The 72,089-nt window shown below is 38.7% G+C and overlaps 1 protein-coding gene across 1 annotated transcript; it reads right to left on the bottom strand.

Moving 5' to 3' along the window:
• Window positions 1-28,221: 28,221 nt before the first annotated feature.
• Window positions 28,222-55,804, bottom strand: LOC136205967 (protein ILITYHIA). Its single transcript, XM_065996844.1, has 60 exons — window positions 55,530-55,804; window positions 53,146-53,522; window positions 52,907-53,035; window positions 52,386-52,767; window positions 52,106-52,252; window positions 51,783-51,967; window positions 51,580-51,706; window positions 51,324-51,397; window positions 51,159-51,235; window positions 51,028-51,064; window positions 50,789-50,955; window positions 50,300-50,483; window positions 48,924-49,001; window positions 46,537-46,656; window positions 46,369-46,428; window positions 45,535-45,660; window positions 45,330-45,414; window positions 45,056-45,225; window positions 44,176-44,478; window positions 43,980-44,096; window positions 43,771-43,872; window positions 43,533-43,682; window positions 42,108-42,272; window positions 41,846-42,022; window positions 40,512-40,634; window positions 40,269-40,349; window positions 40,077-40,193; window positions 39,748-39,920; window positions 39,122-39,199; window positions 38,891-39,038; window positions 38,187-38,309; window positions 38,046-38,102; window positions 37,866-37,976; window positions 37,558-37,749; window positions 37,302-37,475; window positions 36,940-37,050; window positions 36,769-36,838; window positions 36,585-36,663; window positions 36,187-36,289; window positions 35,937-36,107; window positions 35,723-35,845; window positions 35,526-35,639; window positions 35,029-35,135; window positions 34,907-34,958; window positions 34,715-34,821; window positions 34,571-34,630; window positions 34,365-34,479; window positions 34,115-34,225; window positions 33,883-34,020; window positions 33,690-33,812; window positions 33,492-33,563; window positions 32,804-32,916; window positions 31,030-31,188; window positions 30,841-30,937; window positions 30,590-30,772; window positions 29,777-29,971; window positions 29,518-29,697; window positions 29,285-29,417; window positions 29,010-29,088; window positions 28,222-28,800 (listed from the first exon to the last, which is right to left on the bottom strand). Exons 1-60 carry the CDS (start codon window positions 55,633-55,635, stop codon window positions 28,758-28,760), a joined length of 7,860 nt encoding a protein of 2,619 aa, XP_065852916.1. The 5' UTR covers window positions 55,636-55,804; the 3' UTR covers window positions 28,222-28,757.
• Between the last annotated feature and the right edge of the window lie 16,285 nt (window positions 55,805-72,089).

The raw sequence follows: 72,089 nt of genomic DNA, 5'->3' as shown, positions 1-72,089 counted from the left end.
GAATTGGGTACCTAAAGATGAATGATTCAAAATAAAGGGGAGCCTAAGGTGCGTGGAGAAGTCAAAGCTTTGGTATATTGACAACGCATGCTCGAAGCACATGACTGGTGATGAAACTCAATTCATCACACTTGAGCGTAAACGAGGTGGAAGTGTAAGCTTCGGAGGCAATAAAAAGGGTAAGATATTCGGTTCAGGTACTATCGGAGGTAACCCTACTATTGAGTCAGTCTCCTTAGTCAGGGGTCTCAAATATAACCTATTGAGCGTAGCTCAGCTGTGTGATAGCGGTAGAATGGTTGTATTTGATGCCACTGAGTGTCATATACTCGAGGAAAAAAAATAATAATTTGATTTTAACTGCCCCTCGTGTTGACAATGTCTACATGTTGAGTTTAGAAAAGAATTTTTCAAAAAATATATGCTTAGTGTCAAAGGAGGACAACTCCTGGCTATGGCATAGGAGACTTGGTCATGTAAGCATGGACCTCCTTGCCAAACTAGCAAGAAAGCAATTAGTTGAGGGATTGCCCAAACTTAGATTTGAGAAAGATCAATTATGTAATGCTTGTCAGCAAGGTAAACAAACTAAAAAGTCTTTTCAAAATATTGTCTCAACCAAGCGCCCATTGGAATTACTACACTTGGACCTTTTCGGACCTGTCCAGCCACTCAGCTTGGGCGGTAAGAAATTTTCCTTAGTCATTGTAAACGATTTCTCTCAGTATACTTGGATCATCTTGCTGAGTAGCAAGGATGAAACATTTGAGATGTTTTCCACATTAGTCAAAAGGCTTGAAACTGACAAAGACCTAAAAGTAGCTCATATTAGAAGTGATAATGGCAGAGAATTCAATAGTTGAAATTGCTAGGACAATGCTGAGCGAAAATAGGCTTCCAAAGTATTTCTAGGGTGAAACTGTCCACACAGCATGCTATATACTAAATAGGGCTTTAGTTAGATCTATACTCAAGAAAACCCCTTATGAACTTTGGAAAGGACGAAAGCCCAACATTGGATACTTTCGTGCCTTTGGGTGTAAATGTTTTATACTCAACACAAAAGAAAACCTTGCTAAATTTGATGCTAAAGCTGACGAAGCGATCTTTCTAGGGTACTCAACTAACAGTAAAGCATATAGGGTGTATAATAAATGAACTCAGGTTGTAAAAGAGTCTGTACATGTTGAGTTCGACAAAACTGACCCTGCAGGAAAGACAACTCAGTCCGCCGAAGATGACCCTGGCTCAACTTCCGCTAACCAAAATAGAGATGCTGAGTCATCACCGCAAGAGCTGACCAAAGGTAAACACGAACCCAAAATTACCTTTGCTGACCAATCTACTCCTGCAGATATTGTAGAAACACCTACTCCTGACAACTCAACATTACCCAAAGAAATCAAGATTCCAAGAGGACATTCGGAGAAGTCCATTCTTGATGCTGCTGAGAACAACCTGATGACAAGAAATCAACTCAGGAGATATCTTAGCAATGTTGCGTTCGTCTCAGTACATGAGCCAAAGAATTTCACCGATGCTGAGCACAACGAATTCTAGATCAACGATATGCAAGAAGAGCTTGATCAATTCAAGAGAAATGAGGTATGGGATTTAGTACCAAAACCTAGGAATCAAAAGACCATAGGAACTAAGTGGGTCTTTAGAAACAAACTAGATGAGCAAGGCAATGTAGTCAGGAACAAAGCCCGACTTGTAGCCCAATGCTATAGTCAGCAAGAGGGCATTGACTATGGTGAGACCTTTGCTCCCGTTGCTAGGTTAGAGGCTATACGTATATTATGTGCATATGCTAGTTTCATGAACTTCAAACTATATCAAATGGATGTCAAAAGTGCTTTTCTTAATGGATTTATAAACGAAGAGGTATATGTTAGTCAGCCTCCAGGGTTTGAAGATCCAAAATTTCCAAACCACGTTTATAAACTCAAGAAGGCCTTGTACGGCCTGAAACAAGCACCACGTGCTTGGTATGAGAGGTTGACCAGTTTCTTGCTGACCAGGAACTATGTCAGAGGCAAAGCTGACACAACCTTATACATTAAGAAAAAGGGTAAAAATAACCTGCTAGCACAAATTTACGTAGATGATATAATCTTTGGTGCTACTGATGACTCTATGTGCAAAGAGTTTAGTAAACAGATGCAAACTGAGTTCGAGATGTCAATGATGGGGGAACTCAACTTCTTCCTTGGATTACAAATAAAGCAAGGGAAGAACGGCATCTTCATCAGTCAGTCTAAGTATGCCAAAGAAATGTTAAAGAAATTCGATATGGAAGAATGTAAGCCCATATCTACCCGAATGGGTACTGACAATGTCCTTACTGCTAGTAGACCTGACATTCAGTACTCAGTATGTTATTGCGCAAGATATCAAGCTGATCCCAGGGAATCTCACCTTATAGCTATAAAAAGAATTTTTAGATATTTGTAGAGCTCAGTTAATGCAGGTTTATGGTATCCAAATACAAATGACTTCACACTCATTGGATACACTGATGCTGACTATGGACGAGATAAGCTAGAGCGTAAGAGTACTTCAGGAGGGTGTCACTTCCTTGGAAGTTGTCTAGTATCTTGGTTCAGCAAGAAGCAATCATCAGTGGCCCTGTCAATAACTGAAGCTGAGTACATTACTGCTGGAAGCTGTGTGGCCCAGGTCCTATAGATTAAGCAACAGCTGGAGGATCATGGAGTACAAACTGACACAATTGAAGTCAAATGCGACAATAAGAGTGCTATTGACTTGTCCAAAAATCCAATCCAACACAGCAGGATGAAGCATGTCAGCATTCGACATCACTTCATTAGAGATCATATACTCAAAGGAGAGATAAATCTGACCTATGTACCAACAGATGAACAGCTTGTGGATATCTTTACGAAGCCTCTGGCTCGTGAGCAATTTAACATACTAAGGGAAACTATCGGTATGTCTAATCCTCTTCAATAAAATTCTATGTTTAAATTGAATGTTGAGTGATTACCATGCTGGGTGATTTGTGCTAAATTAGTAACTATTGCATGCTAAGCTAAATATGAATTATATCACCCTATGCTGAGTAGACACACATACTGAGTGATTATCTCAAGCTGAGTTACTAAACACGTGAATATTTCCTCTGCGTAAAATTGAGCACTCAGAAAGACAAAAACGCTTGGTATTCTAGATGCTGAGTAAAGCCAGTAAAACAATAAATGCTAGCACGCGCATTGAATAGCCACCTAGGATGACGTAAGCGCAATAATTAGAAAACACATGCGCCGATTGTGTCATAAATGCCAGAATAATTGTCGATTGATCATCTCGAGGTCAAACCGCCACTCCAACGTATCAGATCAACTCAGCATTTCTATAAATAGTGGATGAATTCCCACTTGTCTCTCTTTACACTTAAAATTTCTGGCATTCAATCTCTCTCTCTCTTTCTTAAATCCAAAATCCTCTCAAAGTCTCTCAAAAGAATCATGTCTGACGATTCACAAAATATCTCCGGTGCCGGTTACGATGACAACCACTCCGATGAAAATCCTCCTTCACCTGCTCAGAAGGACTACGACGAGACTTCTACCGAGTCTCATGGACATGGTCAGCATGACCAAACTAAGGGTTCAACTCCAAGCAAAAACCCCCAAGCTGACCAGGCCACTCCGTCGAAGAAACAACCTAAGGAGAACGTATTTCTTCAGGTTTACAACAGTGTACAGAATTGTGAGGTACTCCGGTGCCGTTGGTTCTCTAAGGGATTCGTAGAGGCTGAGCAACCCTTCTGTGAGTGGATCTCCAAAAATGGCTGGTCTGAATTCTTCTCTCTCCCCGGAAATACCTTCCCACAGTTAGTAAGGGAATTTTACACAAACCTCAGGGTTAACAAGGACAATGTTGACCATATGGTAACCAATGTCAAAGGCAAGAAAATAACGATTACTCCATCCTATATAGCAACTTTGCTAAAGCTGCCAGCCAAAGGTAAAGAATTCAGGACCACAAGCTCCAAACTTGACTACCCTATTGAGTTCTGTAAACCGAAGGACCACAAAGGAGAAATAGCCAGCACGTGTATGGGTCAGAATCAAAAAATGGCTCATTACATCCTGACCAACTTCATATTCCCTAAGATCAACTCCGCCTCATCAGCCTCCAATTTCGAGCAGTGCTTTATCTGGAACATGCTGACCTACAAACCACTCAATATGCCCATGTTTCTTATCGGAGCTTTCCAACGAAGTACTGGCAAACTCAGGATGGGCTCCCTCATCACGAAAATTCTCCAGGACCACCAATTGAGCACTGTCGGAGAAATGGAAATTTGGGATACAGAAATAACAGCGGCTCTGCTGTTTGGGTTAGCATATAACCAACCTCTCAAGTCTAAGAAAGGAAAGGGGGTTATTGAGGAAAATGAGGAAGAAGTTAATGCTGAGGAAGGAGCACAAACTATGCCGACCAAGAAAGGAAAGAAAGTGGTGGTTAACAAGGAACCTGCTGATCGCACTAGACAGGATAAGAAGAGAAAAGCTGCCCAAACCTCTCCCAAAGATATTAATTCAGCTCCAAAGAAGATTCGGTTTGTATCAAGTGCGAAGAAAGCTGATGCTGAGCAAGGTCAGGAGGAACCTAAGTCGGCAGAAAAATAGAAAAGGCCAGTTGAAGAAGAAAGTGAAGAAACCCCTGAACAACCTTTGAAAAGGAAGAAGAAGACTTATGGGTTAATGCCAATTGATGCACCTCCTCTTGACTTTTTAATCTTTGAAGACTCACACTTTATGAGAAGTCAAGAAATTGATCTTGAGAAAACTCCTACTGACCAGGAAGAAGAACTGGGTAATGTTGGCAGTCAGTTTCATGCTGATCAGACAGGATCTGCTGAGCGAAGTGAGACAATTGCTGCTAAGCAACAGAAAACAGTTGATGCTGAGCAGACTGAGAATCCAACTGAGCAAAGTAAGACAGTTGATGCTGAGTCCACAGCGAAAGACAAAGCTGTGAGAGATCTCAATGCTGACCTTGGGCTGAACTCCTCTTCTAAGTCCCTTGACTCCATTGCTGCTGATCCCTCTCCTCCAACCCATAAGACCAGCACAGGCAAACGACTCAAATGAAAGGCTCAAAAATCTCCAATCATTGATGTTGGTCCCTTGTAAGGTTGCAAGTATAGTTCCAAGGGGGGGTTAGGAACTATTTAAACTTTTTCGCAATTAGGGCAGACTTCTTTTTCTAAGGAAAAAGGTTTTGACAGCGGCGCTGAGTAAACAGCAAGACACTGGCTTAGTCAACTGGTGACTAAGTCAGTTTCTTAGCTTGAGTCAGGAGATAGCACTTAGAGTCTATTCCTGAGCTCAGATGTTCAGCGCGCATAACTCTACTTGACCTCTTTACTTGGTCAGTTTTTGGTTATTTTAAGCAAGCAATATATATAAGGAGTTAAAGGTAAGAAATACTTCACTCAGCAGATTTATCCAGGTTCGGCTTCTTCTAAGCCTACGTCCTGTCCCCGGAACACGTTCCGAGATTTCGAATCCTGTACTGAGCTCTTTAAAGGTAGAGCCTCAAACCTTTTACAATCTTAGCAACTGAGTATGACAAGAGTACCTTCCTCTATACCTCTACTCAATCCTAATCTCTCGCTGAGTACTAAAACCGAGTACTCAGCCTCTCCTTTCTATCTCTAGAAATGATAAGTGTTTTGTCCTATACAAAGATTTGCTAAGACACTTTAGACGATTGAAACAATCACTCTAGACTTTTACACAGATATGAGAATTGTAGTGTAAGATTTGCTTTGCTTCTTTGCTTGCAGAACTTGTATAGAAATTTGGTCAGCGTAATGGCTTGATCAAGTTCTGTAGAGAGTGAAGCTTCTGATGGCTTTATTTATAGAGACGTCTGGGCATCGGTCATTTCGAATTTCGAAATAACCATTGGAGGGAAACGGCTACCTGTCGTTGTCATCCTGACTTGCTTAGAGCTCTCGGCCAATCAGAATTGTGTATCTTCTGTCCTCGGTCAGCTCAGCAGACTGTCTCTCCTTTTATGGTAAAGTCAACTGGACAGCATACTGTGTCGTCTGAACTTTACCCAAAGTAGAAATACTTTGTCTGGAAGTTTTCATTTGCCAGCTGCTGTCTTGTACACTTTGTCGAGACTACTCAACAGCTTCATCTTGAAGTTGTTCCCGAAGGTCTTCTGGATCCTTCTTTTGCTGAGTTGCGTTTTGTTCAAAATGGCAACGTCTTGACAAACGCGGGCCGAGTTGTACTGAGTTGTTTGACTTGGGCCTTGACTTCCGTATTGGGCTTGGGCCTTCTAATTCTTATGTCTTACAAACAATTTAACTCAACATTGAACAAACACATTAGTAGAATAAATCAAAGCATTTAAACTTAGTGTGTTTAGAATGTGTATTTTAATTATACTTAAACAATTTTGTCAAATCAAAATTTATGTGGAAAGGTGTTTCAACAAACCCCCCCCATTTTGATGTTGGCAAAACTATTCAGCGAGGAACTCAGTATGAGCTCCCCCATGATAGTTGACCTTTTATAACTTGGCAAACTCCCCCGTAAGGGTTGAGCTACTGACTTAGTTTTACTCTAAACATTTAAGGTTTAATCGAGTAAGTCTAAGGTCAGTTTTCAGATAGGTCAGCTAATTCAACATATTCTATTTACTCAGTATTAAGCGGAAGGTTTGATCATATAGAGTGCGCTGAGTAATTTGTTGTTCAATGGATTCTTAATAGACAATGTTTTATAAGCACATAGGACAATGTCAAACATGTTATCAGCATTTGATTTAGTCAATAAAATTTATAAGTATAAAAGCTGATTTAATTGAAGATACGTAATGACTCAGTACACAGTAACATGTATTAACATATATCATAGCTCAAGAATAAGAATAAAAAATGCAGATATGATATATTGATGGAAGTCGGTGTTTACACAGCAAAATTCATAGATAAGGGATAAAGATTACATCTAACTTAGTCTATACTGAGCTAGCCTATCTATTTCTTTTTCTTGTGTTGAGACTGACTTCGCTCATGCTGAGCTCTAGCTGTTTTATCTTTCTCCCCCGTTTTGTCAGCATCAGGAGGAGGAATTTTGAAAGCATCAGTTAAGACAGCTCGAGTCAGTTCTTTAGACAGCTCCTTAAGTTTGTCAGCGCTTTCATTGACGCCGTCAAAGATGGCAACTCCATCAGTTGATACCTCTGCGGGTATGTTGAGGTCAGCTGCACTGAGCATATTGACGCTAAACGCTTGAGCTTTGCCTTGCCAGATGAGAGCTTCAGTAAGACCAGCAAAGATTTGGTGAAAGGTCTTCAAAAGAGCTGTGTCGTAATACTGACGTTGAATGTTGTTATGACGAATGTGGTTGAAAGTTTGTTGGATGATCGTCTGCATCTCATGCTGTTTTAGCACGTCAGTATCCATCTCTTGCTTATTCAAATTAAGCAAGCGAATAGCCTCACCTATTTGCTCGATTGAGCACTGATTGTAAGAGACCATTTGCTCATTTGTCTTAAGTTGCTCGGTGTGAAGCTGAGCAAAAAGCATCTTTACTTCAGATGAGGTGGCATAGTCGGTGTTTACAGCTGACAATTTCTGAACTTGTTCTTATAAAGAGTTCAAGTGTTGCACGGTTGTCAGCTGAATCTCAGCCAGCTTGGCTATTGAATCCTGCTTAGCTTGCTGTGCTTGAAAAGATATGATGACGTTCAGCAAGTCCTTGAGTCCCTTAACTTCGTTGAGAAGCTGAGTGACCTGGGAGAGCTGAGTAGTCTCAATAGATGAAGACCCAGCAGTAGGAGGAGTAGATTGTTAAAGGTCTCGGATTAATGCTTGCACTGAGTCAATGATCTTTTTGCCGGACTCAGTGGCATTCAGATAGCTTTGTGAGCCTTCAGGGACATCAGTGTGATCGGAAGGAAAAGGAGTGAAAGGAGTGACCTGGTCAGTGACTGGAATAGCATTCTCAATCTGCACTTGAGTTTTAGGTATAGTTGATTGATCGGCAGAGAGTTGAGTTGGAGAAGTGGTAATCCGAATACTGTCTGTGCTGACGGTAGAAGTGTGTGGAGTCAGCACCATGCTTGAAGAAGTAGCATTCACAGTAATCGGTGGTTGAAGTGGCGGAAGCATTTTGGTCGGCATGTTCCTATTGAGAAGAAACAGAGGCTTGCTTTTCTAATGGCGCCGATACAGTAGGGGAAGTTGATGGACGTTTGAAAAACTTGAGTTTGACGGTAGAAGGGTCCTTAGTTGTCTTTGAGAGGACAAAGTCAGGAAGGGTTGGTGGTTGCATAGGAGGTTCACTGACTAGCTTCTCACTGGCCTTGACCAACTTTCGCCTTCTACGAGGTGGAGTGACAGTATGATCAGGTTCTCCTGAATGAGAAGGGGAAGATTCTTGTTGCTCAGTATGAGGCTGGTCAGCTTGCTCTTCAGCTGGATCAACAGTGTGTTGGTCGAGTACTTGCTCAACTCCAGCAGCCAACTCAGTATCGGCATGCTCAACCTCATTCTCACTGGCTGTTTCCTCAGAGTCCTCAGCGTCATCCTGACCGCTGGCTTCTTCTTCTTCTTCCTCTGAGCTATCACCATCAAGTTCTTCTTCAACTTGGGAGATAAAATGATCATCCAGTTGTACATCGTGCTCATCATGCTCAGCTACAGTACCTTGACACTGGGTGAAGTGAGAGTCACCCGGTACAACGAAATCAGTTGGTATAGCATTGAGGGGAGTCGGTGTAGAAGGTTTCTGCTTCTTCTGAGGTTGCTCAGCAGCTTCCTCGGTTCCAGGCTCACCTTGCCTGCTTCGTTTCTCAGCTGACTTTCCAGCTGACTTCTGCCTTTTTGCTGGAGACTCAACGTTTTTGGAAGGAGTCTCAGCAGTTTTCCTTTTATGGGAAGCTGGGGCCTTAGTCCTTCGCCCTTTCTTTGGCTCAGCAGTTCCCTCAGCTTGGCCAGCAGCAACAGCAGCAGCTTTACCTTTCTTCAAAGGCTGTCCAAACTTTAATGCTTTCAGCGAGGAAGCTGTGATCTCAGTTCCTCGAGTCATCTCCTCACCTTCGAGGTCAATTTTATGGTCGATGAGGATTCTGGTGATGAGTGATCCAAGCCGCATCATGCCAGTGCTTCGAAGGAAACCAGCAACGAGAAAGACCGACATGTTGATGGGAGTATACGTCAGCATATGCCATATAAAGCACTGCTCGAAATTTGTTGCTGATGTGGTGCAGTTGATCTTTGGGTAGATGAAGTAGGTCAGCAGGTAATGAGCCATTTTCTGGTGCTGACCCATAGAGGAAGCTGAGACTTCTCCTGAGTGACCCTCAGGTTTGCAAAAGTTGTGTTCATACCCAGTGCCATCCTGATCTCCCGATCTTCTCAGCCTTGATCCCTCAGTTTTTAGCTTTAGAAGATTTCCTATGTAGAGAGGGTTGATGAAGATGGTTTTCTCTTTCACCACAGTGCACCGGTAGTCAGTGTTGTCATTTGCAACTTTGAGGTTGTGGTAGAATTCCCTCACAAGGTCAGGGTAAGTATAATCCCTAACTGAAAATAGTCCAGTCCATCCATTCTGTGAAATCCACTCGCAGAACGGTTGTTCATTTTGCACGAAGTTTTCAGAGACCTATCTTGAGGGCTCAACTTTCCATTCGCGGACATTCTCAAAGACCTTGGAGTAGGTCCTGACCTTTACGGGTTTTCCCTGACCAGAGGTTTGGCCAGCTTATCCTTTGCTGGGTGTTGGAGGATTCCTTGTAGGTTCATCGGAGCTGGACTTTTGGTGGCTGGCACCGGAGGTATTGTAGGAAACCTTAGTCATGGTTTTAGGATGGGAAAGCTTAGATGGATTTTTAGAGAGAGATAAATTCTTTGCTTGAGAATTCGATAAGCGTAAAGAATAAAAATGGGGAATTTCCCATTATTTATAGAGGTAATGTGTGGTGTGGATTTAATCGAATCCATGTGTCAGTTTTGCCTCGGGATTTTGAACCGACAAAGATCCTGGCATTTATGACACATACGGCGTATACGTCATCCTAGGGCTATACGCGTGCTATTGCATTTATTCTAACGGATCTAACACTCAGCGTTTAGAATACTAATCGTTTGATATTCTGAGTGGTCAGTATTGCATAAAGAGATGATTTTTTAAGTTTAAGTTTACACTAATTTACTCAGTGTGCAAGTTTACTCAGTATTGGATTGTTCAGTCAGTTTCGATGAGTTAATTAGCAAACAATCAATCATTCAGCATAGTAATTCACTCAGCATGCATATTCATTTAGTTCAGGAATTTACTTAAGAGGATTAAACATACCAATAGCTTCTCTCAGTATGCTGAACTGCTCACGGGCCAGTGGCTTCGTGAAGATATCCGCAAGCTGGTCGTCCGTTGGGACAAAGGTCAGCTTGATCTCACCCTTGAGTACATGGTCTCTAATGAAGTGATGTCTGATGCTGACATGCTTCATTCTGCTGTGTTGAATTGGGTTCTTTGAAAGATCAATTGCACTTTTGTTGTCACATTTGACTTCAATTGTCTTCGTTTGAACACCATAGTCTTCAAGCTGTTGCTTAATCCATAGGACTTGAGCAACACAATGACCAGCAGCAATGTACTCAGCTTCAGTGGTAGACAAGGCTACTGACGCCTGCTTTTTGCTGAACCAGGATACAAGACAGCTTCCTAAGAAGTGACATCCTCTAGAGGTGCTTTTACGTTCTAGCTTATCCCGTCCATAGTCAGCGTCAGTGTATCCGATGAGTGTAAAATCATGAGTATTTGGATACCATAAACCTGCGTTCACTGAGCTTTGCAAATATCTAAGGATTCTTTTTACAGCAATGTAATGAGATTCCTTAGGGTTAGATTGATATCTAGCACAATAGCATACTGAAAACTGAATGTCCGGTCTACTGGCTGTTAAGTAAAGTAGAGAGCCTATCATACCTCGATATAATTTGTTGTCTACTGACTTACCATTCTCGTCAGCGCAGAGGACAGTGTCAGTGCCCATAGGAGTGGATATTGGCTTGCAATTTTCCAAATCATATTTCTTTAATATCTCCTTGGCATACTTTGCTTGACTGAAGAAGATGCCATTCTTTCCTTGTTTAATTTGAAGACCGAGGAAGAAGTTGAGTTCTCCCATCATGGACATTTCAAACTCAGTCTGCATTTGTTTGCTAAACTCCTTGCACATTGATTCGTTAGTTGCACCAAATATTATATCATCAACATAAATTTGGGCCAGCAGGGTATCTTTACCCTTTTTCTTAATGAATAAGGTTGTATCAGCTTTGCCCCTGACGTAATTTCTAGTCAGCAGGAAACTGGTCAGCCTCTCATACCAAGCACGTGGTGCTTGCTTGAGGCCGTATAGAGCCTTTTTGAGTTTATAAACGTGGTTAGGGAATTTATGGTCCTCAAAACCTGGAGGTTGATTAACATAAACCTCCTCGTTTATAACTCCATTAAGAAATGCACTTTTGACATCCATTTGGAATAATTTAAAGTTCATGTAAGATGCATATGCACATAGAATTCTAATTGCCTCTAGCCTTGCCACTGGGGAAAAGGTCTCACCGTAGTCAATACCTTCTTGCTGACTGTAGCCCTGAGCTACAAGCCTTGCTTTGTTCCTGACTACATTTCCTTGTTCATCCATCTTGTTTCTGAAGACCCATCTTGTTCCGATGGTCTTTTGACTCTTTGGATGAGGCACTAGCTCCCATACATCGTTTCTTCTAAATTGATCGAGCTCCTCTTGCATTGCGTTCATCCAGAATTCATCGTACTTAGCTTCAGCGAAATTCTTCGGTTCTTGAACTAAGACGAAAGCAACATTGCTGAGGTACTTCCTAAGTTGATTCCTCGTCATCAGGGTATTCACAGCAGAATCAAGGATTGCACTTTCTGAGTGCCCTCTTGGAATCCTTATCTCTTTAGGTAGACTTATGTCTTGTGTTGTTTCTGTTTTAACAATCTCTGCAGAAGTAGATGGGTCAGCAAAATTAATCTTAGGTTCACTCTTACTCTTGGTCAGCCTTTTCGTGAATGACTCAGTAGCTGGTTCTTGGTCAGCGGTGATTACTGAGTGTGGATCATCTTCGGTCAGCGGCTAGTATCTACCTGCAGGGTCAGTTTCATCGAACTCTACATGTACTGACTCTTCTAAAACTTGAGTTCGTTTATTAAAAACTTTGTATGCTTTGTTGTTTGTTGAGTAGCCCAAAAGGATAGCCTCATCAGCTTTTGAATCAAACTTTGCTAAGCTATCTTTGGTATTCAAAATAAAACATCTACAGCCAAAGGCACGAAAGTATCCAATATTGGGCTTTCTTCCTTTCCAAAGTTCATAGGGGGTTTTCTTTAATATAGGTCTAACTAGAGCCCTATTAAGAATATAGCATGCTGTGTTAACAGCCTCTCCCCAAAAGTACTTTGGAAGCCTATGCTCATCCAGCATTGTCCTGGCTATTTTAACCAGAGTTCTGTTCTTCCTTTCTACAACCCCATTTTGCTGAGGTGTTCTAGGAGCAGAAAAATTGTGGTCAATGCCGCTGGCTTCACAGAATTCAACAAACTTTTGGTTTTTGAATTCTCCACCGTTATCACTACGGATGTGAGCTAATTTTAGGTCTTTTTCATTTTCAATTTTTCTAACCAAATTTGAAAATGTCTCAAAGGTCTCATCCTTGCTGGTCAGCAAGATAACCCACGTATACCGAGAGAAGTCATCTATAATGACCAAGGAAAATCTTCTTCCACCCAGACTCAGCGGCTGGACTGGACCAAAGAGATCCAAGTGTAGCAACTCTAACGGACGTTTAGTTGAGACAATATTTTTGCTGTGAAAAGATTGTTTGGTTTGTTTTCCAGCTTGGCAAGCGTGGCATAATTTATCTTTTTCAAATTTAAGTTCAGGCAGTCCCTCAACCAATTGCTTTCTTGCTAGTTTGGCCAGGAGGTCCATGCTTACATGACCAAGTCTCCTGTGCCATAGCCAGGAATTTTCTTCCTTTGATACTAAGCACACAGTTTTTGAAAACTTTTTCTCTAAGTCTAGCATAAAGACATTATCTATTCGAGGGGCAGTTAATATTAACTCATTTGTTTTACCCTCGTATATTTTACATCCAGTAGCATCAAATATAACTTTTCTCCCATTGTCACATAGCTGAGCTACGCTGAGTAAGTTATATTTGAGTCCGCTGACTAGGGAGACAGATTCAATAGTAGGATTACCTCCGATGGTTCCTGACCCTACTATCTTACCCTTCTTGTTGTCCCCAAAACTTACACTTCCTCCTCGTTTACGCTCAAACGTGATGAACTGAGTTTCATCACCCGTCATATGCCTTGAGCATGCGCTGTCAATATACCACATCTTTGACTTCTCGGCACATCTCAGGCTTACCTGCATTGTAACTAGTTACTTTTAGGTACCCAATTCTTTTTGGGTCCTTGCTTGTTAGGTGCAACAGGTAAAGTATCATATTTTATTTTATGGCGACATACATGGACAGTATGGCCATTCTTTCCACAGAAGTCACAACTGACCTTCTGTTTAAGATGTTTCACTAACTTGTCAGCACCCCAGTGCTGAGCGTGCCAGCACACCTTAGTGGTGTGTCCTAACTTCCCACAAAAGTCACACTGGACTTTTCGCTGGGGATTCCATCTCTGCTGAGTACCTTGGTACTGAGTTCTCAGAGGACTGTTTCTTTTATTTGGAACCTTTAGTTGGTTCTGGATAGTTGTGACGTCCTTAGTCAGTTTCTTTGAAACTGACTGGACTTCAGAGACAGACTCATGTATGATCTTCATGTTATCATGCAGAGTTGTATTGTCCTAAAGAAGGAATCTGAGGTCACTCAGTTTGACCTCTTCCACTTCGTCACAGCGCCTGCTGAGTGCTCTAACTTTCTTATTACACTTCTTGACAAGTGTATAGAGATCACTCAGGGCATTAACCATATCGTTTCTGAGCTGGGGAAGAGAAATTACCTCATTTGATTGCTCCTCGTCATCTGATAGGTCAGCATGCTCAGAGACGCATGGCTCAGCAAGTTCGTCAGCCATGAAGCATATCTTCGCTGACTCGGTGGCCTCAATTTCTATAGATGAAGACTCATCACTGTCACTCCAAGTAGCCACCATTGCCTTCTTCCCACTCTTCTTGTCTTTCCTCAGTGTGGGGCAGTTTGACTTAATATGGCCAGTTTGATGGCACTCAAAGCATGTAATGGGCTTTGAGCTGTCCTTTTTGTATTTGCTGTCACTTGAGTCAGCTTTATACTTATCAAACTTTCTGTAAGGCTTCTTAGAGTATTTGTCATTTTTCCTGAATAGCCTTTTCATCTTCCTTGTGAACATAGCCATCTCCTCATCATCAGTTGAGCTCCCGTCAGTGGAGTCAGCTTTCATGACAAGGGATTTCTGCTTCTTGTCTTCAGATTTTTCCTTCACCTCGAAGTTCTTCATGGATATCTCATGGGTCAGCAATGAACCGATGAGTTCGTCATATTTATAGGTGGTTAAATCCTGAGCTTCTTCAACTGCTGCCTTCTTTGCTTGCCAATCTTTAGGAAGACTCCTGAGTATCTTTTTGACTTGTTCTTCCTCAGTGAAGATTTTTCCAAGTCTTTTGAGCTCATTAATGATGTTGGTGAACCTTGCATTCATGTCTGAAATGCCCTCATCATTGTTCATCTCGAACAGCTCGTACAGTCTCATCTGCTGATTCACCTTGGACTCCTTTACTTTATTTGTTCCCTCGTAGGTGACTTCCAGCTTTCTCCAGATCTCTTGTGCCGACTCACAACCTGAGATTTTATTATATTCTGCAGCATCGAGCGCACAGTGAAGCATATTGATAGCCGAAGCATGGTTTTGGAGCTTCTTAAGATCATCCTCTGTCCATTTGGCCTCAGCTTTTACAACTGTTTGGCCAGCCACAACCTCGACAGGTACAAATGGGCCTTGGACTATAGATAGCCAGGCACTCATGTTTGTAGCCTGAATGAAGTTTTTCATCCTATTCTTTCAGAAGGTATAGTTTGACCCGAAGAATAGGGGAGGCCTAGTAATGGACAGCCCCTCAGGGAGTATTTGAGTTGTTTGGTTTCCAGGGAGAAACCGAGTGTTGTTTTTGCCCATGGTAGGGATCAGCTCAAGGTTGTTAGACCTTTTAAAGTGAGCTTTTAAGCTCTGATACCACTTGTTGGTCCCTTGTAAGGTTGCAAGTATAGTTCCAAGGGGGGGGGTTAGGAACTATTTAAACTTTTTCGCAATTAGGGCAGACTTCTTTTTCTAAGGAAAAAGGTTTTGACAGCGGCGCTGAGTAAACAGCAAGACATTGGCTTAGTCAACTGGTGACTAGGTCAGTTTCTTAGCTTGAGTCAGGAGATAGCACTTAGAGTCTATTCCTGAGCTCAGATGTTCAGCGCGCACAACTCTACTTGACCTCTTTACTTGGTCAATTTTTGGTTATTTTAAGCAAGCAATATATATAAGGAGTTAAAGGTAAGAAATACTTCACTCAGCAGATTTATCCAGGTTCGGCTTCTTCTAAGCCTACGTCCTGTCCCCGGAACACGTTCCGAGATTTCGAATCCTCTATTGAGCTCTTTAAAGGTAGAGCCTCAAACCTTTTACAATCTTAGCAACTGAGTATGACAAGAGTACCTTCCTCTATACCTCTACTCAATCCTAATCTCTCGCTGAGTACAAAAACCGAGTACTCATCCTCTCCTTTCTATCTCTAGAAATGATAAGTGTTTTGTCCTATACAAAGATTTGCTAAGACACTTTAGACGATTGAAACAATCACTCTAGACTTTTACACAGATATGAGAATTATAGTGTAAGATTTGCTTTGCTTCTTTGCTTACAGAACTTGTGTAGAAATTTGGTCAGCGTAATGGCTTGATCAAGTTCTGTAGAGAGTGAAGCTTCCGATGGCTTTATTTATAGAGACGTCTGGGCATCGGTCATTTCGAATTTCGAAATAACCGTTGGAGGGAAACGGCTACCTGTCGTTGTCATCCTGACTTGCTTAGAGCTCTCGGCCAATCAGAATTGTGTATCTTCTGTCCTCGATCAGCTCAGCAGACTGTCTCTCCTTTTATGGTAAAGTCAACTGGACAGCATACTGTGTCGTCTGAACTTTACCCAAAGTAGAAATACTTTGTCTGGAAGTTTTCATTTGCCAGCTGCTGTCTTGTACACTTTGTCGAGACTACTCAACAGCTTCATCTTGAAGTTGTTCCCGAAGGTCTTCTAGATCCTTCTTTTGTTGAGTTGCGTTTTGTTCAAAACGGCAACGTCTTGACAAACGCGGGCCGAGTTGTACTGAGTTGTTTGACTTGGGCCTTGACTTCCGTATTGGGCTTGGGCCTTCTAATTCTTGTGTCTTATAAACAATTTAACTCAACATTGAACAAACACATTAGTAGAATAAATCAAAGCATTTAAACTTAGTGTGTTTAGAATGTGTATTTTAATTATACTTAAACAATTTTGTCAAATCAAAATTTATGTGGAAAGGTGTTTCAACAATTGACCTTCTGGATGATTCTCCACTAAGAGATCTGATTACTGCCCTCACAAAACTCCAGTTTCAATTCTTTACTGAACCAACTCCATATCAACCTAAGGAAAAGCAAGCCTCTGTTTCTCAAGCTGAGGAACAAGCCGACCGCAAAGCTCCTCAAGGTCCTGTTTCTGTCGAGCAAGTGCTCGAAGTCCCTGCTACTCAAGACAAAGAGTTAGCAAAGGAAAATCCTGCACAGGTCAGCAGTGAACTACCTCAACCTTCTGAAACCAATCAGCTTCAGACTGACTCCGAGCAGGTCAATATCTCTACCGATCCACCTCTTCCTACTCCTTTATCGCAGAATGATAACCAGTCAGTTCCATCTGGTAATCTGAATAAAAGCCCAGCTACTGACCAAGCTGGCACATCTAAGTCTGGACAGCACCAAACACCTCCTCCATCTTGTGATATTCCAATTCCGGCCTTTGAACCACAAACTGATGAATCCTATGCTTTCTTGCATGCCACTGAGTCTGGATGCAGAATCATCGACTCAGCTCAAGCCCTACTTCAGGATATTCATCAGCCTCATGCCGATGCTGCTGGGTCTACTAATGTTGATCCAACACAACTTTCCTCTGTCACTCAACTTTTAACTGAAATCAAGGGTCTCGAGGACTTTATGAGTGTCATGACATCCTTCGCATCTCAACAACCCAAGCAAGATTCAATAGTAAAGCTGGCTGAACTCCAGCTGACAATGGTCAATCATATGAACTCCATCCAGGGCCAACTCAATACTTTGTCAGCTGCAAACTCACACTATGCAACCTCTGCTGAGGTTAATCAACTCTTTACCCAGCTAAGTTCTGAGCTGACCGGAGCTCGTGAATTAATCTCCTCCTCCTCCCAGTGTTCCATTGAGCAAATTAGTGAAGCTGTTCGCCTACTCAACTTGAGTAAAGAAGAAATGGACACTGACCAAGTCAAGACAAATGAGATCCTGCAATACTCTCAAGCCACATTTAAACATGTCCGGCATACCAATGCACAACGTCAGTTCTATGATGCTGCTTTGTTCAAAATGTATCATCAATCATATGCCAAGCTGACTAACACTATAACTTGGATCGGGAAATCTCAAGAGTATCTTCTCAGTATGCTCAGTGCCACCATTAGGATACCCGCTTCCACTCTGGACGATGGCATGGCAGTCTTTGACGGTCTTCGGGAGAGTACGAGTCAACTCCAAGCGTACTCATCAAAACTGACTCGTGCTGTTCTTCGTGAGACATTTATTCCTCCTTCATCTGATGCTGGCAAAACGGGGGAGAAAGAAACGCAAGCTGCTGGAACTCAGCAGACAATGGGAGAAGCATCTGGTTCCGGAAGTCAGCAACAAAGAAACGCAAAAGGCAAAGGAATAGCTAACCAAGCTCAAGTCAACAGGAAGAAATAGATTGGCTAGTCTTAGTTTTTGACTTGTAGTCTTATCTGGCGTGTTCTATTTTGTTAATGCTGACCATCTATATATATTTATGCATCCTTTATTCAACTTGACAAATCTTATGTGATGCTTACTTACTTATTGTGCTTTGTGCTGATCTGTCTTAAATGAACAAACAAATAAAATTAAAAAGGAACATACTCGGTACACATTAGCTCTGATACATCCTTTCATAACTCTGATACCTAAACTGGTTATGTATCAAACTGAGTAAACATATGTTTCAAGCATTGATCTCTTCTGAAAACTGACCTAGGCTCATCTGAATTAGATCTTGGAAGGTCTAGAATTGAACTAAGTCAGTATATGCATGTCTTAATTTTACTCGATTAAATCTTAGAAGATTTAGAGTTAAGTTGAAGTCAATAGATGCAATCCTTACGGGGCAGTAACTTCAGAAGTATAAAAAGAATTTCAATCATGGGGAGTCTCAATGCTGAGTTCCACAATTAAATATTTTGCCAACATCAAAATGGGGGAGTTTGTTGAAACACCTTTCCACATGATTTTGATTTGACAAAATTATTTAAGTTAATCCATGATTAAGAGACAATTAAATTTAAGTGCTTTGATTTAATTGTACTAATATGTTTGTTCAATGTTGAGTATAAGTATAAATGAAAACAGAAATAAAAGTAAGACAGGACGAAGTCAGCATGAGAACACAACACAAGCTGAGTGGAGTGCAACTCAGCATAAGAGAAGAAAAGTCATCTTCAGAACAAATGCTTGAAGATGAAGCTGACCAAAGAAGATGAGTGGAACACAACTCAGTATCAAAGAAGAAAAGTCTTCCTCTAAACTAAAGCTTGCAGACGAAGCTGACCACAGAAGCTGAGTAAGAATATGACTCAGAAACAAAGAACAAAAGCAACGTCAATAAAGTCAAGCTGAGTGTTCGTCAGGACAGCGCGAATGATCTGTTTGCTAGAAGACAAGATCTGACATCTGTCTGCACCAATAATAGAAACCTTGGAATTACGCACAAAGTCAATTTCGAGATGCATGGGTCAACTGGCCGTTAGCTAAAAGACGAACTGGCGCTAGAAGACGAACCTGCCGGAAGAAGACAAGCCTGACGCCTGCTAATTTCAGACGACAGGATTGGCCTGCAATTCTGAATGCTAAGCAAGGGAATGACGCAATAGATCCGTTTGAATCCAACGGATACTTCCGGATTCAAATGATTAGAGCTTCAGAATCAACTATAAAAGGACAAGTACAATTCTTGGATCCTTAATCGAAAAATACAAGAGAAAAAGAGCATACATACAAAGCACATTCAAACAAGAAAAAGATCTTACACAAAATTTCCATTTCTGTGTAAAAGCTAGATTGAATTTGTATTCATCTAAAGTGTTCTTCGTTTAGAAAGAACAAGTTTGTATCAATTGTAAAAATTGAGAGAGTTGTGCTGAGTACTCGGTTTTAAGTACTCAGCGGTAGAGAATCTGAGTGTTTGGTTATAGCGCTCAGTAGGAGTTGAGTAGACGAATAGAGGAAGGTACTCTTGCATATTCAACTACCTTGTAAACGGTTTGTGCTCTACTTTTAAAGAGCTCAGTATTGGATTGAAAAAGCCCGGAGGGATTCTGGGGACTGGACGTAGGCGGAGAGGCCGAACCAGGATAAGTCTGCTGAGTAATTTCTAACTCTCTCTCAATATATATATGTATGTGTTGCTTGATTAAATTGCTCATGATATAAATTGTAAAAGCTGACACTGAGTAATCTTGGTATTGAGTTGGAAGCTGACCTCAAGTGTTAATTCCCAACTCACAAGTAAAACAGTTCTAGTCAGCATCTGACTAAAGCTGTCTTACCTCTCTCGGCCGTGCTGACCTAAACCAAGTTAAGTAAATTAAAGAATTAATTAAGTCAGTATAATTAAGCGAAAAAAGTTACATTAGTTCCTAACCCCCCCCCCCTTGGAACTAATCACACGGGACCAACACCCATTACATCTCCTAGACACCAGGCAAAGATGTTGATATTTTCCTTTAAAGTTTCAACAACAGTTGCCTTCGGTTGCTCCGGAATTTCTGTAGAAATCTGGATAGATTTTCCTTCGGCCAACCAAATTGTCTCCAAAGTTCCCACAGGCTCTACTCTTTCCTTGTCTTCTTCCATGGGATCCTGCGATGGTTTTTTATTCAAATAAGAATACATGTTTCATGAGCAACAATTTGGTTACCCTGTGCCACTGCCATGTCTCATTGGGTTGGGATCTACGATGCCAGATGATGAATGGAAATGGCCCTTGTAGATTTTGATAAAAGCAACTGCCTATAATCACATTATAGGGAAGAACATAATCAATCACCAGGAATTCGGCCTTCGTATATCATTTTGTTGGATCGTCTCTTATTTCCACTTTCATTTGCGCACTACCAAGGAAAGGAACTGAATAACCAGAAATACCAACAAGATGTGATAAAGTGGAACCAATCACCCTGGATCTAGGCATAATGCTTGGAACGCCTTTCACATCATTATGTTGACCGAACTGCCTGCGTCGATGAAAACTCTCTGGACTTTGTATTCCTCTAATAAGATCTCAATAACTAGGGCATCATTGTGTGCCTTAAAGGTGAATTCTAATTTGGACTCAGTTATTCGCTCTTTGTCCTCAAATACTCGCTTTCGCTTAGCTAACAGATCTTCATTTGGGCCTTCGATAATGATGTTGGTTACGCCCCTAGGTGCGTGTTTTGTCTAGTGCTTATCTCTTGGCTCTCTTGCTTTGATTGCGTTTTTGAGAAACTTGTCCAACTTTCCTGCCTCAGCCATCTTGTTAAGCTCTGCAACCAGCTATTTGTAGTTTTGGTTTTATGGCCTTCGCCCTTATGAAATTCACGATATAAATCGTTATGCCTTCGGCCTGATGATTTCAGCTTTGGTGGATACTGGATGTGTTATTTGTTGGATTCCACCTAGTATAAAATATCTTTTATATGAGCATTTAGGGGAGCATAGGTTTGGTCTATTTAGTCTTAGATCTCCTATGCTCCTCCTTGACCATCCTTGCCAAAATCACATGCTCTTCTTATTAGATCTGGAAATGTCTTCGGTCTACGTGTAGTTAAGTCTTTTGATAAATCATTGCTTCGACAGTTGATTTCCATGGCTTCCATTGCTCCATCAACATTCAGATGTTTAATATAGATGGTTGTTCACTGAAATCTCTCTATCCATTCTTTCGGAGACTCATTTGGCTCTTGCACCAGATAATTCAAATCTTGCATCGTATTGCTCTTAGGAATAGGTAATGAAATGTTCAGCAAACTCGTTCCACATCTGGTTGAATGATCTGAAGGAACCTGGAAGCAACTTATCATACCAGTAGGGTGCAGAGTCTTTTAACATTGTGGAAAAAGTCTGCACATTACGACATGTGTAGTCGTCATCGTTTCTAGTGCCCTGTGAAATTTTTTGACATGTAAAGTAGGGTCATTCATACCATTATAGTCTTTGAACAACGGATATTTGAATCCACGTGGCATTGGCTGATTCATAATCTCCGCACAGAGCAGAGTATCCACATCTGTAATCTCTGGAAACCTTGATTTTAAGCATTTGTCCTTCATTACATGCTAAAGCTCTTTTCTGATGATATTATAGACGTCCTCCTTTAAGGAAGCTGCTTCGTCCACCTTAGGCTTTGGATTTGACCGAGGATTTATTCCCTTTGGAGATCTTGATATAGTTGGCTTGCGACGATTAGCTTCATAGTGATGTATCAAGGACTCGGTGGAATCATGACGAGCTCATTGACATCGCTTCGAGGACCTAAAGCCTTATGTCTGAGGTGGTTGCTTAGGATGTGTTGGTGAATGATAACATCTTCGATGTATCGGACTAACAGTCTTTTCTTTCGATTTACCTCTAGGCTTCTCTCTTTCGTTAACAAGTTCGGACGATGTGATGTCCTATAAAATAACTTGTATAACTATGCATGTCCACATGTCTATTCACCTCTTTTTCTTCTTTGAGCTCCGCTCTCATAACTTCCATCAACATTGCATGCTCTGCCCTTAAAATATTCATCAACTCTTGAACGGAGCCCATATTATATATAAGCTACTTTCTGATACCATCCATGAACCGAGGCTGCTCATGATCTAAAGATCCTAAGCAGGCCATGATCTTCTGATTTAAAGCCGGTGTGATGTGCAGAGGCTTCGGTGTATTGTTACTAACACCTACAAGGCCGCAATTATGTGCAGCCGGAGTACTTAGAATATCAGAAGTTGGCTGAAGAACTGGCTGAACTACAAAATTATTTAAATGAGACATTTGCACGAAGTATGATCCACGTTCACCACATCAATGATGTCTGTCAATCTATAGAATGTTACGATTAGGTTGAAGTAGAAGCATCTGGACAGAATGAACAAATAGTCAGAGAGGGGTCGGAGTCCGTCGCCTTTTCTCTGATGCTTAAGTCAATATGTTACTTAGAGAGAGTAAATAGACTTGAAAAAAAAATGTTTAGATGTATCTGATTAGGTATCTTGTGGTCTTTCAAGAATGACTATTTATAGATAATTGTAATGTATCTACTATTGAGTAGTCTTCCATGTATAGACAGTTGATTGGCTCTTACTCCGTGTCCCTTTTCCGCATTTTGTGGCATGATTTAGGGATATGAGCATATATTTGGTCCGGTTTTGCTATTAGTCCACGTATCCAGATAGTTACCCTTTATACTTAAAGCGCTCTATTGGTCCACGTTTCCAGACCTTAATTCGATATGATATCACATTGAATTTCTGAATATTTAGCTTTCTGCTGCCACTGCTGATAAGGCAAGCTAGTAGGCAGTTGAATATTGATATATTTGAATTGAGTTAGAAGCAATATTTGTGTTCCTTAAAGTGTGCTACAATATGCACTTGTATCCATGGATTTTAGAGAAATTTAATTAATGTATACAATAATAAATGAATAAGCTTCTATTCTCGAATCTCGAGTTTCTCTCATTGAAGAGAAAATTTTCTTGTCAGCATCCTTAACTCTCCATCCAAACTCAAACCCTCGAATCTGACCTTCATTTGTGAAATGACTTAAATGCCCATCTTCATGATTATCTTCCATTTCATAAATTTTATGAACTTATTATTATTGATCCTTATTTAATGGTCTATATGCACATGGTATCAGAAGTCTAGGGTGTTTATGGCTCATTATTTGCTTTTTAAGTAGAGAGATTTTGATGTTTATTTAAACACCTCGTGTTTACCTTTCATTAGTTTTTACAAAAACAGAGTATCTTTATTTTTTAAAAAACCAACTTTTTCAAATAGCAAACTGTAAACAGCAACGACAAACAACAGTTCAACCAAGCAAATCTTTATAAGAAGGTGGAAATTCGAATTATAGCAATCAGTGACGAATATAGAATTGCTTGGTTGGGGGGCCGATTTTACACATGATGTGTAAAAAAAATTGTTAAATCGGTGTCTAATAGAAAAAATTCGGATTTAGAGAGCGCCTATTAGGTGAAAAAAAATAGAAATTTGAATTTAATGAGGATCTAACATGCCAAAAAAAATTGAAATTTTGGATTTAGACAGGACTTAATAGGACCTGGACCAATTTTGGGATACTAATATAGCATCCGAACTAAACTACTCGTGGAGACAGGGGGCCGAAACTACTCATGGTCATGGTGGTTCCGACGGCCGGAGGGGTCCCCCTTGTCTCCGCCCGTGGTAGCAATCCACATATATTAATTAGTTTTTTCAATAATTGTTCTTATCATGCACAAAACGCAAAATTAAGAACTTAGGTGATGTTTGATAAAACTTAAATACTGAATTTTAATTGTTAAATATTATAAATGCTTAAAGTATTAAATGATATAATTGTTTGATAAATACTAAAAATGAGTATTGAATTTAAAAATATTAGTTGATAATGTTCAATTTAAAATTTTAAATTACATTTTTAGCTTACCAAATAAGTGATTATGTAATAAAATATTTAAGTTGTGTTATCAAAAAAAAAAAACTTAAAACTAATAAGCATTTAATGTATTAATTTTAAGCATCGAAAGTCTCAACAAAAATGAGCTTATTAGTCACATTTAATTTTTCGATTTTTTAAATAAGCTGTTTAAACAATCTATAAGGTAAAGAAAGGTAAAAAGCATAATTAAGCTCCTAAACTTTATATGTTTTAAGAATCAAGATATTGATCAATTATTTTTCCACATTAAACCCTTTATCATTGAATTTTTCCGTCGAGTTTAGAAGATGAGAAGATCGATTTGGCGATTCTAATGTTGAAAATCACAAAATGGGAAAGACTGAGACGGATATAAGAATAAAAGATTAGGATAAATTTAGTGGGATAAGAGGTTAATTCCTCCTTTATCTTACTCTCCTATCTCCCAAACAAATATAGGATAACTTATCTCGTTCTTTTTATCCTTATCTCACCTTTTATATTCACTCTAACAAGCACCTCGTTGATGCAACTTGCATCGATAATTCTAATTATTATTTTTAATTTCTCTCTAGAATTTCTGTGGCCCCTAATCACAAAGTAATAATTAAAAGAAAACATGTACTTAAAAAGTGGATTGATTTCAAACCAATTAATTGAATTCACTAAAAAAATGAGAAATTGTTAAATTACTATATATCTCCTCTTTTATATTCATTTAAATAAATAAAAAGGGTGTAAATAATGCATTTTTAAGAAATTATTATTGCTTTCAAAGTCATGTATAAACACACCATCATTCAATAAATTATTTGAAAAAAGATTATTATCTTTTGTAAAGCCAAATTAAACGACTTAATTTTCAACAAAGTGTATTTAGCGTAGAGAAGATGGCATAATTAAAAGACTATTTTGGATGAGATTGAATAATTAAAAAGAATGGAGGTGCCAATAGAATAGAAGTCATAATTAAAGACCACTTTTTTTTTTTATTTCTTGAAGTTGAAAACGGAGTTCATACCATTTTTAGGTGTAAAGTAAAGCTTCAACCAAACCAAATATATGCATTTAATCCTTAAAGAGACTTGGAATTGCATCTTTACTCTAAACGGGACAGTGAAGGGCATTGTGGTACTTTCAACTCTGGGTTCGCTTCTAAGGCAAGAGGCGGTTGGCAAGAGCAGTCTCTTGTTCATCAATACACCACCTAACCAGTAACCAACTCAATTACCTAAAAACCCCTTACTCTCTATTTACATGAGGGGAGGGGTTACTAAAACCCTATCCAGCACTAAAAAAACTGACATAACGTCTGACATGTTACAATCCACTTTTAACATAAACGTTACATATAAAAAAATAATTTAAAATGATTGTTTTTATAAATCTTTAGATTAGAATTTTTAATGATGATTTTAATTTTACACAGGGCGGAGCCAGAGAGGGGGCGGGGAGGATCGGCCGGCCCTCCAGCCCTCTGGAATACCCTTGAACAACAGTGGCTCAATTCTAGCAGTACCCAAAATAATTAAAATTAGTACATATAATATAGGATGTGATTATATAACATAAATTTAAATTTGCATAGTTGGTTTAAGTGGTAATTAAAGGTACATCCACAATCAATTGGTCCCATGTTCAAAGCTATCTCCCTCTTTTTAGTTTTTATCTCATTTTAATACCTAAATATCATTTTTAATCATTATTATTAATTAATTTTAATTTTTTTTATTAAATTTTTTCCCCTTAAATTCTCCAAAATGTGTTTTTATCCTATTATAAAATGTCATTAATACCTGATTTAATTAATTTTATTTTTTTTATTCAATTTTTTTCCTTACATCACCAAAATGTGTATTTATCCAATTATAATTTTATCCCATTGTGATTTTTCCCCTTAAATTATTTTTTCCTCTTAAACCTCATTCCCATTAAAAATGTCAATATTATTACATAATTTAATTATATTTTTTCATTATTTTTATTAATTAATTTTAATTTTTTCTTTAATCAAAATATCAATTTAAATATTCAATTTGTAAAGAATAATGTACTTGTTTAGGGGTTTTAATTTAATAAATTAACAATCAACTTATAAACAAGTTTAAGGAGCTGGTGAGACACTTGTAAAATTCAGGGAGTTAATTTACTTTTATGGAGTTGGTGATACAAAATAAACAAGTTTAGTAAGCAAATTATTAGAAGCATCTGGTTCTCCATGTCAAATGGAGGACCATCCATACATATTTTGACACGTGTAACATGAACTCGCGCATATTATAAGAAGTCCCACTATTTTAATTATTACGTGCGGTCACGATACACATGTCCAAATGTGAATTAGGGATCCTGCGAATGACATGGAAGACCTGGTGCTTAATAGAAGAACTCCATATATTAAACTTATATTTAATTATTTAAATAATGTGGGACAACATACAAACCAAAACGACAAGTTATATTAGGCATAGCAATCACATAACAGCTTTTTCCGTTTTTCGTTTTATTGAGCACTCATTCTATCTTCATAGACATGCTACCAATTTGAAACAAAATCCAACAGTCTAGATGACTTTCTCAAACTATCAATCTTAGTTTGAATGATTAAAGATTTCAATTGTTTAAATTCAATCGAATTTTAATAAATATGGAATTTTTTTTATATAAAAATATCATATATCATTCAATTAGATTAAAAAAAACAGATACATCATGAAAATTAAGAGGAATAAAACTTCTCACTCATACATGCTAAAGTGAGTACAAAATCCATAAAGGGAAAAAAAAAGAGGCTGCAAATAGCAATAAAATGACTACAAAGAGCAATAAAACAAAAAAAAATACAAATACAACAATAATAGAAATCATATCATTCTCGTAAGTCGAATCTCGTTGAAAAAACGTTGTAGTCCATACTTCATCATTTAGGCTCTTACAGACGTCGGATCCAAGTCCTTTCTTTTATTGCAACCACATAGAACTATATATCTACGGACAAGATGAACCTTTTCCGCTCTTCCTAAGACCGAAAAAAGAATAAAGGAAAGAAATATAGTTAACAAGTGTAGATCTACGGAAAAAGAAGTTCAATAAGAAATATAGACTTCAAACTAACAAGAAAAAATAAATCTGAAACTAAAAACTAAATCTGAACATAAATGGATTCATTCTTCCTCCTCTAAGTAAACCTGATCATAAAACAAGATCCAAAATATTGAGCGACAATTACCGTGGTGGAGAGCTAAAGAATCTGAAATTTGGAAGAGAAATATAAGAGAGAAGCTAGAGAGAAGTCAGAGCTTCTCTCACAAGAGTTAGGCCACAGAAAACTTTAATTAAGAATAAGAGAGTTAATGAGCTAAGCTAAGACCAAGCAAGTTCGATATTGACTCGTTAATATCTTGAGCTGAACTTTAAAAAAAAGTAGATCATTTTGAATACCTAATGTTTGAACTAGTGATAGCCTAAAACAGTCTTTAGAATCCGTTGGTTCATCTGTTATTTACTACAGTTTACTGTTGAAAAATAAGAAATTTCCTGCTTTTAGAAAAAGTTACCACATCAATTTTCTAACCAAACACAAAATTTAATATGAAAAGACAAAGAGGAAAAAGGAGAAAAAAAAAGAAAAAAATAGAATAAATACACACCCTAGGTTTTTATTTTTGTCAATAGTTCTTTCTCCACTTGAATCCATAAAAAAAAATTGTAGTGAAATAAAAAAAAAAAAAAATTTGTACCATAAAAAATCTATAACCTAATAATTCATGAGTTATAGAACCTATACACATTACAATATTCAAGCCTTTATATTTTTAAAAAGTTAGTTCTCATATCGGTTTATTTATAATAAATTTCCTCTCAAATAATCACCCATCAGACATTATTCCTAAAAAAAATCTCCAAATTGACATTAATAATGAACTACTAGGCCTCTTACGCATGGGAAAATTTATCATATTCTAACTTCTGGTTATATAAAAAATGCTGACCAACATTTTAGATGAATTTTGAACCGAAGGACTAAAATGTTTACAAGGACAAAACTTGAGAACTACAACAATAATTCGAAAACTAACAATTGTAATACAGTAAAGCACATACTTAGAATATAGCTCGAGATTTCAAACAGATTTAAACTACCATTGTATATATTCAAAAAGAAAAAAAAAAAACCAAGTATCTTAAAAATATGGAAGACAACCTCTTCCCTGAATACAAAATTGAATTCCCAAAACCGGCAACAGCCCTAAGAAATAAGTAAAATATAACTGTAACAAGAAGTGGGATGTGTGACAATCAATACCTTCTATAACCCACTGGATTAATTAACTAATTAATTAGCACTATTGAGAATTTAGGAAAATTGAGCTTAATATTATGGAAAAGGGGCATAATTAAGTGGCTAACGATAATAAATTACAACAAAAGACAGCCTTGGAACAACTGGCTTCCTAATTGGAACCACTTGCCTAAAGTTCTACAAAAATGAGGAACAGTAGTTTGTGCCCCGTAAACCCACATTTGACGCCCATTTATATTCTGCATGTAAACAAGACCCGATGGGAAGAACACTTGGGCATCAAACCAGTATGTTTCCATGTATATGTATGATTATATACTCCTCTGTAGACACATGCCGAACAAATTGTTGGATCCAAATTAATGATCTGAATTGTTCACGCAGTTCCGAAACAAAAATGGGTAATAACTGGTCTTTTCAGGCTTTAGTCGAGTCATCTTCGCTAGTTTCGCTGTCATCACTGCACATCCAAGACCAACAAGTCACAACTAATACCATGCCAAGACTATACAACTACTAAGGGAGAACTACAACTTCAGTCTGATATAAAGTTGAATCAATAAAATGGTATCTGTATACATAACCACACTTACAAATAAAATGCACATATAGTGAAAACACACAGCTTCCCAATTTCAAAGCAGCTAATAAAATATTGAGTTAGATTACCTGTATTCAGGGTATTTTGAAAGGCGCCTAGCATCCAAGCCTGTGATGAACTTTTGGGAAGCCTGAACATTTTCTGGACCTGAAGGACATAATTATGACAATCCATTAGTTTGCTAAAAGGAAAGAGCAGGAAAGGCAAGATGTGGAGTTGAACTGTTTCAACATCAGTGCCATCACCTAATCAATAGTTAAAGATACACAGAACAGAACTATCTGTGGAACATAATGCACAAAAGGACAGCAGAAAAACAACAATCATGATAAAGAGTAAGTACCCTTTGCCAACTGGAAGGTGTGCAAAGCACATCTTTCTGCCGCTAACTTCACTGGAGTACTGCTGTCTTTTAGACATTCAGCAAGAGCAGGGCCAATAATTGAAATATAGGCCATGATGGATCGAGGACTTGCCTGCAATAAATTTTTCCAAGTTCAGTAGCCTAGTAAACCGAAAACTAAAGATCATAAGTGATAACAGTCATGCAATAGTTTCAGAAGAATAAACACTCACTTTTGCCACAGCTTTTATAGCAGATAATCCCCTTCTTCTGACTTCGCTGGAGTCGTCGCGCAAAGCTGACACTATTGATGAAACAATATCTGCATACGAGGAGGTATTTGAAGGATCATTTTGAACTTGATAAAGTAGAAGCCTTCCCAATGCCTTGGTTGAAGTTTCACGAAGAGGGAACTAATTCACAGAAGCAAGTGTCATTTTCGCAATCAGTTAATAGAACTGCATACTCTCAACTGTAAGAACTATCAAATACCTTCTCATCTTTTAAGCCCTCTTTAAGGCTTCCTACCACAGAAGTAAACTCTGCATAAGTGAAAACAGAGGAAGGGTTATGCCTAAGCAAGGATGAGATGGTGAGCACTGAGCCATGTCTAGAAACCCAGCTTGGAGAAGAAGCCAAGTCCGAGAGTTGCTGAAGCAGGTCAACAAGCTGAGCAGCTTCCATGTACTGCATCACAATTATTAACGGAAAATAAAAGCAAAGTAGTAAGCAAAACTGAATTTTAAACAGAGAAGTTTGCTAATACTGAACTCAATGCATTACATGTGACTGGCAAACCTATTTTTTGTCTTACAACCATCACAAGGTAAAGTAGAGCAAGAGAGGCTGGAATTGAAGTTCATAACAAACTTTTGATGATATTATGGAGTTCCACTAGGTTGTACAGCACATAAGAGGAATAAAACTCTACATTTATCTGATCTTTATCCAGATTTAACATATTTGAAGTTATTCAGATCAATCATTCCAGGTGAGTTTAACAAGCACCCTAGACTTCTCAATTAATTTAAATTTTGTGGCTTGTTGAAAAGCACGTTTTAGAAAGACATAATGAGATGGTCTTGCTAATCACATTCAACTGGACTAAGCATTTTAATTGTAGGCAATGAAAACGTAATATGTCCTAGTTCATTTGCAGTCCTCAGCTGAAAACTAGCAGCATAGTAATACGACTTATTCAACATTGAACACTCATAAATGCCTAAAGGTAATTGCTAGCCAAGTGATTCTGTGAACTTCTTGCCAAACCCCGAAGAAAAACCAATTCGCAGTATTCAGACAAACCTGTGATACGGTTCCTAAAATGCTAGCAGCAGAAACTCGAACTTGGTCATCATCGTGATGGATTAGATCATTCAACTGAGTATAAATACGAATCTTGACTGCATTGCCTACACTCTTTCCAGCATGTTTTAAGACACCTTTTAAAGCCATAAGAATAGCCTCCCTAACACCAGCATCTGAAGCCTGAAAATGGCAATGTCATAATATCAATGATCAATGAGCAATAAGAACTACAAAACAACAAGCACTACCTGCAGACTGGACAGGAGATCAGTGATTAGAGGATCAATCCTAGTACTGAGTGCACTAAGCTTTCCCAGTCCCAAGGCAGCACTTGCACGAACCGTCCTGCATGCACATAACATTCAAATAATGTCACTCTCGCTGAATAAAAGAGTGCTCAAAAACTAGAACATCAACTATACAATTTCCATACAAACCTTGTATTATCCTGTAGACACTTAATAAACGTTGTCTGAAGCTGGGGGAGAAAAGGCTTGAGAGCCAAACCACCCTTTCTAATTATGATGGTTAAAGTAGACAAAATGGCACTCTTAACTTGCCAAGGAAACCGATCACCTATAATCCTGATCAAGGGCCTGTAAACCAGAGGATATTAAATTGCATAGGACATGAGAATGCACCAGCTAGAAACGGAAAAGGCAGTACACAAATCAATATATTAACCTAGAAATGCTGTCAACATATCAATGATAAAAAGAGGAAAGTTAATTCAGAGGAAAGTGGTCCGCTCTAAAATATGGAAGTTAATTCCTAAGAAGCACTTCATGAGGCTCCATGAACCTAGGAACTTTTGCTTGAGTGTATTACTTGGTCTCTCCAAATAAATTAAATACATGCATTAAGATACAATTACACAAAGGCTCTTGTTCCACCACAACACAAGCACCGACAACATCTAGGATTGCTTGAAGATGTGATATCTCACTTGCTTGGTGTAGCTTGTTATGCGGGTCGAGAGTGGGAGATTTTACCCCAAAAGATTTTTTTTTTTTTTCAACTCTTCAGGAGAAAAGGCAGAAGAAAAATCACCAGACATTTAGATTCCCTCATGTGTTATATGATGCTAAATGCGCCATCAACATAAGCACTCAAACTACCAAGTGACTAAAACTTGAATATTACCACAAAGGTGTAGCCTGTGTAGCTTAAAACAAACCTAACATGTGACAGCCATTTCCTTAAATAAAGCATAGCTTAGTTGTGCTATATAAAAATAGCAAACCAAGAATCAGTGAAACAAGATGGACAGAAATATATAAAATTAATACAAATCTAAGGGACTTCCATGTTACAGGCACATATGACAAATAATGCATCCAAATCTATTCCATGAGAAGAGTTTAATAAGGCAACATTATCACAATCATTGAAACATATTCAACATTCAACCTGCAATGTGGAATGCACTAACTGTCATGAAGACAACTAAAGCAAGGAAAACACTTTTTCTTGCCAAGTGTTATGACAATTCTCCTTCGGCAAATTTTTAGAAGGGTCATGACGACAACTAAAGCAAGGAAAACACTTTTTTTTGCCAAGTTTTATGACACTTCTCCTTTGGCAGATTTTTTGGAGGTAAGTTAACCTACTTAGCCAGGCTTAGGTTGTACTATATATATATATATATATATATATATATAGAGAGAGAGAGAGAGAGAGAGAATATTCTAGGTAAGATTATGGTCGACAGTTTGGAAGTAGAAAGTTTGTATTATTCCACACTCCACCACTGGATCAAGTGAATCTTCACCTTTGGGGTTCTACCAGCATACTAGCAATACCCCACAAGGAAATGACCTTTTTGGGGAAAAAAATTTCCCATGCAACAAGACAACATTTTTCTTCATGCTATAATTAACCAAGCTTTACATGCATCAACAGTAGTAGATTATTTTGGATTACATCAGTTTGCCCCATGTAGCGAGAACACGGGGCCAATTTCCCCCACAAAGTTGCAAGAAGCTCATGCATCAGCATGATTATTGGCAAAACTGACACATGCATATCTCGCAGTCGGGGTTCTAAAAAGAAAAAAAAGGTTTGACTCGCCCACGTTTCACCAAATATGGACTGAATGGAGCATTTTTCTTTTACTTTATGGAGTAAAACATCCCTGTGCTTCCACTTCATGTGGCAATTTGATATTCAACTCAAAGCATTTCAAATTCCAAAAGTTGCATAATAGCATACCCTGTGATTGGAATGACAAAATCCTTCAATGCTTGTTCACTAGTTACTTCAATAAGCTCCCCAAGGCCCAGCGCAGCCTGCTCTCTTAGTTCAGCAGAACCGCTGATTAAGCCCTGAAATGTAACAAAATCTCGATTATTTAAAATTGAAAAGCACCATCAGAAGCTTAAATACAAAACAAGAATGAAGCTAAAAGAATAAATAGACAGAAATTACCAAGATCTAAAGAACTTTCCTCAACTGTACAAAAATATAACCATATCCAAGATGAATATATTGCAGTCTGCACATCTAATCTAATGATAATTTGACCAGCAGATGGAAATGCAGATGAGTATATGTAATCCAGCACAGAGAAAAGGCACAGAAAAGTACATGTAATAAAGAAAAGTGCAGAGCATATACAGCTGAGAGTTCAAAATGCTGTTGCCGTATTTAAAATTCCAAACCAGTAAAGACAGCACAATGTCAGAATAATAGTCCTTCGACTTAGCAAACAAGAAAAGTTGAAGTTTGCTAATGAGAAATACTCAGCAATGAATTGATATTGAAAAGGGGAAAAAATCATGCAATAGACAATTTAGGGCCCCAGATTTACACATCAATGAACCCTAAACAAACAATAAGATATTACCTGGGAATTTCATAATGACAATAAAACTAATAATAGGAAGATGAAGATGCATACTTGGAGAAATACTGGAAGCAATGGCTGAAGAGCTTTTGGGAGACAGAAACCAGGAATCAGAACTGGTCCTCCCTGCAAATAAGTTTACAGGGGATCATAATTAGCTGTCCACTAACAAGTGGGACAACAAGCATCTCAGATAACCACTGCGCATGTTGCTAAATAGCATATCTAATAAGACAAATGGTGAACACCAACCTTCTTCTTTCGACGTTCTTTATCTCTGGACGTAGACACAGAATCACGAACTAGTTTTATATATGATGGAAGTATCTCCTTAGGAACTGAGCCAACAACCCTTGACAAGGCTTCCCATGCAACCTGACGAAGAGAATATTATATACAATGGATGTAATGATAGAAGAAGTCCTTAAATACTCGAGATATGTACCACAACAGTTGATGGATCCGAATCACTAAGCAAAACAATCAATGTAGATATCATGTTTGGAGCTTCATCAACCAAATACAACTTGCTGTTTTTGAACAAGTAGCCTACCAAATATGATGAACTTCTTCTAACAGAAGCCTGACAAAACAGAAGAAAAAAAAAAAAATTGAGTAAGGGAGAGACAGAAACAGCGTGATAAAAGCATAAGACCAGAGATAATTGAAGGACATACCATACTATCTCCAACACCTTTAAGAAGCTCTGCTAACAAATACTCAATGCCTTCCTCATCTATGACTAACACCACTGTTTCTGCAGCCTCCTTTGCCAAAGTTTGAACTTCCTATAGGATCCACAAATAGTAGGAAAACCAGTGAACAAGATGGTTATTTTGTACAGGACAAAGAACTAATCCTCAAGCAAATGAACAGTCTGAATTTAGAAAAACAAAGCAACAATTATTCACAAAGCAAGCAGTGTACCTTGTCCTCATCACTCATTGCAGAGAGTAACGCAGGAAGGACTGTACCAAGATGAACATTAAGCCCAGGTCCTGCAACCTCTGCTAACGCTCCTAGTGCATGTGCATTGAAGGCACTGCATCCATGTCCAAGATACAAAACAAGATGAACAACCAAAAACTTTTTTGTGTGATACAAAATTTCAAATCAGGGGAAGTAACACATACGAGAGGGGCAGGTGGACCAACTTGGGCAAAATATGAGGCAACACAGCTGCAGTCCTGACACTGAAATTAATATAGAAGGATCAAATTTTATACATTGCAACAACTTCTGAAGATAACAGTACATATCCTCCACAAAAGTTCTACCTCAAGATTTGTTTGAGGCCATCAAGAGCAGTATCAGAGGTTTCATCATCCTCAAGAGCATGCAGGAGAGTGGGAACTATCTCATCTATTGCTTGCAAACCAGCACTCTAAAAATAACAACTTAAGTGTTTTCATCTTACAATTCATATTTAAACAAATAATCTTCCAAGGCAGTGGATGGTAAAGGAGCACCTTGTACAGAGTGCTGAATGCTAAGCCTGCAGATTCTCGAACCTCAAGCGTACTGTAGACAGAAACTATGAAAATTGAAAACTTCCATCAAAATATTATAGATAAGCACCAACTTCTATTACCTATCACAAAGAGCAGTCCTAATGGTGGGGATCAGATCGTCCATGAAACTCAACAGCTGGCTTTTTCCAGCACTTGCCATTACTTCACTCAAGCCTATGCATACACCCTATTAAACACCATGACATATCAGATTTACACATATACATATGTAAAGAATTTACAGTTAATTCAATGTTAGGAACACTCTTGATTAAAAAAAAAAAAAGGATCCCAAAGGAATAACCATGACCTTTTGAGCAACTCTTCCACATCTAGGGCTTAATTGATAGTTACCTAAATGGTCAGTGTATCCTATGTCTGCTTCCCACCAAAAGAACATAAGAACCATGATAAACACACTCAACCATGTACACTGACCATACTACAAGATCTAACAGTGTATGCATGCAATGACAAGGGAAAAAAGAAGTACAATGCACAATTGACAATACAATTAAAAATCCAGTAACTGCTAGGAGGCTGATTATAAACAGCACAGCTCCATAATGCTTATTACCTGTCTTCTGCCAGCATCAGGGTGCTTCAGCCCCTTGGATAAGATTGGAATAATCAAAGGAAGAACTCTTTCACCAAGCTTCCGAACAAGTTCACCAAGTGCACGCCCAGCAACCTATATGACACCCAATTTTTATTCCTTGGATTTCATGAACAAACAATTAGCCGATCCCACAGCAGAGAATTGGAAGAACAAACCTGCCGCCTTTCAGAAGACGGTGATGCAAGAGAAGATATCAGAGTGTTCATCAAGACTGGCATTATTTCCTTGAGTGTCTTAGGAGTATTTGCGACAATAGTTTTCCATACATGCAAGGCAGCCTGAACAGAGGTTGGAGAATCGCATTTTTATGTACCAAATATATGTGAATGCATAATTAAAAGCCAGAAAAACAAATCAACCAGTAACTACCTGACGAACGGATAGGCTCACATCAGTCCTGACCATGTACAGTGCAGCAAGAATTTCATTGCGTTTCTCTCTTCCCAAAACCTCAATAATTGCACGACCATGTGCTTCAGTACTGGAACCTTCATCATCACTGCCACCCTCGAGTAATGCTTTTCCAGAAGTTCCAGCAACCTGGATGTTGAACAGGACTAAGAATCTAATAATGGGAACCTTTGCAAGAGAAGTCTTAAAGATGTCATGCAGCACAAACCTTAAATAAGAGATCTCCTAATAACTCCACAGAGCTTTGTCGGATACGCCAACTATCATTGAATATGCCATCCTCAACAGCTGGAAGTAGAAGGGGCAAGGATCTGCAGATTTAAACCAAATGGTAAGAGAAAAGAGCTCATCTGAAGAACATTAAAATCAGTATATTCCAAAAATTTTGAAGACTACATTTGTTACCCAATTTTTCAATGATCCGACAGAAAGAAGAAAATAAATCAAAATTTTGATCCAGAAATTTACAAGTTTTTCATTGATATCAACGTCAAAATTATTAACACTGGTGAACCTAATAAATTTAAGCCCATGTCCAAGTAACTGAAGAAAAAAAAAAGAATGAAGGTAAAGCTCAAATGAATGAATGAATGAATGGCAAGTTACGTTGTTGCATAGTGCTCAACAAGGACATGTCCAGCACCTAAAGCTCCTTCACGCACAGATTCATTCTCATCGGCAAGCCCTATAAGGACATAAAAAGCATCACATCCAACAATATGTTAACAGTCATATGATATAACTCAAGTTCTTGAAGCAAACAAATAACCACAAGAAGAAAGTAACTCACCATCTAAGATAGCAGGAAGAACCTGCTGCAAGTAGTTCTGGAACTGAACACCTAATGACCTTGGCAAATACTGCAAAAAAAAAAGTGCACAAAAGCAAATGAACCACACAAAGGCTTTTATGAACAAAATGCTAGCAGAATGACTCAGATGAAGAAATAGATAATATTTACCTTGAAAAGTGTTAAATATCCATCACGTACAGATGCCCTTTGATGAGAACAGTTTCGTATAATATCAGGAAGTACATGCTCAAAGTACTCTGTTCCTAGTGCAGCTAAAACCTGTGTGGCACAAAGAAAAGAACCTCTGTCAAGTAATTATAATTTCATAAAAAGAAAAACTTTTCAAAACTTAAGTTTCCATCAAAATCCCTCCCTTGGTAATCATGGAACCAATTGAACTAAAAGCTCAAGCTTATAGTTAAAGGTTCACTTGATAAAACTGGCTACACTAATGAGAATCAAATGAAAATTAATGAAAGAAAAGGAAAAAAGAAAAAACAAGTAAAAGATAGCATGTGATGAAATTTGACCTCACTCAACCCTTGAGCAGCTCCAGAACGCTCCACATTACTATTATCAGATTTTAGCGTATCAAATAGCCAAGGGACAAGATCTGGGAAGTTGTCCTCCCCCATTCCTCTTATAAGTGATCCAATAGCCCTTGCTGCAACAGACCGAACTTCTGGTATTGGATCTACAAGAACCTATCACAAACGGCACATGAAAATGTTGAGTTGTAGAGGACAAAATATTGGTCAATATGTGTTACTAAAGCAAAAAATATACCTTTTTTACTTCAGGAAGAAGCAAACCTATGTAAGGAACCATATCCTTTGGTTCTGTCACTAAAGAACACATATTTCCAGCTATCTGTGCAGCTTTCTTTTTGGTCTCAGCACTTCGCTCCCTTAGCCCTCTATGAACTATCGGTACCAACAGTGCAAGTGAAGGGGCATCGATTGAATTAATGAATGTTGTCTGCAAACAAAAAAATATATGGTAGGAGTCAAACAATGGAAATTTTCAAGAGTGAACCTTGTTTGGATGAGAACCTTTTCTATTTTCTTCAAAAATTTCTGTCAGTAAATGCTTACTTGAAGGAGAATATCAAGGCAATACTTGGTATAGTCATTGGGATCCGTAAGCGCCAAGAGAAGTTTGGGAACAAGCGAAGATATCTCTGGGTTTTTTATAACACTCCCAACCTAAGAATAGCATCAAAGAGTATTATGGACAAATAATCATTAAAAAAAAGAACAAAATAAGAAAATAACCTGTTGAAGTGCTGTTTGCCCTGCTGACTGAACTTTGGGATGTGTATCAGTCAACACCTGCAATTATACCAAAAAGTTCTAGTCGGGATATTTTTTTGCAAAGCAACGAAGTACAAGAGCTATGTTTATATTCAGATAAACCTCTGTCAGTTTTGGCACAATTGTCGGAAGGCACTGAGACAGTTGTTGAGGAGCACAGTAAGCCATAGCACCGAGAAGCTGTACGCTACTTTGCTTTGTCCGCCAGGCTTTATCCTCCAGACCCTAATTAAACATGCAGTGATAAAACATAATAGTGGTTAATTATACTGATATGATACAATTGTGAGAGCCAAATGAGAAATCTAGAACTCCTGTATCTAAGTGAGGAGAATAAAAATATAATCACTAACAATAAAAAGAATTTTGCAACAGCTTTTAAAAGATATGTCAACAATCAACATAATAGCACAACTCAATATTTACTGCTTGAAATTATTGCTATGAACCATAACTTTAGTCCACAACTCAACAATTATTGCTTGGTTGGTTAATTTTACAGTCACTAAAAAAGAGACAAGGCACAAATAATGCTAAGCAGCAGAAGCTTGGTCAATATCTTCTGTATATATTGACTAACGCAAGGCTCCCAAAGTAAGTCAATCGCATCAAGTCAATCGATTCCATGCACGTTTAGATATGAAACTTGTAAAATAATCTATCAAACTACAAGCAACAAATAGCTAAAGCACACATCTTGCTAATGAAACAACTTTTTACTTATGAAATAACAAAAAGAACAGGTTCAATGATTAACACAGTATTATCATGTTTAGTAAGGAAAAAAAAAAACACAAACTAAGCACCTTTAAAAGTGATGGAAGAACCAATTTAACCCCCTGTGCACTGAGTTGAGACATCATTGCCCGAGCAGCACATTCAGCAGCTTCACGAACCGCAACAACTTGATCAGAGAAAGAAACCAGAAGAAGTGGTAACATTTGAATAACATACCTGCAGCAGAAGTAGTAAAAAGGGTCAGCTATAAGCACAAACTCATTTGTAGATCAATTACTGCAAGAAGTGTTAATACTTACGGTTCAAACAATTTTCCAAGCTTTTCACAGAAGCATTCAAAAGCCAGGAGAGCTCCTTCACGGGATTTTGCAGAATTTCTAGAGTTGAAACAATTCAAGCTCGTTAGATGCCAGAATTATTAAAACAAAAATATGAAAATCCACAATAGAAAATTTGATTTGTTAGTTCGGACACCCACACACACAAAACGTTAGATTTAAGATTGCACTATTTCCTTACGTGGAGGCTAAATCCGCTCTCCCCCAACAACCATAGGACTAAATTTGTACCTTATCCCTAAATAAACACACACGGGCAAAAGTAAGGGCCTACAAAAAGTGACAAGGTAGTAGTGCACATGACCCTAAGAGGAGAAAGGATTCATAAGCATCAAAACTCATACGAACAAAATGTGTCTATCAATGACAAAACTAACCCTTAAAGAATAGCAAAAATTTACTTCTGTAACAGAAACAACCACCTGAGATAAAAAACTTCAGAACAGTACATCGAGTTAGTATCCAGGCAGTTGGATCTGTCTATAAAGCAAGAGATTATGACTACCTACCCCATAGCACCTACCCTCCCTATAAACTTTTCTAATTCTGATGAACAAAAAATAGAACAAAAGAAAGCATAACTATACCTATCCACAAGACCTTCCTGCAATGCAGCAACAATACCATAATTTTTCAGGGAAGATAATCCAAACCCCTTGACCACTCCAGCCAGTCCAAAAGCTGCCCCACGGCGCTCACCATATTTTTCGCTCTTCAACAGTTGATCCAACAACCTAGAAACAAACGTAGCAGCATCATCCTGCCAAAGAAATAATTTCAGAAAAGAAGCAACCAATAAGCCTCATATTTTTCCTTTTTCACCAAATACATCATACAAGAGGTCAAGCAAAATGCAATTATAAAAATACACAACCACAATCCTAAAATCCTTGTTCAGGAAGCACTATCTACATACTTGCTTTGATTGCATTAGTGGAGATAGGCACATTGATACAGCTCGCTGAACAGCTTCTGAAGGTGTATTCAATACATCCAACAGCTTCTCCACCACAGCATGTACTTTAGGATCATCCTGAATTAAAAGTTTTAATTACAAGCTAAAAAGCGTAATGAAAGTGAATTAACATCAATATCATAAAATTCAAACCTTCGCCAAATGTTTTGCTAAAGCTCCAGTAAAGATTACTACTCCCTCACGCACCAAATCATATTTTTCCTCATCTGATGCCTAAGCAAGAAGAAATATTGTGTGAGATAATCCCAAGGTTCGGCAATATTTACATATGAAATCATTTAATATCTGAGTCGCAGGACATAAAAAAATATTTAAAGAAGACACAAGAAAACAAATGTCATGGATAAACATTCTTAACTCAAGGCAAAGAATTACCTTTTTGTTCAAGTAATTCTCAAAGATTGGAAACAACAAGGACACATTTTCTTTTCCATGCTTATCGATAATCAGTATGCCGGCATTAATCATTCTTCCTCGAACATCTGCATTAGGATCAGCCTACAGCAACAAAATCATTTACACATCAGCAATATTGTCTTTCACACATCATTGAATAAAAGCAATGACACCGCAATGCAAACACAATAATACCCAACGAAAACCAAAAGCATCAGTATTCAGATGGTGCCTCAATGTTGCACTTGCAATCACTCAGAAGAACTGAAACAAATAGAAAGAAAAAGCAGCGCATAACTATTTCTTCCTATTCAAGTGTTCACCTATCAACTTAAGCTTTTAGGTTGAAAAGTTTCTAGACATGGCAACCATCATTTATTGATTAAGTTTCAGCACAAGGAAGCACATGCTTGTGTTTGTACACGCTTCAAGCCCGATATTTGCGTGTGAGGATGTGCCAAGAGATAATACAAACAATTCTTGGGCCTTGCCTATCAGCTTAAGCTTTTGGGTTGATCGGCTGCTTGAAAATTTTAAAGTCAAAGGATCTTTGCATGAATTACACAAACAGATAACTGAAATTTTCACTGTTTCATGCAGAAGTAATGGAAACTGAAAAAAAAAGATAAAATTTAAGGAGACAACATATCGTGCAGCAACCAGGAATCAATCAATTACCTAAAGGAATCACAGGTGAACCCTGTCAACAGAACAAATCTTAAAAGAGATAATGATGTCTAAATTGTTAAGAATCTCATACCATGTTCATAATGTATACATATAAGCAAAAAAACCGTTATCTGGAAGCAGGAAAACATCGTATTTGAAATCTAACTACATATACAGCAAACTCATATAATTTTATCCACTCAAATGAAAACAGTGAAGGCATTTAACCATGAATCCAACTACAGTCAACTGCAAGTAATTTGTACCACTCATTTTTAGCCCTTTCACGGTAATTAGATATCAAAACGTAGATGAAGCATTTATAGTAACCAGTGATAATTTAGGGGGGGGAAGATAAGGTCAATCAGTCATAGCCAGTGACTGACCAAATCTAATAACCCTAGATCTAACGATGACTGACCAAACTCATTTGGCCAATCATTGACCTGTGAACGCAACTGAAGGTCAATATTGTGTGCATTTTAGTAGGGCTTACATTGAGGAACTTTCTAAGACCATTGCACAATTTTATTTCTAAAAGGATGAAATAAAATCCAACTTTATAGTTCATTTAAAAAAAGAAAAAGGATTGCTAAAATTTGGCAATCAATTTATTGCTAGGACAACAGCAAAAGAACTCTTACCAATGCCCGTGATATGAGGAATGTCATAACAACAGGAAGGTCTTTTGTTCTTAGAACATCAGCAGCAGAATGTAAAGCCAATGCTATACCCTGTCTTCCTATCCATCCAGCATCAACACTGTCTTCACCAAAAGCAGCATCTCGAATGTACAAGGAAAATAACATGGAAAGCGATTCCTACAATAATAATTTAAGGAAGAAACTGAAACCACCACTGAAAACATCTCTATAGTTGACAGCATCAAATAGATTTTCAAATAACCTGTATAGAATCAGGGTTTTCATCCAAAGCAGCTGCCAATGCCTCTGCAGCAGCCAGACGAACATTATAGTTGATATGAGACAGGGCCTTCAACAGTCCTGAATAATCTGTCCCAAAATCAGATCCATAGCGGTCCCATATATCTTCTGCAGCTTCAGCAATTGACTGTAAACATTAAGATAAAACAAAATGAACCAGCATAATAAAATAATTGATAAAAACAATGATAATTAAAAGCGTCTATTTCCAATTAGTCAATGCGATGAAGACACACCTACTATTGGTGCCTCTATTGAGTTGTTTTTTACAGCTTGAATATTACTGAACAATTATTAATTGAATGAACAGAATAAGAATAATACTTGAAATTTAGTCAAAGATTGAACAGTACATTTTAGTGAAATTGGCAACATGGCTTTCAATTACTCATTATAGAACAATATCTAACAATCCCCAGCACTACATAATTTGTTAACACCCATAGGAGACAAAGTAATGCCAATACCTTTTAGCTGCAAAGACGCGGGTCAGAATAACAAAAACAGATGTTGAAAACATCTAAATGCTGAAAAATGGTTGTTAATAGAGCCACCTTTCTTATAGTGCTTCTAGAAGTTGTTTTCCGAAATTATTTATTTAATTTGTAGCATAACACACATTTCTTCTTGTCTATAAAGCGAGGTCCAATAAAGAAACATGAAAAATTCTTGATTTGGACACAAGAACTGTGCGCCTGAATCTTTAGACCTCTCCTATTTGGCTATTTCCAGAGAAGATGAAACAATTTCCAAATCAGGAGAGCTTGCCAATATATTAAAGAAATTCTTAAAGATGGCCAACTTTGATCAAAAAGCTCTCTATGCAATTAAATATAGAAAACAAAGTCTAGCGGTGGTTTTTCTTCTTTTGCCCATACAGACTCTATTTAGACTATAGATTACACGAAGGGCAACATGAAAATGTACTTACTAATTGTGATAATGGTTAACATTACAAACTGTTATTAGCATTAGAAGTTGTTGCACACATACAAGTATGCAAGAGATACTGAAACACTGGCATAACATAAACACGAAGCAGAAAGTTACTATTCCCTGCCTTATTTGGATGGGTTTCAGGAGAGCAAATAGTAGGAGTTCCATATGCAGGTGCAACTCCTTTTTAAAATATAAGATATCTTCTTAGGTGAGTATTATTGGAACACACAATAGCATGCATAGCCTACCCAGACATTAAACATGCATTAAAGGTCTTGAATTTTAATTAATCAATCCCCCTTGTTCTCTGAGCTCCTTAATGCATATCAGAGGTCCGGGAGGTATGCTTCTTCAGATGTAATGCATAGATAAGTTCACCATCAGCTTAAAAAGAGTATACACTCACTTCTATATTATGGAGAGAAAAAAAACAATCAGCGATCCAAACCTTTTCTGGATCATGTAAAGCAATCCAAATGCTGGTCGCAACCTCAACATTCTGGGGAACAGAGCGGGTAGAAACAGCAGGAACGCATTTTATGGCATTCAAGCAAGCCATTCTTACATTAACATCTTTTGCATATACCCCATTCAATGCCTAATAAAATAAATAAGAATAATAGAAATCAATTACAAGATAAATTAATCAATGAAAAATCAACTGAAAACAAAATTGGCGAACATACAGATGCAACTTCATGTGGTTGCAAACCAAGGCACAATTCATTCAAGGCTGGTCCAACAGATGCCTGACAAGCAGGAACAACCCCTAGAACGTGATAAAGAGCCTGGAATGGAAAAAGAAAACCTTATAACAAGAAAGAAAAACAATTACGCAATGATGCCAAACGATCGTATATCATCAAAGTGATCCACTAAAAGAAAGATATTTAACTGATAGCATTCTAAGCCTTGGAAGCGGTAATTGTGGATCCATGTGCAGATAGAGAATCCGAAGTGTGTCATCATGAAGTCCAGTCTTTTTGGGAGATAAGAGAATGCGCTCCATTATCTGACAACAAAAGATATTCCTCATAGAAAAGCAGCTATATCCTTATATGCAAGCCAAAAAAAAGGCATGTCAAACTTACCGGGAATACAAAAGTAAAGGAGTCTACAGGGAGAGGTCCAGATTTACAAGAGACGGATAAACCACGGATAATTCTTTCAAAAAGACTCAAAGATGGTCTTTCATTGGCTTCCCCATCCCCGAATCCAGAAATCAAGTCCAGCAAAACACTGACTTCCTCAGTTGCTATAAGACGTAATGCAGTAGCGATGTCAAGGCCCCAATTACAAAGTGGTGGTGCAGTACATTGAGAAAGCTTCACCAAGGTTTCGTAGGCCACATCACTTACTATAGGTGACCGGAGCAGAGGCTCAACAAACTTGACCTGAAGTTATTAATGCATGGATAACCAAATAAAATGGAAAAAAAAAAAGTTCAGACAGGGAAAACAAACTTACAGGGAAAAAAAGAGATATATATATATACATACATATATATATATATATATATATATCCACACACACACACTCATATATTTATAACAGCACTATTAGTTATTTAAAGTAAGAATGAAATTTTTCTGTTGCAGGTTGCCAAAAATGAGAAATCCGTATAGTAAAAAAGACACTAATACCCAATAAAGAAGTAATATGCTGCATGAAAATGACTACTAGGCAATAGAAAACAACAAAATGCACCTGTTGACATCATACAGGTCCATGGAAATTTTTTGCAGTACACAGAAATTGCTGCTGTAAGAGCAATAACTCCTTCCAAAAACTTTGTGACCACAATGGTTCACATATGTTAGCATGATGCCAAAATTGGTTTCAACATGCCACTAAAATACCACAAATCTAAAGCTACGCCAACTTTGCCAAATATAGAATACTAGTATAGTCGCACATTAAGAAATATTAATATAACATGCACAAGTAAAATGAGATCAGAAGGTCACAAACCAGGGAAGGCAATTGGCTATGTGCAAATACAGAATTAGCAACAGCCAGTTCACCAAGCACTGTAAGCATCAAAGAGAGATTATTCTGTATACCCTGGACCTTCTTGCGTATTGACGCCTCCTCTTTCAGCAATAATTCACGTGCTTCTTCTTTGGCTGTCTTTCCTTTATCTAGAAAAGTAAAACGAACATGGATGATATATGACAAAATTACAACAAATTAATACGAAGTAAAAGAAGTCATAAAACCAATATAAAGAATTAAAATAACTTGCCGGCTTTCTTTGCCAACTTCCCTGCATCCTTTTTCCCCACACCAGCTGGTTCTCTCTTATCATAATGATTAAAGTTGATGTGATCCTGGTATGAAACAGGACAATTTTGATGAAAACAAAATTACATGAAGTAATAATAAGCAAAACAAAAACAAAAATATAGGAAAAGCAGGTATGAATTAACAAAGGGGCGATCTATAATCACCGTATCATTGTTGTCCTCATACATCCGGAAACGGCCCTTTGCTTGTCTTGTGTTCTTAGCAGCAACAGACTCTGCAACATAAACACCTAATTCACTGGAAAGCATTCCTTCAGGAGTACGAAAAATCTGGAAGACATTAAAAAAGGAAAGTAATCAAGCAACAAAGCATTTGTAGATATCGTATACAAGGAAAAGAATAAAATGATACTTCAATAAACACACTGTATTACAGACGAGGCGTCATGCAATTTTTCCGCATTCATAGATGAAGAAATTAATGATATCATTGGGAGGCACAAAATTCACATGCCAGAAAACTCATCCAACACTACAAAATGAGATGAACTCCAGCCAGGAAATGCTTAGAGGAATTCAAGAGATGGATCCAGTAACAAACGAGAAAAAACTCAATCTAATCATGTAGAGAATTCCATTTCCATCCCTTAACAACCCTTCTCGGCAAGGGAAGGAAATAAATCCTCACCATCATAATTAGGGTGTAGCCATCTCTTCAAAATCACAGGCTGCAAAGCATAACTACAGCAACCCAAAAAATTACCACCTTTCCATTTAAAAGCCCAAAAAATTATATCGTACAGCATGATTGCTTCCACATTATAAAGCAATGTGGTGCAGTAGAATATGACTCCACCAGAATTTCTTTCAAACCGAAAAAAGCAGTCTTAATCCACAAAAGAACAACAATTTTCCTAACTTTAGTTATTTCTAGTTTATATGAAACAATGAAAGAAATAAATTTTAGTTGATACAAAATTGTGCAGACTCTTCATTTATAATCCAAAAACAATCATGCAAACTGACATAGAAAGTTACCTGAATGTCAGTTTTGGAAAGCATATCATGTGAATAACGATCTTCAAGATTTTTCAAGTGCTGACAAGGAGATCAAGAAGGCTTCAGTCAAGACAAATGCTAAATAAAGTATCATTATTGATCACCATTCGAGGAAATTCTATTTGAAACAGTATACACAAAGCAAACCTTTTCAAACTCCATATAAGTATCTGCAGGTGTAATCGACATCAATGTTGTCAAAGAATTCATTGCTGCTTCTTGTTCAAGAGCATTCAAACTCATCAACCCCATTGGTCCTACTAGACTCTGTAAAGATAAGCAGTGTAAGGCTAAAGGCTGTACGATTATATCATATTTACTGTCAAGTAACTATGTAGCATACAGTTGAATAAACACTAAAATGCATACTAGCTGTTGGTTAGAGCTTCAGGAGCTTCTTCCCCTAAAGCAAAGTCTTGATTTCAAGTCTTGTTCACAGCAAAAACAGTTAGAAGAGTTTTACTCCCCGGCTCAAATCCTCATAACCGGATAATTAAATACCAAAGTAAAAATACAACACTACAAAAATCAAAGTTGACAAGGAGGAACACAAAAAAGAACTTGGGAAAACTCTAAACTGCTTTATCAGAGGTACAAGCAGAATCACAAGAGGAGTTATCAAGAAGACTGGGATTACAATTATTTTTTCCTTTAAGTATGAACTTCCAGTATCACTTTATTTACAAACTACATTTATATTTTCAACTACCAATACACTAGACGAAATAAAATTCTATTCTGCAACAACATATGGGCAAAAATACAGAAGAATATCAACACAGGAAGGCCTTGATTATATATGAGTATTAGCTTGTTAGAGAGAAAGGCAAGTTTTGGTATCTCCATAATCATACTCTTTACAGTGGCTCAATTGAGATATAGAAGAAAGGTTCTCCTTCCTATGGGGACTGAAAGTGCATCCATCCTTTCATTCCTTTTCCACTATGAATTCTACAGTATTATTTTCTTCTTATTCTGTTCCTTACCCGTGGGTTGATTGAGTTTAGCTATTTCTCTATTAAATCATAAACTTATTTATTAATATGAAACTTCTTTTGTTCAATGTAGTGAAAAAAGTTGTATCATTACATTTATTACTATTGTACATTGGTAATGATATCAATCACTAGAAGATGTCAAATACAACAATCTATTTATTGAAAAGAAGAGATCAAGATTTTCATATAAGAATGTGTCTGTGAAGAGTTTTATTGCTTATCATGGATTATTGCATTCGGATTTTTATTTTTTTAATCTGATTATTTAATTTTTAGAGCTTATTTTAAGTTTATTCATCCCAATTTGCTAGTATAAAGTAATCCTTCAGCACTGAACAAATAGGGCTTGGCAATGTCGATGTTAAGAAACCATTGAATTTAAAACATATCTTGATATGCTTCAGTTAAATCATAAATGAAATACCTCACAGATTAGTCCTTTTACATGGTTCATACTTTATACATGACCAAGAATATTGATTAGCCACAGAAAACTATAAAAGAGGCACATTAACATAATAAATAGCAAAATACCTGTTGTTGACTTCTTCCAATTAAAATAGACATAGAGGCTATACAGCTTCATGCAAGCATACACAGATGGACTTTATGTTGAAGTCTTTACTATTAATTTTGAATTACTAGGATCATTTAAAAAAACATTAAAAAAATATAAAACAATAAAATTGAATATTGAGTATAATCAACACTTTTCAACATGAAATTATTAGAAAATGTTGTATGGACATAGAACAAAAGAACATGTTACCAACATGATCCTATTTTCATATTGTACATTGATCTCTGCATCAATATATTAAGAAACAGAAAGCAAGAACAGCAACAGAAGAATTCTATTCTACAATAATTCTTCGTACAACAACAACAAAGCCTTAGTCCCAAAATGGTTCGGGGTCGGCTAACATGAACCATCATATAAAACCGTGAAATCAAGTCGTGTCAGCGACACAAATTCTCTCCCTCCACTCTGTCCTATCCACTACCATATTTTCCTCAATCCCCAATAAACTCATATCACTCTCGATCACCCTCCTCCAAGTTTGCTTAGGTCTTCCCCTACCCCTCACCACTACATCCCTTTGCCACTCTTCAGTCCTCCTAACCGGCGCATCAAGCGCTCTTCGTCTTATATGGCCAAACCACCTTAGTCGGTTTTCCCTCATTTTATTCTCAATAGATGTAACCCCTACTTTTGTCCTAATTATTTCATTACTCACCCGATCCTTTCTCGTATGACTTCGTACTTGCCAGAAATTCAACAGCATCACACCTCTAACACATCTTACTAAGCACATGCAACAAGTTCCAATGAAAACCTTAATGGATTTGAAAGCATATTGCTAAAAAAAAATTATAACAAAGATTAGTCTATTGAAAAACTGGTTCACACAACAATGCCATTAAGTTCTTTCAGTTTCAAGAATGAACTTACAAGCAGATAGTAATGGAACTTTCATCTACATTAGACATGGATGCTAGTTATTTAAAACTGAAATAAGACAAGCTAAAACTTACCTTGCATATATTCTCAATATCTTTAGAAACAATGCTGATAACATCAAGTCCAAGCTTTTGCAAACATTTACGGACCCTCTGCAAATGAAAAATATTTTTCAGAAATCAATCTTAAATTTGGCAAAACAATAGTAATTTGCTACTTTGCCATATCCTTTATTTTTGTCAACAAACATGACCACTATGACATTTAACATTTTCCTCTAATCAGATCCAATTCTAGGCAATCTCATCACTAGTAACAGCTATTATTTTTCAGGAAACTGCTGCAACAATGATCCCATAAAACATGGAATTATCACGAGTACTTTCCTGTATTAACCTGATTTAATATAATTTTTATACCCTCGAAGAAAAATGAGAATTATAGACTGCACAATACTAACACTGTGCAAGCATATACAAAGCTTTCCATAAACTGTACCAGAAAAACTTATAAACTAAAATTAATGACAGAAGTGCATTTTTTAACCGTACCTATGCTGTACAGTTAGGTATGTATGACTCATGATTTGACACGTCTAAATTCAAAAATAACTAAGAACTTAGAAGAAATTTTACACTTTTAACAATATACATGCCAACAAAATGTTGTAATATTTTTTTAGCCAATGTTAAAAAATAAAAATAAACCTCCAAAATTTTGATTCCAAGCCTCATACCACCCAAGCTCTCCACCTAGAGATGTTGAACCTTCAGGGGAAGGCAAAGTGTGAATGGAGCTCATTATAACTACCTAGTATACGTAGCTAGTAAGGCTTTCCGTTCACAGTGTGACTATCTATTATGAAGTCTTTTTCTATCCTCACGCTATCCCGATTGTCTTATAGTTATTTGTTTTAGCTGTAAGAGCGTCAGTATAGTGATGGTTTAGGAGCGTTACATTAGGGTCTGTGTAAGCCCTATGGGCACCCTCTGGTTACTATGCTATGGTATAGTTCAGGTTCCGTAACTATCCATCTGTTCTAAGCCCTCTGGTTACGGTGCCTCGTTGGTTCAGGTTTAGTAAGCTTGATTGACACATCCACAATATTTATGATTTACGTATCTCAGTAATCAATATAGTACTGGTTTAGTGTTACCAATAGGTTCAGTTCCTACGCTATGGCTATGAGATAGCCAGTGGACAAAAGAACTAGATAGGGAGTTGTCAAGTAAGTGTTTCCAAATTCATATGCCTAAGGAGTATGAATTCAACACCTGACTACAATAAGTTTAAAGCTTATTCCTTTACAAGTAAATCTTTATGGCAAATATAACCTTAGCTATTATTGCTCAACAGTTCAATTTTAAAAATAAAATGTGCATACAGTAACAGAGAAATAAAGAGATATCAGCCAATGGGTACGGAAGTGAAAGACATAGGGAAAAATCACCTTCCAAACTGCATCTTTTTTGCCAGTGCCAACTAGGCATGGATGATGTGAGCAGAATAAAATTTGTGCGGATAAAATTGGAGATGCAGCAGAAGTTGCAGATGATATCACAATTAAAGCTTTCACCAACACCTCAACTGATGGAAGGTACGGAACTTGATTGTCCAATGGATTATCAGTGTCACTACAGTGCCATAAATTGAGATGGCCACCCAACAAAGGAGTGAAACAAGGCAGAAATGTTAATATAAAATCACCAGAAAAACAATATATCTAGCAATTTCTGAACAACCAAAACCAAAGGAATCTAAAAAAGGGAGGAATTATCAAAGTGTGTCTTCCTCTTGCATACACAAAAAGCAAGCAAGTCACCAGAAGTATAAATCATAAATTAATCAAAATCTCTAGAAACCGTTCTCAATGCATCATCAGGTCCAACCATAGGTGCAACCAAAAATAAAAAGAGTTTAATCATCAACTAAAGCCTACCTTGTCTTTGAAATGAAAATTCTCTCTCCAACTATTGAGAGAAAATAAGTGAACTCGGTTAAAAGAGCTTCAGATAATTGTGGGATAGAAATAATTATCCTTCTGATAGCATTATGCGACATTGTCCGGATGTCCCAACTTGGATGGCATAGTAAGAAGACTATTAACTGCACAAAAAAGATAGTAAGCTATCATATATTCTAATTGAAGGAAAGCAACCCAGAGCAGGATATCAATACCTGTAACAGAAATTTCACTGAAAACGCTTCCAACACTCTGCAAAACAACAAGAGGAGGCACTTAATTTTATGTAAAGAACAGCAGTTTACAATGTTATGGAATCAAAATGATGCAGGAAAAATGACACCACCTGCGTGAATGTTCTACCAACAGCACCTCAAGAAGTTCAACACATGCCATGCAATCCTCAGTGGACAATTTTGCAACCTGTACAACATATACAATTGATTAGAAATATATATAATATAGGTAAATGAGATGTTTCCCGAAGATCAAGGAGCAACTAGGTAGCTACCATTGAAATTTGTAGAAGCGAAGGTTCATTTTGAGATATAAAAGTCCAGATCTTTTCCTTTGCCAAAGTCTCCTCTTTGGAAGAAACATGAGAGAAAAATCAGCTCAAATATATAAAGATGGAGATCAGAAGATGAAAGAAGTATCATCACAAAAAAGAAAGCATCCTTTCTGTTTTAATCAAAATGTACATCCCTATCATCGAAAGCAATCAAGAACTAAAGGAAGAAGAATATTTTAAGAGAAGCTCCAGAAACCTGCTTTAATGTCAGCAGATGCAATCTTTCCAGCTATAAGCAAAGCATATAAGCCATCTAGACGTTGAACTGCTTTCGTGAAACCAGTTCTAACAAGTTGAATGAGGGGCCCAAGCAAAGAGGATATCTGTAAGTCAGAATAACTAGGTTAATAAACCAGGACCAATCAAAGCTCTCAGAAATGTTTTTTTCACAAAAATTGCCTGTAAAACAGCATCAGCATTTTTGCAAATGACATGTAGACAGCGAAGATATCCTCTTCTTAAAATTTCCTTCTCCTTCAAACCAGAAGCAAAAAAAGAAACCAGATCTGGCTGAATAGCATCAGAAGCTCGTGCTGCCCAAGAAGCAATAGCAGACAAAATTGCAAGCTTGACCTCTTCATTTCCTGAAAATAGGCACTAATGAGAAACAAACACGAGATGGAACAGGATGACAGAGACAGACTCAATAAAATGTTCACCAATAAACAGATGTAGTTTGAAAAATATCCATAAAGATGGAAAGAGGACATCTGAGACAATACCCTCATCTCGGTAGCATGATACAAGGAACCCACATATTGTACGTGAGAGGCTACATAGATATTTTCCTTCAGGAGCAAATGACAATTCTTGGAGAGCATTAAACATGCCAATTCTCTGGTAAGGAAACTGAAGTCTTCCTTCCGAGCCTAAACACATAAAACTTGAGTTAGCAGAAGCTCAGTCAAAAATTTAACATTCATTATAAGAAATATGAACAATAATCAATTATTTTATGAACCAGGAAGTGAAACTATACAGTGCAAAACTGCAAACCCACACCTCCTATCACAGCTTTGATGGCATTGAACATTGCTTCTAAAGCATCAGGATTACTCGACTTCTGGGTCAAACTTTGGACTATAGCCAATACCCCAATTCTTCTACTTTCATCTACATGTCGAGCCTGTGACAATACTACTGAAAGAAGTTCATTTGCATACTTGCTCAAATCAAGTTTGACCAATTTCAAAAGAATTCCGACAGATTCCAACACAATCTCAGGGTTGCGCTTCAACATTTTTACTGAAGAAGGAACCACAATATTTTGAAAATCTTCATGCGACAAATGCATAAAAAGTGGATGGAAAGCTTCACTGAGCGCTGATGCAGGCTTCTCTTTGGTATTTAAAACCGCCTTAACATATATTTCAAGAAATATTGGCTGGAAAAAAAATTCAAGAAATCAGCTTCAAGGAATAAAATGTAAGCTACGTAACATAAAACCACTACTGTAAGTTACTCCAATAGTTCCATATTGCATAAAGGGCTCTCGCTGGAAAATATGTGAATAATATTTATACCTTCAATTCTCCAAAAGAATGTGATTCAACTGAAAATTCCAGCAAAAGCCACATTAGTTCAGGAAAATCTTTGTAGGGGATCCGTGCATCCTTTAATTCCTCAATGAGGATCTTGTGTACGCCTGGTGACTGACAAAATAGAAAACAGCACTTATGATATCTATTAAACTACATTATCAGTAGGTAGAGTAAGCTCTTTAGAAACAATTCAAACAAACACAGAGTAAACAGGGTCAGACCTGTGAAAATAAATGAAAAAATAATTTCTTGCAAGCCCTTCGTTCACGGAAAGATCTTTGAATAACAATATGAAGGATGGATGCCTGTGCTGCAGCAAGTCGGGATACTGCATTCTTTGAAACTGCAGCAAACTGACTCTTGCTCAACAGAAGACATGACCACTTGAGAAGCCTATAGCAGCCTACATGAGAATTGAATTTCGACTGCTTTTCCATGGCCTGAACAAGGGCTGCTGCAAAAGTTCTCATAAATGTGCTTTCACCCAAGGCTTTTGAAATTATGCCATCGACAGCTTTCCTCGATCTTAGGTCCTCATATATAACTAATGTTTTAAAAACTATATCTACCAATGATGAAGCAAGTTCAGGAGACATCTCTGCAAAGCCAAATGTGCATTCAATATTAAACAAGTAAATCACGTAGACATTTGCAGCTTACTTCACATAACTGTCTAGTATCTACACAGATTAAAAGCATATCAAGGAGAGGGGAGAATAAAAACTGCACCTCCAAAAAAACAATGATACCACAAATAACAATGCGAAAACCCTAAACATATTAAGTTTGTTGAAAATTAAGGTTTACGCATTTATATAAGAAGCTTATGAGCATAACAGCTTATCACATATGTAAATGATGAAGAAAGGAGCCTTAACCTAGCCTACTTTGCTCAACAAAAGTCCTTTATTTAAGTTTTCTAATTAACAGATAAATGAAAATATCACAGCGAATAGCCTAATGATATTGCTGAATTACTTGATTCAACAAATGGAAACTATAAAATGCCATTTATTTAAATGATATGCTCTTTGGACCACATTAAGCAAACAAGAAAAAGTCAGCAACTAAAACTAGCATGTTTTCTCAACTTCATGCTAAAATTCGTTCTCTACATGCATATTTCTAATTTCTAAACCACAAACAAATGCATAATTTACCATTTCAAAATGTGTGTGACCCATTAAAGTGAATATAATTAAAAGAAATATAGTATTTCTGCTCCATATTGGGATATGAAAATGAACGGATGGGCTGCAGTTGCATCACTTCCAAAAAAAATAAAACTAATACAACAACAACAACAACAAAGCCTTAGTCCCGAAATGATTCGAGGTCGGGTAACATGAACCATCATATAAAACCGTGAAATCAAGTCGTGTCAGCGACACAAATTCGCTCCCTCCACTCCGTCCTATCCACTACCATATTTTCCTCAATTCCCAGTAAACTCATATCACTCTCGATCACCCTCCTCCAAGTTTGCTTAGGTCTTCCCCTACCCCTCACCACTACATCCCTTTGCCACTCTTCGGTTCTCCTAACCGGCGCATCAAGCGCTCTACGTCTCACATGGCCAAACCACCTTAGTCGGTTTTCTCTCATTCTCAATAGATGTGACCCCTACTTTTGTCCTAATTATTTCATTACTCACCCGATCCTTTCTCGTATATCAAGACTTTTCTCGAACTACAATATATATTCTAGCCTCCCTTATATAATGAGCTATATTTTCAAAATTGTAGTTAAATGCAGTTGAAATTAGCTACTTAATATGATCCCTTACAACATGCAGGTCCCAATAATATGGACTGGTGTTTGCAACTACGCATAACTTTACTATGACCAACATGCAGAAAGTATAATCTGTTTTCTGATTCAGACAAGTAATTCCATCCTAGAATTACACTATAGACCTAATTCGAAGTAATTGACTCGAGCGGAAAGGAAAGACAAATGAGCTTTAACTCCAAATAGAAGTTAATAGTGAGCTTCTATTGCAAAATTTAAGATGAACAGCATTGTTTAGATATAAGTTGAAGCAAAATAATGTAAATGTTGGTTTTGGTCAAGTAAATTAGTTATTTCATCATTCACTGGATTTGTTTGCTTCAGTAACAACGTTCCTAGCAAAATTTGTCCAGCAAAAAACACAGAAAATAAAATCAATAACGTTTCAACTGGAAAAGTCAAAACAAATCTACTTCTCGTAAGCAACACTCATAACTAGCAGTCAGCCAGATCAAAATTAACTAGCAAATTGAACAAAGAAAAATAGCATTCAGCGGTTTCAGCAAAACTATTCTATTGTGCCCTTGTACAGGAGTAAGTAGACATACTGATATGAAACAAGTAGCGATATTTATATCAAAGCATAAAAAATGGACAACTGATCCGTTCCTGGAATTCCAATTCAAATTAAGTTCTAAAAAGTGTTATTATCTCATTCTCGGACTACATTACTAGTAACTAAACAGTGAATGCATGCATACTTACATACAGACTGATACCCATCAACACATGATCAAGAGAACAGAATGCAAGTGAGATGCAGCTGAAATTTTGTATTTTAAGCACTTGAAAACTTAAGAAGAAGACTACTAACCTGAATTGTTGAGAACCGAGGGGATGTCATCGCGGAATATCCGGAGCCGTTTCTTGGTGGACGGAGTGGTAATGGAGGCGGAGATGGAAATGAGGGAATCCGCCATTGAGAAACGGAAGATCCGAAATCAGAGTCCAAGATAAGTGACGAGAAGATGATGCATATAAGAATGGAGGTAGAAGTGAGTAAAAGAGTTATTCAGTTTGATTAGGGTTTTAGAAGCGTTAACCCACTAGAGTGGAAGAGACGGACAAGATTATGTATAGCGCATTTCAGATTTACGAGAATGAGGGGGTAAAATACATCTATGGCCCTCCATTTTGTAGTTGCTAACATGATATACTCCTCATTTTCAAAATAAGATACGAAAGGTCGGATGCTTAATACGAGAACTCATGTATCTATACTACACATAAAAGGTGGTACATATCAAATCCAATTTCAATCTAGCATCTTACGAATTTATCTCTACTTTCTTTCTCAATTCAAGGGTGCGATTGTCAATTTCTTCCTCTATCATCTGCTCGAAACGACGTTTCTTCCACCTAGCATTTGAATGAAATGGCACCGTTATGCAGGTGGGAACCGGTAGAATATATAAGAGCTTAACCCCTCATTTCTCCTTTCCGCCGCCATTTTCTTTATTTCTATGTGGTTTCTCTCCTAAAGAATCCTAGCAGCCTCTTTCCTAATGTGGCTTTCGATGACGACGCTGCCTTTCAAATATGACGATGTCATCTTGCCTAGGCTCTTGTGAGCTTATAATGTTGTTTTCTTTATTTTTTTGGTTGATTGTGTTTGTGTTCGTTTCCCTTCTCTTGGTTTTTTGTTCATTCTTTTCGTTAAATTCCGAGCAGTCTGATCTATAAGATTTACCGCATCTTTCCTATTATGGATTCTGATGATGACGTCGTCACCTTGCTCATTCTCTGTGGAGTTCATAATGTTGTTTTCTTTGTTTTTTTAGTTAATTATGTTTATGTTCGTTTCCCTTTGCTTAGATTTTTGTTTGTCTTTTTCGTTGAATTAGAGACGCTCTGATCTCTAGGATTTACCATCTCTTTCCTATTATGGCTTTTGATGACATGCCACCTTTCCATGGTGACGTCGCCGTCTTGCTCAGGTTTTGGTGAGTCCATAATTTTATCTTCTTTATTTCTTTGTTTGTTTGTGTTTATATTCGTTTGTTTTTTCTTACTTTTTCATTAATTTTTTTTGGTTAAATTGCAGACTGGCCGGTCTATAGGATTTATTGAATGATTTTACGATGTATTGGACTGATCTGTAGGATTTACTAGACGGTTTTACGATGTATTCTTTATTCAGACAGTTCTTTTTATTATGTCACGTATAAGTTTTTCTTATTTCCTTTTTGTATGTTGAATATGAGAATGGTTTTGGGTCTAATTATTTTAATCATATTTTCTCTACACCTCTAATTGCGACTTTGATAAAGAGATATTGGTAATGAAATTGAATTAAGATACTGAATTTATCTAACATTCGTACAATGCTGAATAAAGAAGTGAAATTTTATATTAAAATAAAATACTTGTATACATTCGCTAGCAATGAAGATAAAAACTACAATAAAGATTAAAAAAAATCTAAAAAGGATCATGGAATTCTCCTGGTAGAGGAGCTTTAGGAGCATCTTCAGAATCTTCGGGTGGCAAAAGCTTCACCCAAAAATCAAAGTCAGCATCGGGATAAGTTTCCCTTAGGGTGCATAGAAACACAACCTTAAATTTCAGGGATCAGCTGATATCCAAAGCTTTGGCTTCTTTAGTCACTTCGGTTAAAGTGGTATTCATTTGCTCTTTTAAATCTTTGACTGTTTTCGCAAAGGTAACCCCAATCATAGATTTCCCTGCTTCTAAAGATTCTACTTTATCACGCAAAGAAGTGTTAGAACTCTGAGCTACTGCTAATCCTTTATTCAACAAGTCAATTTTCTCTTTTTTTCTTGGGCAGTTTTGGATTTGGATTCGGTCAGAGCAGCTTCTAAATTGCTAATCTTCTCATTCAAAGTAAAATATCAGCTTTAAATTTGTTTCGAGCTTGCAGATATTTGTCCGAATTCTTCTTCGTTAAATCAAATCCAGCTTAGAAGACTTTGCAGGGTCTTCAAGTGATTTCTTTGTTGGAATTTAGTGTCCTAAATACAATTATTTTGGATATTAATATTAATGAATAAATTGTTTATTTGGTCATTTGTTTAATCAGATATATAGCATTAATATGTAACTATATATAAAGGTACAAATCTTTCGCAAATGAAGTAATCCTAAGTTTATTCAAGTAGTTATAAAGTGTTCATACAAGCATGAAGTGAGACTATACTTTATAATAGACTGATAGACTTAAAGTAAACTCAAGTCAAGTAATATGTTATAGGGATTGGCATATTGTTGTTGAGACTTGCATGTAACAGTGTTTTCTGTCGAGAGAGAAAGTTGATCTCACAAGCTTTAGATATTCTGATATCTAGACAGTTACATGGATCTGATGAAGGAGTTCATTAGGATTGGGACCCGACTTGAGATAACAGAATGGAGTGATTTATCTAATGTGTCAACTGTTCATCTCATCGGTATAGTAGGTATAACTAATCCTCAGACTCAAACATTCATTAATTAGTAATTCTGGATTGTGGAGTCTGATACTTTGATTCTGTGCGAGCACGATCCAATAGGTGGGAGCTTAGGGTGTGTGAGAGCAGGGTTGGGTATCACGCGAAGTAATTACAGAATGGTTAATGTCAGATTGAGCATTCGTCACTCCCGATAAATGGGAGATATATCCAAAAGGCCGCTTGTGGTGAATTGACTGAAATCCTTGCAAGGTGATACAGTTAAGAGTAGAAATAAACATTTCACTTAACTTATCTTTCAGAGTGAATTCAACCTGTATAAGTAAAACCAGACTCTTCGTTATATGTAACCTTGACACATTCCATGGTTATAAGGAATTGACCGACAGGATATAGTTGATGAAGGATCGTAGTATACTGTACCTAATACAGAAAGGTTAATGTCAGTTATCAACCTGACTTCTTAATTGCTCTGGGGGAATATCATAATGATAACAGGTAGTGAAATTATGATCAACGCCCGTCCTTATGGGGGCGTCGTTGGGTTCGACGGGGGGAAGCTCCGATGCCAAAGTCAGTAAGGTGAATCAAGGAGACAAACTGAATTGACAAAGGTTGTGAGAATGTGTACCTTGATAGCCTAGGGAATCAGGCTATATATAGCTAGGAAGTCGTAACCTTCAGGCAACTAGAAAGCCTCCATTAATGCTCCATTAATGGCGGTTACAAGTTATCTTTAACCTGGCGGTTTAGCTAATTGATAACTCATTAATGATCTTTATGGCCGAGTCGGCGGCCAGCCGTTATAGTGGCGAATCAGATGAATGAAGAGATTCGCCTCATAGGTCCGCCAGCGGATCTCTCTGAGCAGAACCGTGGAGATCCGCCTGCCGGCTCCCCTTTGGGGATTAATACGCGGCGTTCTCAAGGCGAATATCCCTTTTGGTCCTTGGGATAATATCTCTATGTTATCAGAAGCCCCCCCAAAATGCCCTTAAAGTCCTTTAGGGCTTTTGAGCTTCCGCGCGCCGTCATAAACATCTGCATTAATGAGCACCCTGTTCGATGCCAATTGATGAATGACACGTGTAGTGGACGCACTGTCCCAGGAAGGAGAAAACATCCCCCTTCCTCTTTCGCTTTCTCTTTCTTCTCCATTTCTTTTTCATTGTCTCCTTTATTGTTCGAAGCTTTTCCTGGGAATTTTCAGAGTTTCGTTCCAAGCTTCTGATTTCACATGTAAGTTCATCTTCTTCTGTTTAACTTTTCTCTGAATGTTTAGAAGTTCGTCTTCATCTTCTAGATCAACTTCAGAGCTTTTTAATTCGACCCCTTCTCCCGAAATAGTAGTTGATTTTAGTTGGACCACTTCGTCATCGGAGAACTCCTCTTCCTCCGAGGACACGGTTAGCTCCGATTTAGCTGGGTTTAGTAACTCGGCGTGTAATCGCTACCAAACTCGTTCCACCAGATATCCAGTTCTTTTTACCTCTGTCTCCGGTACCGCTCCGGCCGTTAAGACTAGGTGTTTTCCGGGGATAATGGCCTCTTCTTCTATCCCACCTAGGAAAAAGAACCCTCGAGCGGAGTCTACTCCGTCTCGTATGAGTGCCGCGGATTTAGTGGATCTGGCAAGTCGCTTCCCCTGGATCAATAATTATGAGACTCAGTTAGCCGCAGCCCATCAACGACCTTCCTGTCCGCCTAGCGGTTTTCTAACAGTATATTGCAGTCATGTAGAGAGAGGGTTCTGGCTTCCTCTCCCAAAGATGATGGCGGACATCCTCTCCTACTTTGATATTACAGCCAGCTAACTGCACCCCAACGGTTGGTTGGATATTGCTTTAGACTGCTACCTTGCCTCAAATTTAGGAGTGGTATATACGGGTCGTGTTTTTAGAGCTTTCCATAAACCCTCGCAACGGAAATCTGAATCCTATCTCACTTTCGCCAAATTCGGGGCATATTCGCCATTTAGTGACAAAATGTCCAATGTTCATTGCTGGGATGAGAAATTCTTCTACGTGAAGATAAAAGAGGGCGAATCTCTGGGTTTTCCCTCGTTTTGGAATCCCAAGCCTTTACACATGGCGGGCGATATGCGAATATTGACCGATAGTGATGAAGTGGTGGCGGAGCTCATGAAGAAGATCAAGGCGGATGCATGGACATACGCAGACGCTTTAGCCTTCATGATGAGCGATATTCCGTTGATTCGCCGAGAGGGGGAGCAATTCATTTACTCCAAGATTGCGCAATTTGACCAAGGTAACTTTTATTTCTTCTCGAACTTTGATTACTTCAATGTTTTCCTTGGCAGGGGTTTATCTAAGGCCAATCACGCTATTGCAGAGAAGCGTAGGAAGTTTTTAGAGGCTGAAGCACGTAGGAAAGATCAAGTGGTGAATCCTCAAACGTGTTGGACCCTTGTAAGGTTGCAAGTATAGTTCCAAGGGGGGGTTAGGAACTATTTAAACTTTTTCCTTCAATTAGGGCAGACTTCTTTTTCTCAAGAAAAAGGTTTGAACAGCGGCGCTGAGTAAACAACAGGATACTGGCTTAGTCAACAGGTGACTAGGTCAGTTTCTTAGCTTGAGTCAGGAGATAGCACTTAGAGTCTATTCCTGAGCTCAGACGTTCAACGCGCACAACTCAATTTGACCTCTTTACTTGGTCAGTTTTGATTATTTAAAGCAAGCAATATAAATAAGGAGTTAAAGGTAAGAAATACTTCACTTAGAAGATTTATCCAGGTTCGGCTTCTTCTAAGCCTACGTCCTGTCCCCGGAACACGTTCTGAGATTTCAAATCCTCTACTGAGCTCTTTAAAGGTAGAGCCTCAAACCCTTTACAATATCAGCAATTGAGTATGACAAGAGTACCTTCATCTATACTTCTACTCAATCCTAATCTCACACTGAGTACTTAAAACCGAGTACTCAGCCTCTCCTTTCTATCTCTAGAAATGATAAGTGTTTTGTCCTAATACAAAGATGTGCTAAGACACTTTAGACGATTTAACAATCACTCTAGACTTTTACACAAATATAAGAAATTGTAGTGTAAGATTTGCTTTGCTTCTTGCTTGCAAAACTTGTGTAGAAATTTGGTCAGCGTAACTGCTTGATCAAGTTCTGTGTAGAATGAAGCTTGTGATGGCACTATTTATAGAGACGTCTGGGCATCGGTCATTTCGAATTTCGAAATAACCGTTGGAGGGAAACGGCTATATGTCGTTGTCATCCTGACTTGCTCAGAGCTCTCGACCAATCACAATCGTGTATCTTCTGTCCTCGGTCAGCTCAGCAGATGGTCTCTCCTTTTATGGTAAGGTCAACTGGACAGCATACTGTGTCGTCTGAACTTTGCCAAAAGAGGAAACACTTTGTCTGGAAGTTTTCCTTCGCCAGCTGCTGTCTTGTACGTTTGTCGAGACTACTCAGCAGTTTCATCTTGAAGTTGTTCCCGAAGGTCTTCTAGATCCTTCCGTTTGCTGAGTTGCGTTTTGTTTCAAAACGGCAACGTCTTGACATACGCGGGCCGAGTGTACTGAGTTGTTTGACTTGGGCCTTGGCTTCCGTATTGGGCTTGGGCCTTCCAATCCTTATGACTTATAACATTTATAACTCAACATTGAACAAACACATTAGTAGAATAAAACAAAGCATTTAAACTTAGTGTGTTTAGAATATGTATTTACTTAAACAATTTTGTCAAATCAAAATTATGTGGAAAGGTGTTTCAACAAAACAGATACTGGAAAACGCCCTGCGGGAACAGTGGTCGAGCCGCCACTAAAAAGGAGGAAGCCTATGGCCACTAAAGGCCCTAAGCTTATGGCGGACGCCATGAGGTCCGCCAGGCCTGTTGGGGAGATAGAACAGGTAAGTTGCCTTTTATTTTTACCTGTTCATCAAGTTTTAAGTTTTGACCCTTGAATGTTTGTGCAGATGGCGAAGCCTGATATGGGCGGATACTGGTCCGCCAAGTATGGCGCTCAAGGATCTTTTGAGAATGAGTCCATCATAAACGACTTGGATGAAGCCCTGGGTCAGGTGGGCGAAGTGCAAAGGAATCAGAACCAAATTCCTGGTTCCATTCATGCGCAAAAAGGGAAAACAGAGCTCCTTATGGTGAGTCCCCTAGAAAGGATTTCTTTTTGTAGAAAAAGTTGTCCCTTTGCTCTTTTCTCTTAACGAAATTGTTTGTTTTTGACAGATGTATACTCGCATACGTGCTATGGAGACCGAGCTCCTTCAAGGTGTGGCGGATAAGGCAACCATTGAAAAACTGGAAAAAGAGGTAGCGGATGCCAATGCGCACATTGCTTCTGCTAATGCGAACCTTGCCTCTGCCACAACCGCCTTAGTCCTTAGAGATGCGGAGATTGAGAAGCTGAAGGAAAAGATTGTGACAGACGCCAAGAACCATGAGGACGCCCTAGGAGAAGCTGGATATATGGCGGGTGAGCAAGCCTTCTATTATGGCGAACTGCTCATGGCGTACTTTTCCCTGGCGCATCCCGAGATTGACTTCACAGATCCGCAATTCGTCGTCCCCAAACCAGAAGACGTAGCCAAATATGACAAGCTGTCAGACGCTAAGGAATACATCCGCGAATATGTTCGGAGATGGATGAAGGGACCCATGGAAGAAAGCAAACCTTCCACTACTGTCCCTCTAGTGGAGCTTGAGGAAGTGCCCCCCAAGGCGGGTGAAGAACCGATCACCGATAACGCCCTTCCTTTTGGTGCCATAACTTCCGTGGAAAAGGAGGTACCTTTGGCTGGCGTATCTGAGGCTGTGGAGAAGGAGGCTTTCCAGGCAAGCGCCGTAAGCGAGGATAGTGCAAAGGAGGATGCTCCCATTGTTAATTAGTTGCTTACTTGTGATTTGTAAAAAATCGTTAAGTACAGTTTGTTTTAATCCTTTATGGCAGCTATTTATTTTACTATTACGTTTGCGTAAGTAAATGTATAGGCATCTAGGATTTATTTTAGAGTAGGTGGCCAGCCATACTCCATTGCATGGACCTTTGTGAAGGTTAGAAGCTGTTTTATTCCATTGAAGGAAGTAAAGCTGCCTAGGGGATCAATTTGCTACCTGTCTTTGAGGTGAAGTGATCCGCCCGTAGGACTTGTGAATCCTTTTTTGGGAAGGATATGTAAGAGAGTGTAAAGACCTTGCGTCTAAGGATCATTTTAACTCTATCAGAGATTGGGATCCTCTCAGAGATGGACCCGCCCATAAGTCGCTATGAGATAGTGATACTTTGTTAATGTGGAGAGTGTTGGATGCCCCCCTTCTTTTTAAGACTGGAATATTAATATTGCTGCAATAAACTTTAAAAAGAACACAGATAATAGAACAAATGATGTTTATTAATGGGCGAAATGCTTTATTACAGCAAGCAGGTCTTATAGGTGAGCCTCGTTAAAACCTTTAGTAAGAAAAACCACATGGGAAAAAAGCTTACTAAAGGAAAAGGAGTACTCAAGACTGTGTGTACACCTCATTTTCTGACAAAATATTTACGGAGATTTTGGAGGTTCCATGTGCGCGGCAATGTGTTGCCCTCCATGTCCTGAATTTTAAATGTGGCGGATCCAATCTTGTCCACTATCTGATACGGACCCGTCCAGTTGAGCCCTAATTTGCCTTTGCCTTCTTGGTATTTACCTCTTTCTTATTCTTAAGCAAGTCCCCGAGAGGGCTTAATTGATCCTTCATAATTAAAAAGAATAAAAAAAGAAAAAAAAAGTTAATAGCCAAGATTCGAGACTGGATTTTGTCGGCCTTTCGGAGCACAAGATCACCCACATTCAGATCCACAAGCTTGGCATTTTTATCATGGTAAGCGGCGATCCGCTGTTTATACGCCGCCATGCGTACATAGGCTTGGTCTCTTCGATCGCCTACCTGATCCAGATTTTCCCTTAGCCTTTTGTCGTTGTCCTCTTCGCAATAAAAGGCCACTCTATCACTTGGGACCTGTATTTCAACCGGGATCACAGCCTCTACACCATGAGAGAGGGCGAATGGTGTTTCTCCTGTGGCCGTCCTAGGAGTGGTGCGATAAGCCCATAAAACGCTTGTCAGCTGATCCGCCCACTTCTTATCATGCTCTCCTAATCTCTTCTTTATCCCTTTTATGATCTCCGATTCGTGACCTCGGTCATCCCGTTGGATTGGGGATAATAAACGGAGGCAAATCTGTTCAGAATGCCCAACTCTTCACAGAAAGTTTTGAATTCGCTACAGTTGAACTGTGTTCCATTATCGGTGATGATGGTATGCGAAACACCGTATCTTCCCACGATGTTGTCCTTGACAAATTCCACCATTCGTTCTGCAGTGATGGAGGAGACAACTTCGGCTTCTACCCACTTGGTGAAATGATCCACTGCCACTACCATGTACCTCCTCTGTCGGCGAGTTGGAGGAAATGGGCCGACAATGTCTATTCCCCAAAGGGCGAATGGCCGTCCTTCTATGATGGGCCTTTGGAGATGTTTGGCAGTATGTGATTCATTAGCATGAATCTGGCAACTATGACAAGATTCTACCAATTTTTGTGCATCTAATTCGGCCGTGGGCCAGTAAAAACCCGCTAACCTGGATTTCTTCAAGATGGTGGCGGATGCTTCATGAGCCCCACATGATCCCTCATGTAGCTCCTTAAGGATTTGTTGTCCCTCTTCTGGCAGAATGCACTTCAACCAAGGGTGGCTAAAAGATTTTCTGTAAAGGCCGTCGTTGATTATGGAGAAATAAGCCACTCTCCTAACTATCCGCCGTGCCTCTTCCCTATCCTCAGGTAAAGTTCCACATAGCAGATATTGGCGAATGACCGATCTCTAATCATCTTCTACCGTTGTGAGTAGGGATACTTCCTCTGAAGCGAAGGCTGGAGCTATTTTAACTTCGAAGGGACAATCTGGATCTGTCCAGTTCTCCTCACAAGAGGCCATTTTGGCCAAATGATCCGCCTCAGTGTTGGACTCTCTTGGTACGTGAATCAGTTCCCATTTGGTTTCCTTAGCCTCAAGGTGATCCAGCAATTTTTTGACTTCTACTACGTATTTGGCCAAAACATCATCCTTCACCTCGTAATTCTTGATTACTTGGTTGACCATTAGCTTAGAGTCACTATAGATCACAATCCGCTCAGGAGTGATTTCTTTGAGTAGGCGTAATCCCAATACCAGAGCTTCATATTCAGCAGCATTATTAGTTGCATGGAAATTTAATTTTGCTGCGTACCGTAACTTTATGTATTGGGGACCCTTGATCACAACGCTTACGCCAGCTCCATCCGCTGAGGAGGCGCCATCGGTGTACATTGTCCACTCCTCTACTGGAGGCTTGGGATGATCTATCCCTTCATCAGTGAATTCATTCACAAAGTCTGCCAGGACCTGACTCTTTAAAGCTGGCCTGCTTTCATATCTCACATCAAATTCACCAAGGCGGATTGCCCATTCCATCAACCTTCCAGAAGTGTCTGGCTTCTGCAACACCTTTCTCATCGGTATATTCGTTCGAACCACCACAGTATGCGCCTGAAAATATGGTCTAAGGCGGATTATTGTGGTGACAACAGCCAGCACCATTTTATCAAGCTTGGAATATCTGGTTTCGGCGTCTTTCAGAACCTTGCTCACATAATAAATCGGAAACTGCTGGCCATCCTCCTCTCGTATCATGACCGTGCACACAGCCTTATCCGTAATCGATACATACATGTAGAGGTCCTCTCCTTTCATTGGTCGACTCATCATGGGCGGCTCCGTGAGGAACCGCTTGATTCCTTCGAAGGCCTTTTCACAATCCTCATTCCACTCGAACGCCTTTTGCTTCTTGATGACCTCGTAAAAGGGCTGACATCTGTGAGCTGAACAATAGATAAACCTGCCCAAGGCTATGATCCGCCCATTAAGGCGTTGTACTTCTCTGATGTTCCGTGGTGCTTGCATTTCTAGGACAGCCTTAACCTTGTCAGGATTTGGGCTAACTCCTTTTTCGCTGATCATGAACCCTAAGAATTTTCCATACGTCGCACCAAAAGTACACTTCTCTGGGTTCAGCTTAATGTTGTGACGTCGGAGTACATCCAGTACTTCCTTTATATCGTCTGCATGCCTTTCTATGGTTGTGCTTTTGATGATCATATCATCTACATAGACAGAATAGTTATCCCCTTTACTATCTGCGAATATCTTGTTCATCATCCTCTGATAAGTTGCACCCGCGTGTTTAAGCCCAAAGGGCATAACTTTGAAGCAATAAGTGACTTGATGTGTTACGAACGAGGTCTTGATTCTATCTGAGGGCTCCATGGGGATCTGATGATAACTTGACTTCACATCCGTAAAGGAGTACATGGCGTGACCGGCGGTTCCGTCCATAAGCATGTCAATACATGGCAGAGGATAGTTGTCTTTGGGACAAGCTTTGTTGAGATCCGTAAAGTCAATACACATGGGGTAAGATCCGCCCGCCTTCTTTACCAGAACGACGTTCGCCAGCCACTGAGTATAAAGCACCTCCTCAATGGCGTCCGCCCGCTGGAGCTTAGTGATCTCTTCTTCTATCACCTTCTGCCTTTCGGGGCCATGGTTTCTCCGCTTCTGAGCCACTAGAACTGCATCTTTATCAATGTTGAGCTTGTGAGTGATCACGTCTGGACTGATTCCGGGGAGAATTTCATCCTTCCATGCGAAGACATCCTCCGCCTCACGGAGTACCTTGGTGATTGCATTTTTAATTTCGCCCTTGAGCCCTTTAGCCATTCGCACCTGCTTTTCATCCGCTATAAGGTACATTTCTGTCTCGCCCAAGGCCATTGTGACGAGCTCCTCCTCATCCTCCTCCTTAGATTGGGGGCGAATCATTAGTGATGCCGAATATGTCTCCTGGGCCACCTTTTGGCTACCTCTAATCATTACACCTCCCTTGGCCGTGGGGATGTAAAGCGTTAAGTGGCGTATGGAGATAAGGGCTGCAACTTCGGAGATAAAGGGTCGTCCGAGGATGATATTGTAAGCTAACTGACCATCCAAGACAGAAAATTCCAGATCACCTTTCCAGACCTGATCATCGTCCGTAAGCTCGCAATCCAGAGTGACTTGGCCTTTTGTTTGGATAGTGTGTCCCGTCACTCCTAGGATATCGACCACAGTTGGCTCTACCTGGACTGGATCAATCATGAGTTTGGCAAAAGCTCCTCTGGTGATGACATTGCACGAACTCCTAGTATCAACCATCACTCTTTTCATCTCCTAGCCTTCCACCATTATAGTGACGACCAGTGCATCCGCATGGGGAGAGATTTCAGGACCTACATCGGCAAATGGGCAATTTAACGATGCCCTGTCAAGAGCGGTAGTCTTTGCCTTTTTCAGCATTGGTTGATATCCAGGTCCGCCTGCTATGACATTAATGGTACCCTTCCCCTTCTTCTTTGGGTCATCTTTGGATCTATCACCATCTCCTTTCTTGCCATCATTCTGGATGAACCGATCCAATTTGCCTCTCTCGATGAGACGCTCGATTTCCCGAGCTAACTCCCAACATGCATCGGTGTCATTGCCATTTTTCCTGTGATATTTACAATAATTTTTAGGATTTTTACCAGTATTGGTGTACTCCCCCCCTTTGGTTCGGGGTATGAAATGCTCCGTTTGTGTTGACTGTTCTCGATCCACATAAGGACTTCACTTTTAGAAGCGTTGAGAGGTGTGAAAGAGGTGACAAACGTTGATTTGTTCTTAGAACCCCTTTGCCTGCTTCTAGAGGAAGAATCCTGATGTTTGTCTTTGTCTCTATCTCGATGGCGAGATTTGCCCTTGTCCCTTTTGGGCGATGGCAGTGATCCTCGGCGAATGTCATCCACCTCGATAAAGTCTTTACAACGCTCCATCAATTCTGCCATGCTGGTGGGTTTCTTTCGAATTAGATCTTCTTGCAAGCTTTTACAAGTGGTGTTTCTCACAAAACATTCCACTGCTACGGAGATATCCACATCAATGATTTGTATGCACAATTGGTTAAAAGTGTCTACGTACTCCCGAAGGGATTCATTCGCCTTCTGCTTTAACTCAAAAAGCTTTCCTGATTTAACCACTGGAGGAATACAACCGGCGAATTTAGCACAAAAATCCCTGCTCAATTGATCAAAACTGTTTATTGAGCCCGGAGGTAAAGACTGAAACCACCCGTAGGCTGGACCTCCTAGCGTGGTGACAAACATTTTGCAGAGCACAGGCTCGGTGGCACGGTTGAGTTTGAGCAGTATTCAGTATTTTCTGACGTGAGCTTCCGGATTGTCAACACCCGTGTAGATAGCGAGATTAGGTATTTTAAAAGCTCTATCAGTTTCTTCTGCCTCAATCCAAGCTGCGAAAGGTGAATCTCTATTGGCAAACGGATTATGCCTGGCATTTTCCTCATTCATACGGAGCACCAGAGCTCTAACTCTATGATCAAAATTCTCCGGATCCGCCCTTGGGCGACCCCTTCGTGGAGATCTGCTTGGAGAAGAAGAAGAACTTGACCCAGATGATGGATCTGATAGCGAACGCCCTCCTCCACTTTCACGTCCGCCTCCTCCTCCGCTACTACCTCCTCCGTCCCCCCTCCTGGGGGAGCTTGCCCACTACCTCCTCCATGGCTTCCCGACGGGATGTGTCCAATAGTTCCAGAGGGTGGCGGGGGTGGTGGTCCACTCAAATGGGGCGTCTCCGCTGGCCTTTTACTCCGTCTACGACCAGTAGATGGGGGCGATCTGCCCCGACGTGAGGATCTCGGTCGTCGAGGCGAGGGTGATTTAGACCGCCTACTTTTCTCCCTTCTACGCTTTTTGCGTGTTCGCCCCTCGGATCCGCTAAGGGAGAGATTCGTCCGTGGGCGCCTTGGGATATCGAACCCGCCTAGATTTAATCCAGGACCCGTAGATCCGCCCGGAAGGGTTGAATCGTTCCTTTGACTTCCTTCTGCGCCACCAGGGAATAACTCCCGATTGATTTGTCGTTCTCCAACTGCCGCCGTAGTAGTTACCATGGAATCTGTGTTGTGAGCTTGGAGAAATGAAGAACTCTGGGCGCCCAGTCCAAAGTTTAACAAGGGCCAGGATGATACAGTCGATGTGGATGCCATGCTCCAATATGGAGGGAGGGTCATGAATGACCGCAGGTGATGCCCCATCTCGGGTCCAAACCGCTCCCCGATTGCTTGTGCACACATGTTGATGAAAGCATCAGGGTTCATACTACTTTCGACGTGCGTTGCAGGAGCAGTTGAATCTGTTCGGCCAGCACTAGATGGTGTAACTAATGGTGTTTCAATCCATGAAGAGGGATTCTGATCTCCAGTTATCATAGTTTCTTAATGTGAACGAAAAACCCTTTGTTTGATTAAGGATTCCACCTTCACCGCACCAATTGATAACAGGTAGTGAAATTCTGATCAACGTCCGTCCCTGTGGGGGCGTCGTTGGGTTCGACGGGCGGAAGCTCCGATGCCAAAGTCAGTAAGGTGAATCAAGGAGACAAACTGAATTGACAAAGGTTGTGAGAATGTGTACCTTGATAGCCTAGGGAATCAGGCTATATATAGCTAGGAAGTCGTAACCTTCAGGCAACTAGAAAGCCTCCATTAATGCTCCATTAATGGCGGTTACAAGTTATCTTTAACCTGGCGGTTTAGCTAATTGATAACTCATTAATGATCTTTATGGCCGAGTCGGCGGCCAGCCGTTACAGTGGCGAATCATGTGAATGAAGAGATTCGCCTCATAGGTCCGCCAGCGGATCTCTCTGAGCAGAACCGTGGAGATCCACCTGCCGGCTCCCCTTTGGGGATTAATACGCGGCGTTCTCAAGGTGAATATCCATTTTGGTCCTTGGAATAATATCTCTATGTTATCACATAGGTTCTGCTAGTAACAGCTCTCGGCGGTATTCCGTTATATATATGTTGGAATTAATCGTAATGAATAATTTCAAATGATATATACGGCTAGTGGCAATAAAGTGTTGGAAATTAGGATAAGGTATAGCAGCGGAAATATAAAAAATTTAACCTATTTCCATTAACCCTAGGATCCGTTAATCATTATTTCATATAAAGAGGGATAAGAAGAATTACCTTTTGATGATCAATCTACCGTTGTTAATGAAGTGCCCACAACTCTTCTTCGAGTTCCCAAGCACGAAATAAAACACGGGAAGATTAATTTAGAATCAACCGTTGAATAGCAACCAAAGTAGATTGCCTCTAATTAATCAACACAAGATCAAGGATAAAAGAAATAGATGAAATTAATTGATCGGAAGGAAGCCGTAGAAAATCTCGTCCTCGAACTGGGGGTGTCGAAATTTTCTCTCTCTTGCACTATAGGGATTTCGAAAATCACTCTAAGGTTTGCACTAGTGGATTTCGAAAATCCTAGGGGGGGTATTTATAATCTCTTGTATCTAATCCCTAGTTAGATAGAATTAGGTTACTGAATAGGAATTCAATTCGGAATAGAATTCCTAATTATTATCTCATTATATATCTAATATATTAAGGATAATAATTATAACATTATTGGATAATAATAGGAGTATTATAATCTAATTAAAACTCCTAACTTATTTATCTCTTAATTAATTTAATTCATAATCCTAATCTAATTAGAATTAATAAAATCAAATTAATCATTCATGTATTTCACTACATGAATTTCGACCCCCCCTTGGTCCATGGGCCTTATTGGTCTCAATTGGGCTTCCATCAATTAATCAACATCTATCTCTCTTTTAGGTTCCAAGTCTTATGTGTGACCCATTAGGTTCTTATTGCTTCTAGCCGTATGTAACGTTATTAAATAATTTTCAAAGAATTATATTTAATCTTTGCATAACGGAATGATGTACAAAGTATATGATTAGCAAGTCCGTAATCATTCCCCCATAGCCATAAGAAGACAGGTTGATTCTGTCGTTAACCTTTCCGTATTAGTTACAGTATAATTCGATCCTTTATCAACTACATCCTTGAACTGAATCTTATGACTATGGATGATGTCGAGTCACATATAGCGAGACGTTCGTTTTACTTGTACAGGCCGAGTCAACTCAAAAAGATAGGTTAAGTGAAATCTGTATTTCAAGTCTTAAGCTATCACCTTGCAAGGATTTAGAGTTGAGTCTTCCACAAGCGATCCTTGGATGTATCTCCCATTTATCGGGAGTGATAAATGCTCAATCCAATATATAACGATCCCGCAATCACTTCCTGTGATACCCAACGTCTACTGTTCACACCCTAGAGTCATCTCTGTTAAGGATCGTGTTACACCAGAGTCAAAGCGTCACATTCCGTAATCCAGAATACCAATTAATATTCCTTTGAGTCTGAGGATTAGTTATACCTATTAATACCAATGAGATGAACAGGTGACAAGGATGAATCTACCCATCCTGTTATCTCAAATCGGATCCCCAATCCTAATGAGCAACTTTTCATCGGATCTATGTAACTGTCCAGATATCTGTATATATGAAGCTTGTGAGATCAGCTTTCTGTCGGACAGAAGACATTGTTACATACAAGTCTCAACAGTGATATATCAATCCCAAACATATCACTTGACTTGGGGTGGTTTTAAATTTATCAGTTTATTATAAGGTTTTGTCTCACTTCATGCTTGTATGAACACTTTATAATCACTTTAAATAAACTTACGGATTTCCTTTTATTAGACTTTATTCAGTGCTTAAAAGGGATTGCCTTTATATAGTTATAAAACATATATCTCATTAAAACAAATGATATAAAGAACAATTCATTTACATTAAGTTTGTATCCTAGAACAATTGTCTATAGGACACTAAACCCCAACATAAAGAACCTAATGGGTCGCATATGGGACTTGGAATCAGAGGACGAAAAATGTAATTAGTGGGACATACACATATGGG

The sequence above is a fragment of the Euphorbia lathyris genome, chromosome 9 (genome assembly GCF_963576675.1).
Source record: "Euphorbia lathyris chromosome 9, ddEupLath1.1, whole genome shotgun sequence".
Classification (NCBI taxonomy): domain Eukaryota; kingdom Viridiplantae; phylum Streptophyta; class Magnoliopsida; order Malpighiales; family Euphorbiaceae; genus Euphorbia; species Euphorbia lathyris.
The sequence above is the reverse complement of the archived record's forward strand: the minus strand, read 5'-3'. Positions and strand labels throughout refer to the sequence as shown.

Bases quoted from the DNA above. Each gene is read 5' to 3' on its own strand.
- LOC136205967 (XM_065996844.1), bottom strand. From the start codon at position 55,635: ATGGCGGATTCCCTCATTTCCATCTCCGCCTCCATTACCACTCCGTCC. The intron at 51,968-52,105 runs GTATTGTCTCAG...GCCTATTTTCAG, and splicing joins ATCATGCTACCGAGATGAGG to GAAATGAAGAGGTCAAGCTT. The intron at 44,097-44,175 runs GTAAGTTTGACA...TTTTGTTGTCAG, and splicing joins CCTTTACTTTTGTATTCCCG to ATAATGGAGCGCATTCTCTT.